Source organism: Ornithorhynchus anatinus, chromosome 1 (genome assembly GCF_004115215.2).
Source record: "Ornithorhynchus anatinus isolate Pmale09 chromosome 1, mOrnAna1.pri.v4, whole genome shotgun sequence".
Lineage (NCBI taxonomy): Eukaryota > Metazoa > Chordata > Mammalia > Monotremata > Ornithorhynchidae > Ornithorhynchus > Ornithorhynchus anatinus.
Window position 1 is genome coordinate 152136225 of NC_041728.1, and position 72089 is coordinate 152208313.

The 72089-nt window shown below is 45.6% G+C and overlaps 1 protein-coding gene and 1 long non-coding RNA gene across 7 annotated transcripts; one reads left to right on the plus strand and one right to left on the minus strand.

Moving 5' to 3' along the window:
• Positions 1-24040: 24040 nt before the first annotated feature.
• On the minus strand, positions 24041-39216 carry CCNL1 (cyclin L1). 6 transcript variants are annotated; one of them, XM_007660064.2, is made up of 11 exons: positions 38809-39203; positions 37239-37313; positions 36266-36375; positions 29787-29907; positions 28893-28957; positions 26959-27058; positions 26692-26796; positions 26438-26579; positions 25539-25650; positions 25293-25385; positions 24041-24851 (listed from the first exon to the last, which is right to left on the minus strand). In XM_007660064.2, exons 1-11 carry the CDS (start codon positions 39055-39057, stop codon positions 24503-24505), a joined length of 1521 nt encoding a protein of 506 aa, XP_007658254.1. In that variant the 5' UTR covers positions 39058-39203; the 3' UTR covers positions 24041-24502. The 6 variants fall into 6 exon arrangements, 5 of the variants coding, with proteins under 5 accessions (XP_007658254.1, XP_001520708.1, XP_007658257.1 ...); XM_001520658.5 differs by having other exon boundaries at positions 25293-25391; positions 38809-39200; XR_485011.3 differs by lacking the exons at positions 24041-24851; positions 25293-25385; positions 25539-25650 and adding an exon at positions 28658-28671 and having other exon boundaries at positions 26490-26579; positions 26959-27009; positions 38809-39213.
• LOC114812237 lies at positions 35306-35948 on the plus strand. Its single transcript, XR_003759889.1, has 2 exons — positions 35306-35488; positions 35764-35948. It is a non-coding gene; the product is annotated as an uncharacterized LOC114812237 (long non-coding RNA).
• Positions 39217-72089: the final 32873 nt, after the last annotated feature.

Genomic DNA, 72089 nt, shown 5'->3' on the forward strand with positions numbered 1-72089 from the left:
CCTCACTCTTGGCTTCAAAGCTCTCCATCCCCTTGCTCCCTCCTACCTCACCTCCCTTCTCTCCTTCTACAGTCCACGCCGTACATTCTGCTCCTCTACCGCTGCTAACTTCCTCACTGCCCCTCGCTCTCTCCTGTCCCGCCGTCGACCCCTGGCCCCCGTCCTACCACTGACCTGGAATGCCCTCCCTCCTCACGTCCGCCAAACTAACTCTCTTCCCCTCTTCAAAGCCCTATTGAGAGCTCACCTCCTCCAGGAGGCCTTCCCAGACTGAGCCCTCCCTTTCCCTCTGTCCCTCCTGCCCTCCCCATTCCCTCTACTCCCTCCCTCTGCTCTAACCCTTTTCCCTTCCCCATAGCACTATCTATGATTCTATTTATCTATTTTGATGGTATTGATGCCTGACTACTTGTTTTGTTTTGCTGTCTGTCTCCCCCTTTTAGACTGTGAGCCCACTGTTGGGCACAGATTGTCTCTGTTGCTGAATTGAGAACGAATCAAGCAAGCAAAAACTCCTCACTATTGACTTCAAAGTTCTCCATCACCTTGCCCCCTCCTACCTCACCTCCCTTCTCACCTTCTACAGCCCAGCCCGCACACTCCATTCCTCTGGTGCCGCTAACCTCCTCACTGTGCCGCTTTCTTGTCTGTCCCTTCATCGGCCCCTGGCCCACCTCCTACCTCTGGCCTGGAATAATAATAATGTTGGTATTTGTTAAGCGCTTACTATGTGCAGAGCACTGTTCTAAGCGCTGGGGGAGATACAGAGTAATCAGGTTGTCCCACGTGAGGCTCACAGTTAATCCCCATTTTCCAGATGAGGTAACTGAGGCACAAAGAAGTGAAGTGACTTGCCCACAGTCATACAGCTGACAAGTGGCAGAGCTGGGATTCGAATCCATGACCTCTGATTCCCAAGCCGGGCTCTTTCCACTGAGCCACTCTGCTGGAATGCCTTCCCTCCTCACATTCGCCAAACTAGCACAAAGTTTCAAAGTCATACCGAAAGCTCACCTCCTTCAGGAGGCCTTCCCAGACTAAACCCTCCTGTTCCTCTGCTCCCCCTCCCCATCTCCCCCACTCGCTCCCTCCGCTCTACCCCCTTCCCCAACCCACAGCGCTTGTGTGTATATATGTACATATTTATAATTCTATTAATTTTATTAATGATGTTTATACATCTATAATTCTATGTATTTATATCGATGCCATTGATGCCTGTTTACTTGTTTTGTTGTCTGTTACCCCCTTCTAGACTGTGAGCCCGTTGTGGGCAGGGATTGTCTCTATTTGTTGCTGAATTGTACTTTCCAAGCACTTAGTACAGTGCTCTGCACACAGTAAGCATTCAGTAAATACAATTGAATGAATGAATGAATGAATGAGCACTTAGTACAGTGCTCTGCACATAGTAAGTGCTCAATAAATACTATTGAATGAATGAATGACTGTATCCGACCAGATTAACTCGCCTCCACCCCAGCGCTTAGAACAACAGTATTTGACACACAATAAGTGCTTAAAAAATACCACTTTTTTAAAAAAAGCATATGGAATTCATTACCGCAAGAATTTGTGCAAGCAGAAATCTATCAGTAGATTCAAAAGGGGCTTGGACCAATTTATGGGCAAGCAGTCCATAATTCATTTTCAGAGGGAAAGCTAAAAATATATGGGGGGAAATAGGGATGCGTCACTGTGACAGTCCAATCTGAAACAGCCCATCACACAGATGAAGGAGAAAGGCCCGGCGGTTTCCAGAATAATAACCGTGGTATTTGTTAACCACTTACTTTGTGCCGAGGGCATACGGCAGATAACCGCTATCCTCACCTTCAAAACCTTATTAAAATCACATCTGCAAGAAGCCTTCCCCTAGTAAGTCCTCTTTTCCCCTCCTCCATCTCCTTTCTCAGTCACCTATGCACTCAGATCTATAAGCAGTGTGGCTCAGTGGAAACAGCCCGGGCTTGGGAGTCAGAGGTCATGGGTTCCAATCCCGGCTCCGCCGCTTGTCTGCTGTGTGACTTTGGGCAAGTCGCTTCACTTCTCTGTGTCTCACTTCCCTCATCTGTAAAATGGGGATGAAGACTGTGAGCCCCACATGGGACAACTTGATAACCTTGAATCTATCCCAGAGCTTAGAACAGTTCTTGGCACAAAGTAAGTGCTTAAGAAATACCGTTATTATCCAGCACTCAGAACAGTGTTCTGCACATAGTAAGGACTTAATAATAATAATAAAGTTGGTATTTGTTAAGCGCTTACTATATGCAGAGCACTGTTCTAAGTGCTGGGGTAGATATAGGGTAATCAGGTTGTCCCACGTGAGGCTCACAGTCTTAATCCCCATTTTACAGATGAGGTAACTGAAGCACAGAGAAGTGAAGTGACTTGCCCACAGCCACACAGCTGACAGGGGGCAGAGTCTGGATTTGAACCCATGACCTCTGACTCCCAAGCCCGCGATCTTTCCACTGAGCCGAGCTGCTTACTTGATATTTCCTCCAACCTCAATCCCACACCACTTATCTACATATCCGTAATTTATTTACTTTTAATAAATCTGTCTATCCCTATAGAATGTACACTCCTTGTGGGTAGGGGAATGTGTCTACCAACTCTGTTGTATCATACTCTCCCAAATGCTTAGTACAGTGCTCTGCACCAAGTAATTGATCAGTAACTGTGAGAAGCAGCGTGGCTCAGGGGAAAGAGCCCGAGCTTGGGAGTCAGAGGTCATGCGTTCAAATCCAGGCTCTGCCACCTGTCAGCTGTGTGACTGTGGGCAAGTCACTTAACCTCTCTGTGCCTCAGTTACCTCATCTGCAAAATGGGGATTAAGACTGTGAGCCTCATGTGGAACAACCTGATTACCCTGTATAACCCGGCGCTTAGAACAGTGCTCTGCACATAGGAAGTGTTTAACAAATACCAACATTATTATTATTATTATCTGTGGCACAGCTGCTCCTAACAAATACAAAGCGAATAGGAGAGAGTCCTTTCCTCTGCGGTCAGAGAAGGTGCAGGACCGGCTACCTTGCTGAGCTCAAAAGGAGAATGTTTTCACATGCGACGCTATGAATGGCCAGGAAAAGCAAACCATCCCAGACAAACCAGTGTCCTGAGTGACTTAAAATAGCATCTTCCTTCTCAGCTCTAGTTGGTAAAGTATATTCAATTTCAAAAGAAATATAATAAGCCTGATGAAAACAGTTCAGGGTCCATAATATAAAATATAATATTCTATAAATGTATATATAATGTGGAATCAAAGCTGCTAATAATTAGAGAATGCAAAATCTAAAGGAGCAGTTTACCACCACAGAGACTTTTTGTAAACATTTTTCCATGTAAATTCACTTTACGTCGCCATCAATTACCACGGCGAAGGAAAGAATATTGACATGTGCAGGCAACCGTAACGGGCTGAAATCAGGTTTCAGATAGAGAATCTCTGGTGGTATTCCCGTGTTCAGAATTAAGTGGCACTGAAATAGATTCCATGGCCAGCGCCATCACAAGGCTGTTCAGGTTGGCTGATCATCTGAAACATCATTCTCCTGTAATCTCCCTGAAAAGCAGGGACAGAGCGAAGACAGAGCATTTCTTGAAAAGGATTTGGCTCTGGGCCACATATGGGCCAGGTTCTGAGTATCGATAGACACCCTGACACTGCCCTTGTTTCACAGACAGAACAAGATCAGTGTAGAAAGTATCCAAGCCCTCAGGGAGGAAGGAACGATGGGACTAGAAGTGCTATCTGGGGAAAATGAGAGAATAAAAGAGCACTAAATCATGCTTTTCTAGAACTCAGAAGTTCCAGACTCTGTTTTTGTCTCAATCTGTCAAGAGATTTAAAAAAATTTCCATTTCCTATCACATAAAACATTTGAGAGGAAAAGCTAACTAATATTTTTCAGCAGGCTTTTTGTTCATTCTGGTGCTCCTGATTTTTTCTGCCTGTTTACCTGTTTCTGACCCCAATTCTCTCCCCTTCCTGAGTTTCAAACCCCCTGGGATAAGTACAGAGAAGCAGTGTGACCTAGTGGCTAGCACACAGGACGGAGAGTCGGGAGATCTGGTTTATAATCCCAGTTCTGCCAGTTTACTGTTGTGTGACCTTGGCAAGTCACTTAATTTCTCTATGTCTCAGTTTCCCCTTCTGTAAAATAGGGATTAAATTCCTCAATCAATCTATCAGTGCTATTTATTGAGCATTTACGCTGTGCAGAACACAGTCTTAACACTTGGGAGAGAGTACAGTAAAGTTGGCGAAAACGATCATTCATTCAATCGTATTTATTGAGCACTTACTATGTGCAGAGCACTGTACTAAGCACTTGGAATGCACAATTCGGCAACAGATAAATCCCTACTCGCAAAGAGTTTAGAGTCTCCTGGGTGCAGAGCAATCCTGCCCCTTTAAACTACGAGTTCCATGTGGAACAGGAACTAAATCTGATCTGATTGCTGATGAGAAGCTGCATGGTGTAGTGGATAGGGCCTGGGAGTCAGAAGGTTACGGGTTCTAATCCCAGCTCTGCCACTTGTCTGCTGTGTGACCTTGGGTAAATCACTTTACTTCTCTGTGCCTCCGTTACCTCACCTGGAAAATGGGGATTGAGACTGTGAGCCCCAGGTGGGACAGGGACTGTGTCCAACCCGATTTGCTTGTATCTACTCCAGAACTTAGTACAGTGGTTGGTACATAGTAAGTTCTTAGCAAATTCCATAATTATTATTACTGTATTTTATCTGATCCAGTGCTTGACACAGTAAGCCTTTAACAAATCCCACAGTTAATAATTGCATGCATATACAATAAGCAGCAATAGTGGTATTTTTAAGAGCTATTTTTATTATCCTAATAATAATCATGTGCTCGCTTTGCCCCACTAAGGATCAAGGGAAGCAGAATGGCAAAGTGGAAAGAGCACAGACCTGGAAATCAGAGGACCTGGGTTCTAATAATAATAATAATAGTGTTGGTATTTATTAAGCGCTTACTATGTGCAAAGCACTGTTCTAAGCACTGGCGTAGATACAGGATAATTAGATTGTCCCACGTGGGGCTCACATTTTCTAATCCCCATTTTTGCAGATGAGGTAACTGAGGCCCAGAGAAGTTAAGTGACTTGCCCAAGATCACACAGCAGACAAGTGGTGAAGTTGGGATTAGAACCCACAACCTCTGACTCCCAAGCCCGGGCTCTTTCCACTAAGCCACACTGCTTCCCAGCTCTGCAAATTGCTTTCTGTTTGACCTTGGATACGTCATATAATAATAAGAAGAATAACTGTGGTATTTGTTATGTGCATACAAAGTGCCAGGCACTTTAAGTCTCTGGGCCTTAGTTACCTAACTGACAAAATAGGATAAAGACTGTGAGCCCTGTGTGAGACAGGGATTGGGTCTGACCTGATAAATTTTATATCTGCTCCAGAGCTTAGTAAAGTGCCTGGCATATACTAAGAGCTTAATAAACACCATAAAAAAGTCACAACTTCTTTGTGCTTCAGTTCCCTCATTTGTAAAATGGGGATTAAATATCTCTTCTCCAACCTACTTAGACTATGAGTCCAGTGTGAAATGGAGACCATCCAAACTGATTATATTGTAACGACCCCCGCGCTTAGTATAGTGTTTGGCACGTAGTGAGTGATTAACAAATATCACAATAATATTAATGATAATAATGACAACTACTATTGTTACCATTATTATCATTTATCCACTCCTTTCTCCCATATTCTGCCCCAGCCAGAACTCCCATCCACTTAAAATTTGGCAGATCATAGCATGGCATAGTGGATAGAGCACAGGCCTGGACATCAGAAGGTCATGGGTTCTAATCCCAGCTCTCCCACTTATCTGCTGTGTGACCTTGGGCGAGTCGCTTAATTTTTCTGTGCCTCAGTTATCTGTAAAATGGGGATAGAGACTGTGAGCCCTACGTGGGACAGGGACTGTTTCCAACCCGATTTGCTTGTATCCACCTAGCACTTAGTAGGTGCTAGGAGGAGCAGCATGGCTCAGTGGAAAGATCACGGGCTTTGGAGTCAGGGCTCATGAGTTCGAATCCCAGCTCTGCCACTTGTCGGCTGTGTGACTGTGGGCAAGTCACTTAACTTCTCTGTGCCTCAGTTCCCTCATCTGTAAAATGGGCATTAAGACTGTGAGCCCCACGTGGGACAACCTGATTCCCCTATGTCTACCCCAGTGCTTAGAACAGTGCTCGGCACATAATAAGCGCTTAACAAATACCAACATTATTACTTAGTACAGTGCCTGGCACATAGTAAGCACTAAACAAATACCATTATTATTATTATTATTATTTTCAAAGCTCCTCTAAAATCATATTTCCTTTAGGAAGCCTTCCTCAGTTCATTTGTCTTCCCAGCTATGTTCTTGGATGCTCACAACCTCCCCTCCGACCCCCACACCACAGCACTTAGGTAACTACCAACGGACATTCCCTGCTATTTAAGCTCTAATTCATACACATCATACACATGCTCGCTCATCCTTCCCCACCATCTTTAAATTATTTCACTGTCCCTACCTTAGACTGTAACCCCTCACCCACATTCTGCCTCTGACCAAGAACTCCCACCCCTTTCATATCCAACAGAACATTATTCTCCCACCTTTAAAACCTTATTTAAATCATATCTCCTCCAAGAGCCTTCCCAACAGAGCCCTCATCTCTTCTCCCGTCAGCCTTGCTCTTGGACTTGCACTCTTTATTCACTCCACCCTCAGTCCCACAGCACTTAGGTTCCTATCTGTCATTTATTTATATTAATATCCGTCTCCCCCTCTAGACTGTAAGCTCCACATCAGCAAGGAGTGTGTTTACTAATTCTGTTGTGTTGTACTCTCATTCACTGTCGTTCGTATTTATTGAGTGCTTACTATGTTCAGACCACTGTACTCTCCCAAGCACTTAGTACTGTGCTCTGCACACAGTAAAGTGCTCAATAAATATTATTGATTGATTGACCTACTAAATCTATCATACTCTCCCTCGTGTTTAATATGGTGCTTGACACCCAACAGCGTCTCCAATACTTTCGATTGATTATTTGATGATTAACTATCCAGGGAGATTCTTCTAACAGGTCACTAAAAATTCTTGAAGGGCATATCCACACACACACCCATACACACAAACACACAAAAGCCATGGAGATCATTAGAAAGCATTTTACAGAAGCAGCCAACCAACTCGGACTAAAATTACCTTGAAGACGTACCAAACTGCTATTAGGAAACTTACATACAATGAAGGGTCTCCAGTGATGGCATTTGTAATGCTACCCAGAATTCTGCTACCTAAGCAGTACATTGTTCAATATAAGGCTAGACAAAGGAGTAGAAAACTGAGTCAAGAATGTTTGCCTGTCATTTGATAAACCGACCGAGAATGGTACCACTATGGCTTCAGATCCAATTAGAGGTCTAGAGTCTAATTATAATAATAATCCAAACTTTTATATGGTTGTGAAGTCTGGACCTATCAGAGATCCCACATCCAATTTCTTTAGTAGTTTTACTAAAGCCACCTAGTAGCACACTTACCATCACATGGTCAGATAGGATCACTAGAGAAGCAGCGTGGCTCAATGGCAATAACCTGGGCTTGGAAGTCAGAGGTCATTCAATTCAATAGTATTTATTGAGCGCTTACTATGTGCAGAGCACTGTACTAAGTGCTTGGGATGAACAAGTCGGCAACAGATAGAGACAGTCCCTGCCGTTTGACGGGCTTACAGTCTAATTGGGGGAGACGGACAGACGAGAACAATGGCAATAAATAGAGTCAAGGGGAAGAACATCTCGTAAAAACAATGGCAACTAAATAGAATCAAGGCGATGTACAATTCATTAACAAAATAAATAGGGTAATGGAAATATTTACAGTTGGGTTCAAATCCCTGCTCTACCACTTGTCAGCCGTGTGACTGTGGGTGAGTCACTTCACTTCTCTGGGCCTCAGTTACCTCATCTGTAAAATGGGGATTTAGACTGTGAGCCTCACGTGGGACAACCTGATTACCCTGTATCTACCCCAGCGCTTAGAACAGGGTTCTGCACGTAGTAAGTGCTTAACAAATACCAACATTATTATTAGTAATGAGGTCCTGGAATTACTCAGTTTATCAACACCAAAGAGTAAAACAGTGCTCTTCACCTCATACCTTTCGCTGAGAGGAATGTGGTAAGAATGGGCCAGAGCAAGGTAATGAAAGGTCTGCCCTAGGGTGAGCTGAAGTAGGAAAACCATCAACGGGAAGAGTAAACACTTTAAAGGCATAATAAACTAAAACTCTAGATAATATGGCATATAGTTGTTGGTAGGTAAGAGAGAAGCAGTGTGGCTCAGTGGAAAGAGCAAGGGTTTAGGAGTCAGAAGTCATGGGTTCTAATCCCAGCTCCGCCACCTGTCAGCTGTGTGACTTTGGGCAAGTCACTTATCTTCTTGGTGCCTCAGTGACCTCATCTGTAAAATGGGGATGAAGACTGTGAGCCTCACATGGGACAACCTGGTTACCCTGTATCTACCCCAGCACTTAGAACAGTGCTCGGGACTTAGTAAGCGCTTAACAAATGCCAACATTACTCTCATTATTATTATTATTAAATAAAAACAAAAGACAGGACAGTCTGGCTTAGAGTAAGTAAAGATGGGAGGATTCCCCTGACACCACCAGGGAAGAGCAAAATCAGCACCACGTACTCAGGATAGTAATGCAGTAATGACACATGGAACTTTCTTTATATGCAAATTGTGTCTTGCATTATCAATCATACACACTGAATCTAATTGTCAGTTATCTCGTGCGTGTCCATCCTTTGCATGGATGAGGCAGCGCCGGCTAAGACCAGCCTGAAGAGCTGGGCAGTCCCACCTCCTGGAGGAGTGAAGCTCTGGCTACGGCCATGATACTGTAATGGCTGCATCCTTGGCCTCGTTTCCAGAGGGAGAAGAACCAAGAAAAGAGTCCCTGCTTCAGCCTCTGCAATTGGGCTCGGGGCAGAAGGGGCAAAAAGGAGAGCAGAGCAATAACGATAATGATTAGTTCCCTGGTCCCTGTGCTTTGCATTTTGCCGTCCCCCTTCCTCCCATTCTTCTGACCTCCCTCCGCCCCACGTCCCAGCCATTCTCCCCTCTATAAATTCCCCAGGCCGCTCCTTCCAAGTCTCCCTCGAAGTCTTCCCTTCCACAACCTCTCTGTGACTCTTCCCTTTCTTTCCTTTTTTTTTAAATCGTATCTGTTAAGTGCTTACTGTGTTCCAAGCACTGTATGAAACACTGAGGTAGATACAAGCTCATCTAATTGGACACAGTCCCTGTCCCCCATAATTCCTCTTTTGCAAATGAAGAAACTGATTCAAGGAGAAGTTAAGTCGCTGGCCCAAGGTCGCAGAGCGGGCAAGAGGCAGAGCCAGGATTAGAACCCAGGTTCTTCTGGCTTCCAGGCCCATGCTCTGTCCAGTACAGCATGCTGTTTCTCCCAAGCCTATGTTTTTCTTAGCCTTCATAACTTTCTTTCAAACCTATATCTCCATGTGGGAGTTTGTGTGAGTGTGGGGGGGTAGAATTGTGTGTGTGTGTGTGTGTGTGTGTGTCTGTGAGAGAGAGAGAGATAGAGAAAAACCTTTCACCCATGTATTTTATTATTTTATTGATTTAATTTATTTTATTTTATTTTAATTTTTTTTTATTAACATCTCTCACACGTTCAAGACTGTGAGCCTGCTTTTGGGCAGGGATTGTCTCTATCTGTTGCCCAACTGTACATTCCAAGCGCTTAGTACAGTGCTCTGCACATAGTAAGCGTTCAATAAATACGACTGAATGATTGAATTTTATTAATGATGTGTCTATTTCTCTCTTTTGAGGCTCTTGATGCCCGCCTACTTGATTTGTTTGCTGTCCGTCTCCCCCTTCTAGACTGTGAGCCCGTTGTTGGGCAGGGATTGTCTCTATCTGTTGCCGAACTGTACATTCCAAGCGCTTAGTACAGTGCTCTGCACACAGTAAGCGCTCAATAAATACGACTGAATGATTGAATTTTATTAATGATGTGTCTATCCCTATAATTCTATTTCTCTCTTTTGAGGCTCTTGATGCCCGCCTACTTGATTTGTTTGCTGTCCGTCTCCCCCTTCTAGACTGTGAGCCCGTTGTTGGGTAGGGAATGTCGCTAACGGTGGCCGAATTGTACTTGCCAAGCGCTTAGTACAGTGCTCTGCGCACAGTAAGCGCTCAATAAATAGGACTGAATGAATGTTGAAGTCCAGACGTTTTAAAGATTTCAGTCTGGTCTCGTTCTGCCATCTAGTGGCCACAGTGTTGCATTACACACTCCCTTTGGAAGTCCCGCCTCCCCTGGCCGCCTTCAGGGACCTGTTGCAGAATAATTATATTAATAATAGTAATAATAACAACAACAATAATAATAACAACGATAATAAATAATGTTGGTATTTGTTAAGGGCTTACTATGTGCCGAGCACTGTTCTAAGCCCTGAAATCTACCTAGATCAAACCTGTGACCTCAAAGAATAATAATGATAATAATAATAATAATTATAATAATGATGAGAAGCAGCGCGGCTCAGTGGAAACAGCCCGGGCTTGGGAGTCAGAGGTCATGGGTTCGAATCCCGCCTCTGCCCCTTGTCAGCTGTGTGACTGTGGGCAAGTCACTTCACTTCTCTGTGCCTCAGTTACCTCATCTGTAAATTGGGGGTGAAGACTGTGAGCCCCACGTGGGACAACCTTATTCACCTGTGTCTAGCCCAGCGCTTAGAACAGTGCTCTGTACATAGTAAGCGCTTAACAAATACCAACATTATTATGATGATGATAAATAATGTTGCTATTTGTTAAGCGCTTACTATGTGCCGAGCGCTGTTCTAAGCGCTGAAATCTACCTAGCTCAAGCCTGTGATCTCAAAGAATAATAATAATAATGGCATTTGTTAAGCGCTTACTATGTGCAAAGCACTGTTCTAAGCGCTGGGGAGGATACAAGGTGATCAGGTTGCCCCACGGTGTGGAACAGTGGAAAGAGCCCGGGCTTGGGAGTCAGAGATCATGGGTTCGAATCCCGGCTCTGCCGCTTGCCAGCTGTGTGACTTTGGGCAAGTCACTTTACTTCTCTGTGCCTCAGTTAACTCATCTGTAAAATGGGGATTAAAACTGTGAGCCCCACGTGGGACAACCTGATCACCTTATGTCACCCAGCGCTTAGAACACTGCTTTGCACATAGTAAGTGCTTAACAAATACCACCATCTTTTTCTTTTAATCCCCATGTCGCAGATGACATAGCTGAGGCACAGAGAAGTGAAGTGACTTGCCCAAAGTCACCCAGCTGACAAGCGGCAGAGCTGGGATTCGAACCCATGACCTCTGACTCCCAAGCCCGGGCTCTTTCCACTGAGCCACGCTGCTTCTAGAATCTGCAGTTGCCCCAGCCAGGTCTCCTGCAGACCAGGGGGGCGTCTAAGAAAGGGGCCTCGAGGTGCTGGAGTCAAGGAGTTTTTGCATTGACCCAGACCTGGACTCCTTTTGAGTTTATCAGGAGCTGGAAACTGCTTCTGGCTAATGGCATGAAGCATAGGTGGCTGCCTGTGAGCCTGTAATAATGATAATAATAATTGTGGGTTTTGTTAAAGTGATAAAGTATTTGTTAAGCGCTTACTAATAATAATAATGTCAGTATTTGTTAAGCACTTACTACGTGCAGAGCACTGTTCTAAGCGCTGGGGGAGATACAGGGGAATGAGGCTGTCCCACGTGAGGCTCACAGTCTTCATCCCCATTTTACAGATGAGGGAATTGAGGCCCAGAGAAGTGAAGTAATAATAATAATATTAATGTTGGTATTTGTTAAGCGCTTACTATGTGCTGAGCACTGTTCTAAGCGCTGGGGTAGACAGAGGGGAATCAGGATGTCCCACGTGGGGCTCACAGTCTTAATCCCCTTTTTACAGATGAGGTAACTGAGGCACAGAGAAGTGGGTAGACACAGGGGAATCAGGTTGTCCCACGTGGGGCTCACAGTCTTCATCCCCATTTTACAGATGAGGGAACTGAGGCACAGAGAAGTTAAGTGACTTGCCCACAGTCACACAGCTGACAAGGGGCAGAGTCGGCATTCGAACCCATGACCTCTGACTCCAAAGCCCGGGCTCTTTCCACTGAGCCACGCCGCTTCTCTACGTGCCAGGCGCTGTTCTAAGCGCTGAGGTAGGTACGAGGTAAGCAAGATGTCCCATGTGGGGCTCACAGTCTTAATCCCCATTTTGCAGATGAAGTCACTAAGGGACAGAGAAGTAAAGTGGACTTGCCCAAGGTCACACAACAGACAGGTGGCAGAGGAGGATTAGAACTCACGACGTCTGACTCCCAAGCCTGTGGTCTTTCCACTAAGCCGACCCTGTTTCTCGCTTGAACACTTACTATGTGCCAAACACTGTCTTAAATGCTGGGGTAGATGCAAGCTGATCAGGTGGAAAATGTCCCTGTCCCCCAAGGGGCTCACCGTCTTAATGAAGGGGGAACAGGTATTTAATCCCCATTTCTACAGATGAGGAAACTGAGGCCCAGAAAAGTCAAGTGACTTGCCCAAGGTCACACACAGCAGACAAGTAGCAGATCTGGGATTAGAACTCAGCCCCTTGTGACTCCCGGCCCGTGCTCTATCCACTGAGCATCACTGCTTCCCTGTAGGTCAGGGTGGGCAACGGTTCATACATTCGTTCAATCATATTTATTAATAATAATAATGATAAGGGGATTTGTTAAGCGCTTACTATGCGTCAGGCACTGTACTCAGCGCTGGGGTGAATACAAGCAAATCAGGTTGAACACAGTCCTTGTCCCACATAGGACTCAGTCTCAGTCCCCATTTTACAGACGAGGTAACCGAGGCACAGAGAAGTGAAGCGCCTTGCCTGAGGCCACACAGCTGACAAGTGGAGGAACTGGGAATAGAACCCATGACCTTCTGATTCCCAGGCCTGTGCTCTATCCACTAGGCCATGCTGCCTCATACTGTGTCGTGCCTGACCGCTTGGGAGAGTATAATATAGCAATAAGCAGCGTGGCTCAGTGGAAAGAGAGCGGGCTTGGGAGTCAGAGGTCATGGGTTCGAATCCCGGCTCTGCCATTTGTCAGCTGTGTGACGGTGGGCAAGTCACTTCACTTCTCTGGGCCTCAGTGATCTCATCTGTCAAATGGGGATGAAGACTGGAAGCCTCACATGGGACAACCTGCCCTGATGACCCTGTATCTACCCCAGTGCTTAGAACAGTGCTCTGCACATAGTAAGCACTTAACAAATACCAACATTATAAACGGACACATTCCCTGTCCACAGCGAACTCATGGACAGTAGAATGCTGCTCACTATGGATGTTATTTCCTTCGTGCTCAATAGGACTATGAGTTTTTATTTGTTTTTTTTTAACGGTATTATGACTCCCAGTAATTCCCTGAATTACCACCAAGGGGAAGCGGTGTGGCTCAGTGGAAAGAGTCTGGGCTTGGGAGTCAGAGGTCATGGGTTCGAATCCCCGCTCCGCCACTTGTCAGCTGTGTGAGTGTGGGCAACTCACTTCACTTCTCTGTGCCTCAGTTAACTCATTTGGAAAATGGGGATTAAGACCGTGAGCCTCACGTGGGGCAACCTGATTACCCTGCACCTACCCCAGTGCTTAGAACAGTGCTCTGCACATAATAAGCACTTAACAAATACCAACATTATTATTACTACGAGGCTTTTGGGTGTTTTTTTTTGTTTTGTTATTTTTAATGGTATTACAAGTCCCAGTTACTTCCCTGAACCACCATCTAGATACAGTACATACCATATGCAGCTCAGCCCCTTTGAGAATAAGGCCCTGAATGTATTTTTTAGTATTGTAATAATAATAATAATAATAATGATGATGATGGTATTTGTTAAGCGCTTACTTCTAAGCACTGGGGTAGATACAGGGGAATCAGGTTGTCGCACATGAGGCTCAGTCTTAATCTTCATTTTATAGATGAGGTAACTGAGGCACAGAGAAGTGAAGTGACTCGCCCACAGTCACACAGCTGACAAGTGGTGGAGCTGCGATTCAAACCCATGACCTCTGACTCCCAAGCCTGTGCTCTTTCCACTGAGCCACGCTGCTTCTCATTGTACATTCCCAGTGCTTAGTAGTGTTCTGCACTTAGTAAGAGCTCAATAAATACTACTGAATGAATGAAACTCCACTGCCCATCTCTACTTGTAATCTGTTTTAGGGTTTGTCTTTCCCAGGGGAAAAGCAGCGCAGTCTAGAGGAAACAGCATGGGCCTCGGGGGTAGAGGATCTGGGTTCTAATCTCAGCTCTGCCTCTTCTCTGCTGTGTGACCTTGGGCAAGTCATTTAACTTCTCTGTACCTCAGTTCCCTCGTCTCTAAAAATGGGGATTCAAGACCTGCTCTTCCTCCTACTGAGACATTAAGACCCCCTGTGGGACCTGCTTATCTTGTATCTACTCCAGCAATTAGTACAGAACTTGACACATAGTAAGCGCTTAACAAATACCACACTTACTGGACTGCAAGCTCCTTAAGGGACCGAGTTATGTCTACTAACTCTATTGTACTCTTTCACGTGTACAGAATAAACATGCAAGAAATATCAGTGACTAGGTACAGATCTACCACTCGCTTCTTCGAATTTCTCCTCTGTAAAATGGGGTTAAAGATGGTGAGTCCCAAGTGGAACAGGAATTTGCGTCCAAATTGATGAGCTTATATCTACCCCAGCCTTTAGAATAGTGCCTAGCACACAGTAATCGCTTAACAAATTCCATTTAAAAAAAAAACCAAAAACTCACCTCCTCCGTGAGGCCTTCCTGGTTTCACTCACGCCCATTAGATTGTAAATCCTTTGAGGACCCAGATGGTGTCTTTTCTTTTTATCCTCTCCACTGCTCAGGGAAAGCAGAATGACCTGGTGGAAAGAGCATGAGACTCGGAGGCAGGAGACACTCGTTCTACTTTCTGCTCTGCCACTAGCCAGCTGTGTCACCTTGGGCGAATCACTTAAGTAATTTTAATCACTTTGTTAATGAGATGTACATCCCCTTGATTCTATTTATTGCTATCGTTTTTGTCCGTCTGTCTCTCCCGACTAGACTGTAAGCCCGTCAATGGGCAGGGATTGTCTCTATCTGTTGCTGAATTGTACATTCCAAGCGCTTAGTACAGTGCTCTGCACCTAGTAAGCGCTCAATAAATACTACTGAATGAATGAACTTAATCTCAGTACTTCGGTATCCTCATCTGTAAAATACCTTAGATTGTGAGCCTCAAATGGGACAGAACCTATATTGGATCTGATTATTTTGAATTTTCCTCAGTACTTAGCACATAGCAAATACTTGAGGATGATGACGACGTTGTTTGTTAAACGCTTACTATGTGCCAAGCACTGTTCTAAGCCCTGGGATAGGTACAAGGTAATGAGGTTGTCCCACGTGGGGCTCACAGTTCTTTTAATCCCCATTTTACAGATGAGGTAACCGGGGCACTGAGAAGTTAAGTCACTTACCCAAAGTCACACAGCTGCCACGTGGCAGAGTCAGAATTAGAACCCACAACCTCTGACTCTCAAGCCCGGACTCCTTCCTCTAAAGCCACACTGCTTCTCATAGTATATAGCTACAGCACCCAGCAGGTGCTCAAAACTATTGGTGATGAATTGGCTTCTTCTCTCTTCGCCTGAGTCCCAGGTGGGGCAGGGTTCTAATTTTCTTATATCTTCATGGGTTCAAATCCCGGCTCGGCCACTTGTCAGCTGTGTGACTTTGGGCAAGTCACTTAACTTCTCGGTGCCTCAGTTACCTCATCTGTAAAATGGGGATTAAGACTGTGAGCCCCATGTGGGACAACCTGATTCCCTTGTGTCTATCCCAGCGCTTAGAACAGTGCTCGGCACATAGTAAGCGCTTAACAAATACCAACATTATTATTATTACTTGAGGGCTTAGCACAGTGCTTTGTACATAGTAATTGCTTAACAAGTGCCATCAATATTATTAAGTTCTCCAACTATACGAACATAGCCTGTGCTTGCTCCCTACAGCACGTAGCAGATTGGATAGAGCAAGGGTCTCATCTCTCCCCCGATTAGACTATAAACCCATCACTGGGCAGGGATTGTCTCTATCTGTTGCCGAATTGTCCATTCCAAGCGCTTAGTCCAGTGCTCTGCACATAGTAAGCGCTCAATCAATACGAATGAATGAATGAATGAATGAATGAATGAATAGGTCTGGGAGTCAGAAGGCCATGGGTTCTAATCCCAGTTCTGCCACTTGTCTGCTCTGTGAACTTGGACAAGTCATTTCACTTCTCTGTGCTTCAGTGACCTCATCTGTAAAATGGGAATTGAGTCTGTGAGAACCATGAGAGACTGGGGCTGCGAATCACCCGATGTGCTTGTATCCACCCCAGTGCTTAGTACAGTGTCTGGAACATAGTAAACACTTAACAAAGACCACAACTATTAAGAGAGGGGTCCCCAGGTGGCTCTCAGTACTGACAGAGAACTGGTGTAACTCTAGCAGGATGGGCTTCGAGAAGACTTCCTCCTACCTACAATGCATTTTAGTCTCCCCAGCTAGGCTGCAAATTCCTTGAGGGCAGTGATCGTGTCTGATTCTATTGTGCTTAGTACTGTTCTCTGTATGCCATAGATAATAATAAATAATAATAATAATGACATTTGTTAAGCGCAAAGCACTGTTCTAAGCGCTGAGTAGCTGCAAGGAAATCAGGTTGTCTCTCATGGGGCTCACAGTCTGAATCCCCATTTTACAGATGAGGTCATTTGTTCTTGATTTTATTTATCTTGATTCCATTTATTGCCATTGTTCTTGTCTGTCTGTCTCCCCGATTAGACTGTAAGCCCATCAAAGGGCAGGGACTGTCTCTATCTGTTACCGATTTGTACATTCCAAGAGCTTAGTCCAGTGCTCTGCACATAGTAAGCGCTCAATAAATCCTATTGAATGAATGAATGAATTTAGGTGCAGAGAATTTAAGTGACTTGCCCAAAGTCACACAGCTGATAAGTGGCAGAGCCGGGATTAGAACCCACGACCTCTGACTCCCAAGTCTGGGCTCTTTCCGCTGACCCATGCTGCTTCTCCACTGTTCAGCAAGTACCATCGATTGGAGCAATCTGACTCTTCCCCCACCTCCCTTCACTTGTCTTTTTAGGATCAGTCTCCCCAAGGATAAGGATCACATCTTTGACTCTTGCTTTCATCCTAAGTGCTTGGTTTGAGCCTAGGAGGCGACTCAATCATGGCCTGTAACATCCCCATCCTAGACTACAAGCAATTTCAGGGCACGGATCGGGTCGCGCTGTATTCACTCAAGAGCGTTAGTACGATATCCTTCATACAGAAAGCACTGAATAAAAACCACTGATCAATTAATACTGATTTGTGACTTCACTGCAGTAGATCGTATTGCTGGGCAAAAAATCCTTCTCCAGTACGAGGCTTCTCAAATTAATGACATGGAAATTTTCTCTGTGTGTCTAGACCGTAAGCTCGTTGTGGGAAGGGAACGCGTCTACCGACTCTATTGTAGAGTGCTCTTCCAAGCACTTAGTATGATGCTCTGCACAACAGGTGCTTAATAAATACCATTATTGATGATGACGATGTTTTAGTTACATAAAACTGTTCTTCCCGGTTGTTTACATTTCCCTGAGTAGTATATTCCAAGTCACATAAATTCAAGGACTGAGTGTAAGCCTGTGAGAAAAGAACCGTGTAGACTTCCAAATATTCAACTCAAACCTGGTTAATCACTGGGGCTTTTGCTGGGTTAACAGCAGGACCATGAAAAGGGCAGTGTTCTGCACTGAATCTAGCTAGCAAATTCTAACAGCCTGCCCTTCTTTACATATAGTTAGCTTTGCTTTCCTACGAAAAGTGAAATGAGTGTTATATCCGGCTGTACTTGGGAATCGGGGAACAAGAAAGCGTTCCAGAATTGGAGTCGCCGACCTCTGATTCATGGGAGACATTTCCTGGATAATAATAAGTGAACTAAATCAAATTTATAAACTCCTAAAGGTACAAAAGAGCAAAATGAAGTTACGGTTGGCTAGTGGAGAGGCTTTGTAACAGCAAACCTCTCTTTCAGTAAGCTCAGAGTCTTCAGAAGAGAACAAACGATGGTAATTCCTCCTTTCTAAGGAAAGACAAAGGAAACAATTTCTATATGTAAGACAGATGGCATCAAGTATCATTATTATTATCTGTGGATGTAGATGACAAAATGGCAATAGCCAAGGGACCTATTCTGCACCAACCAGACCCACCCACCCACTGATTGGCACCATGAGGGCAACAACATTGACTGCACGCTTGCTGTGGGCAGGGAAGGTGTCTGTTGCATTGTTATATTGTTCTCTCCCCTAAACACATCATACAATGCTATGCACGCAATAAGGGCTCAGTTCATTCATCCATTCATTCAATAGTATTTATCGAGCGCTTACCCTGTGCAGAGCACTGTACTAAGCGCTTGGAATGGACAATTCGGCAACAGATAGAAACAATCCCTGCCCGATGATGGGCTCAATAAATACAACTGACTTCACCTCTGTAGCTTTTTGAGAGAGTTCATCTCATTCGAATCCCAGCTCCGCCACTTGTCGGCAGTGGGACTGTGGGCAAGTCACTTAACTTCTCTGGGCCTAAGTTCCCTCATTTGTAAAATGGGGATTAACTGTGAGCCTCACGTGGGGCAACTTAATTACCCTGTGTCTACCTCAGCACTTAGAACAGTGCTCTGCACATAATAAGCGCTTAACAAATACCAGCATTATTATCCCTCGGAACGGTGAATGGGCCGGAAGCGGAGTCAAGTTGGGGGTTCTATTCCTGGCTTTCTGCTGGCAGGCCATCGGGTCCCAGTAGGGTCGGGGGAGCTATTGGAGGGAGCCATCCCCCGCTTCACTCGGCCTCCTATCTGCTACCACCATCAACAAGTCAGTCGGTCAATCGTATCTATTGAGCGCTTTCCACGCACAGAGGACTGTGCTAAGCATTTGGGAGAGTACGAATTGACGATAAACGGACACATTCCCTGCCCACAGCGAACGGCTTTGGGAAGGGTGGCGACATAGCTACTACCCAGACTAATTAATAATAATAATGTTGGTATTTGTTAAGCACTTCCTATGTGCAGAGCACTGTTCCAAGCGCTGGGGGAGATACAGGGTAATCAGGTTGTCCCACGTGAGGCTCACAGTCTTCATCCCCATTTTACAGGTGAGGGAACCGAGGCACAGAGAAGTAAAGGACTTGCCCACAGTCACACAGCTGACAGCTGGCAGAGCTGGGATTTGAACCCATGACCTCTGGCTCCTAAATCGGTGCTCTTTCCAATGAGCCACGCTGCTTCTCTAGAAAAGCCGCACCTGCCATCTTTCTGGTTCCTGCTGGGGCCGGGGACGGACAACTCCCGCGGCTGCCAGACTACGACCCTACTCTGACGCCCACTTTGTCTGTGTCTGCGTAGCTCAGGCTCCAACTCTCTGGGCCACTTGGACAGCCGGCGTGGTTGGAAGTTTGCAGAGGTAAAGCGGCACTAGCATTTCTCCGTGGGACCTGTCATGGCAGGGAATCCCGTCAGATCCCTGTGGGAACAACCAACCGGACAGGTTGGGTGAGAAACTGGAACGTGGTTTGTGGCACGCTTTTCCCTCCTCCATTGCTTAAGCTCAGAGCGGAGTCTGCTCGCAGCCACATCTCCTTCCCCATAATAATAATAATAATGGCAATTGTTAAGCACTCACTATGTGCCAAGCACCGGGGTAGATACAAGGTAATCAGGTTGCCCCATGTGGGGCTCACAGTCTTCACCCCCATTTTATAGATGAGGGGACTAAGGCACAGAAGTGAAGTGACTTGCACAAGGTCACGCAGCAGACGGGGGCGGAGTCAGGATTAGAACCCACGTCCTCTGACTCCCAAGCCCGTGCTCTTGCCGCTAAGCCACCCTGCTTCGATCCATCTTCACCCTCTTGGGCTTCGATCTTGTCTGTCTCCATTCATTCATTCATTCATTCATTCAATCGTATTTATTGAGCGCTTACTGTCTGCAGAGCACTGTACTAAGTGTTTGGAAAGTACAATTCGGCAACAGAGACACTCCCTACCCAACAACAGGCTCACAGTCTAGAAGGAGGGAGACAGACAACAAAACAAGTAGACGGGCATCAATAGCATCAATATAAACAAATAGAATTATATATACACATCACTAATAAAATTAAATATCTACATATATTGCTGCCAACCCTTAGTCCACGTTCCACCTTCTGGAATGCCCTCCCTCCTCAAATTCAACAGAAGACTACTCTCCCCCACCCCCACTTCCAAGTCTTATTCAAAGGAGAGGCACATCTCCTCTAAGAAGCCATCCCAGACTAAGCCCCACTTTTCCTCATTTCCCACTCCCTTCTGCATCATTCTGACTTTCTCCTTTTGGTCTTCCCTCCTCCCAGCCCCACAGCACTTACATACATATCTGTATTTCTAATCCCGGTTCCGCCGCTAGTCAGCTGTGTGACCTTGGGCAAGTCACTTAACTTCTCTGTGCCACGGTTACCTCATCTGTCAGATGGGGATTAAAAAAACTGTGAGCCCCACGTGGGACAACCTGATCGCCTTGTATCCCCCAGCGCTTAGAACAGTGCTTTGCACATAGGAAGCGATTAACAAATACCACAATTATTATATTTGTATTGATGTCTGTTCCACCCCCGACCCGAGACCGTAAGCTCACTGTGAGCAGGGAATGTCACCGTTTATTGTTGTATTGCACGTTCTTAAGCACCGAGTCAGTGCTCTGCATACAGTAGGCACTCAATAAATACATTTGAATGAATGAGCGGCTCCATCTCCAGTCCCTCTCTGGCTCGATGGGGTAGGCCAGAGCAGCTCACCAAGATGTGGGGACGATGGACGAGTGCCAAGCCTTTGGATGCCACTGCTTCCAAGAAATGGGGGCCTATATCTGAACCACACCCACCCTACAGCAGCAGAGGAAGCACCGGTGAGCATCTTGTTTCTTAACCCTTTCTCCCCTCTTAATGCATCTGGTAATCCCCATTTATCCACTGCCCCCAAAATCATCTTCCACACTCAAAAGTGAAAAATCACGACACTCCTGTCGACTGCAGCGCCTTTCGGGATCCTAGCTGAATTGTGTTCATCAGGATCCAGAGTGGTTTAAGCTCAGTGTGTGTAAGGAATGTGTCATTTTGTCCTCTACCAAGCACTGAATAGTGCTGTGCACGCAGTAAGTATTCAATGCAAACAACAAGGTTGGTAAACACATTGCTTGCCCAAAAGAAGCTCGGTCTAGAGGAGCAGACATTAATATAAATACATTTCAGATACATACCTATGAAGTACTGTGGGCTGAGGGAGGGGCAAAAAGAATAAAGGGAGCATATCAGGTGACACAGAAGGGAGTGGAAAAGAGGAAACAAGGGTTTGGTCAGGGAAGGCCTCTTAGAGATGCACGTTCAATAAGGCTTTGAAGATGGAGAGTAATTGTCGGCCAGATATGAAGATTGAGGATGTTCCGGGCTAGAGGCAGGGAATGGGCAAGAGGTCAGCTGTGAGATGGCTGAGATGGAGGTACAATGAGTAGGTTGGCAATAGAAGACCAAAGTTGTGTGGGCTGGGTTGTAATAGAGTAGGGAGGTGAGGTACGAGGGGGCAAGGTGATTCGAGTGCTTTAAAACCAATGGCAAGGGGTTTGATTGAGAGGTGGAGGTTCTTGAAGAGTGCGGAAAATACGGACTGAACGCTTTTGTGGAAAAATGATGCGGTGACCAGAGTAAAGTATGGACCGGAGTGGGGCAGGGAAGTCAGCAAGCAGGTTGATACTGTAATCAAGATGGGATAATTATAAATATGGTATTTGTTAAACCCTTAAGTGCTGGGGGATGATACAAAGAAATCAGATTGGACACAGTTCCAATCCCATTTGGGGTTCATTCCCATTTTACAGATGAGTTAACTGAGGCAAGAGAAGTGAAGTGACTTGGCCAAGGTTACACAGCAGACAAGTGGCAGAGCCAGGAGTAGGATCCAGGGTCTCCTGCCTCCCAGGCCTGTGCTCTAACCCCAAGGCTATGTTGCTGCTTTGGATAGGATAAAGTTCTTCAATTAACAAGGTAGGAGCTTGAATGGAGAAGGGTAGATTTTAGAGATGTGCCTTCAATAAGGCTTCGGAGGTGGAGAGAGTAATTGTTGGTCAGATATAGCGAAATTGGAAAGGGTGCGCCAACAGGATCTAGTGATAGACTGTGGGGTTGAATGAGAGGCGGCAGGGAATGTGTTTAATAATAATAATGTTGGTATTTGTTAAGCGCTTACTACGTGCAGAGCACTGCTCCAAGCACTGGGGAAGATACAGGGTAATCAGGTTGTCCCACATGAGGCTCAGTCTTAATCCCCATTTTACAGATGAGGTAACTGAGGCCCAGAAAAGTTGTTACTTGCCCACAGTCACACAGCTGACAAGTGGCAGAGCTGGGATTCAAACCCATGACCTCTGACTCCCAAGCCCGGGCTCTTTCCATTGAGCCACGCTGCTTTACCTACTATACTTTTAAGTGCTTAATACAGTGCTCAGTACTCAGTGAGCACTCAATGAATGGAATCTAGCCCACAGGTGAGGCTGAAATACTGAGAAAACACACAAAAAAACCAAAGACCCAGCAAGATTTTCCTTTGTACCCAGGAGCCTGGGATTTGAAGTTCCAAGATTTATACTACTTATTCTGAATATCCTGTCTCTAAGTTTAGGGCTTTTATTTTCACTCCTATTAAGCAAGCTACAACAGGCTTAGCTGAGGGGTTGAGTAAATACGAGTTGAATGAGGAATAGCGGATCATAATCCTTCAGTGTGCTTATTTCTTTTACATATTCTTTGCTACACTTACCTTTCGATGAGCCTTTGTCTTGTACGTCCCCACATGTACATTATGCCTATTGTAATAGCTTTTAAGTATTTATTTTTCTCCCTCCCTTGTCAGCTACCACTCCCCGATCCTTTGTTTGAATATGTCCTGCTCCTTACCAGTGTTTCTCTCCAAATCCTAATAATAATGCTGGTATTTAAGCACTTACTATGTGCAGAGCACTGTTCTAAGCACTGGGGTAGATACAGGGTAATCAGCTTGTCCCACGTGGGGCTCACAGTCTTCATCGCCATTTTACAGATGAGGCACAGAGAAGTTAAGTGACTTGCCCACAGTCACACAGCTGACAGGTGGCAGAGCTGGGGTTCAAACCCATGACCTCTGACTCCCAAGCTTGGGCTCTTGCCATTGAGCCACGCTATCCAATCCCACTAATCCCAATTCCTAATTCCTAATCCCACTGTACCTCAACAAAGGTCATTGGCCTAGATTAACTCTCCTTCAAACTAGAAGGGTAGACTTTGGTAGATGTGTAAATCTAACTTGGAATACAGTGAATGATAGAAAAAAGCATTTCAGAGGAAAATGCTACCTTTCTAAAAAATCCACCCTTGACACGGCTCACAATGGCTCTCCATATGAATTCCACAGTTTCAAGCTTCACCTTCAATTCACAAACTAGAGAGCTGGTTTCAGAAGACTATTTTAACCATATAAACCAAAGATGATTACCATTTGACAATATTAAGTATGTTGGATAAGAAAAAATGGTAAGTCAGGGCTCACTGAAGAGTGGGGAGATAAAGGAAAAAAAAAAAATGAGAGACGACGAACAAAAAAACCACAAAGATCCAGAGAAAAAGACACTTTTGGGGGGCTGTGGTTTTCGTTGGATTAGTCAGCTAATCCACCATGCTACTGTTTTAAAAATCAGTTCCAAGTTTTCTAATCACTATTAGAAGTTTTTAAAGTAAATTATTCAAAAGTACATGTGACCCAGGAAAATAAAAAAGATCTGTATTTTATTTTCTTGTAAAAATCTTTACACATGCAGACAAACCAGTGTAAGAAAGTAGCCACCATTATTCAAACCAATACCATACTTAAATAGAACAGTGTCTGCAATTTATCTGTATAAAAATAAGGTACTTTTTTTTTTTTTTTACAGAAGTTCATTCTCCAGTTCTTATATTGATAAACAGTACACAACTATAATAGGTACACTTGAACCTGACCAAGGTTTTCCCAATGAATCCATTATACTGGTAGGGTATTTTAATGTGCAAAAAATTAATACATTTTTCAAAAGAAAATGTCCCTCAAATGTTTCTAGGAACGTGGAGGAAATTTTAATAAATCATATCCTAATCAGTTTGCTTAATATTTCTGTTAGAGTCCACACACCTTAGACAGACATAACTAAGAACTGACGGGGCCTAAAAAAAATTAAGAAAAAAAATTAAAAAATTAGCGCCTGTGTCTGCCATGACCCGAACGACTGCCTCCGTGGTGTTTGCCTTTATGAGATCGTTCAAATGACCGAGATCTTTCACGCCTGTCTCTGTGATGTCCCCTTTCATGCCGATGTTTCTTGGCTGCATCCGAGTGATCTCGGGATTTGCTCTGAGATCGAGAACGAGATTTTTTCCTCTTGTGACCATGCCTGTTTGAACTTTTAAGATCATCCCTGGCGTGCTTGGCTTTAAGGTGTGGCGAGCCATGATTATGATGTCTGTGAGGACTTTCACTATGACTGCGGGATCTACTTCTTGATCTCGAGCTGTAAGTCCCCGATCGACTCCGCCTATTGTTGTAACTAGAAAGAAACGAAGAGCCAAGTTTCAATTCTCAGCATTTAAAAAGGAAAAAAATTCAAGACGCCATCACAACATAGTTTGGTTACATACACTCCCCTTCTCAAGACTTCTCCAACAGCTGACACAATACTATTTATTTCTGTAAATACAGTGGGCTGCAAAAGTTGAAGGTAAGGCAAAAGAACAAAGGCCCTAAACTGCTCTAGTCATCCCAGCACTTAGTACAATGCCTAGCACCTAGTAAGGGTTTAAAATACCCTCTTTAAAAAAACACGTTCCACAGGAAAACCAAAGCTGGGGAGGTGGGGGTGGGAGGGGAGGGGAGGAAGGGAACTCACCCACATAGAATTGAAATTTCCAATACTTAAAGCGGAACTATGTCTGAGTAAAACTGGGTTCTCTACAGCTTAAAGTAGCTACTTTTTCTTTTATTCACTTACTGTCTTCTGGGAGTGTGAGATCTAGAACGGGATCTCGTCCGAGACCTTGACTGACTTGCGCTTCTACTGTTTCTACTTCTCTTGCTGTCCTTCCTGAGACTTGGTTAAAAGAAAAAGAAAACAAATAAAAGCACACAACTAAGAATTGCATTCATAGTAAACAAAGACATTACCCGAGAATCTTTAATATACGCGTCAGTTGTCATCTCAAGGCAGTGTCACTGAAAAGGGAGCGGGGTTACTCACCCATTGTAAGGGCTTTTGGAAGCTTGCTGTCGATCCTCAGGTTCTTTTTTGAGCGTCTTCACACTCAGAGAAACTGGTGTTTTTTCTTCTGTTTTTACTTCTCTTGGTGATGCTAGAGAGATTTTCAACAACATAAACCAAATAAGATAGGGCGTAGGTACAACCTTTATTTGGAAATATTGGGGGCACTGCTGAGACAAGAGTTTTAAAAATAGCTTTCCGTAACAGCACATTCTACAGGAAGGACGAGGAAGTATTTCATCCACAAGACCACTTGAGAGAAGTAGCGGTCCACTGGCCTGTGATAGTTCTCAACTGCCCGAGCCCACTACAGATTCATTAAACACTTTTGTAGCAGGTCTGGTTAAAATTACCAAGAGCAGAGGACTTTCAGGACAGCTGTTTCTGCTAACCAATCAGTAAAAATGAAGTATCTTGAAAGACTCCCCAAGAACAGCCTGTATTAGCAATAAACACTGGGACTGGGTCTATCGTATTGTACTCTCCCAAGCGCTTAGTATAGTGTTCTGCACAGAGCATTTTATAAATACGATCCGATTCTTCCCCAGCACGATCCTGGGGAAGAAGCATAGCCCCATAGGAGTCCTATGTTCTACTGTTGGCTCTGCCACTTGTCCGTTGTCACCTGACACAAGTCGCTGAATTTTGGTGCCTGAGTTTCCTCAGCTGTAAAATAGGGAATAAAGGCCCCTTCTTCAGCCCCCCCTCCCCGTGGGACCGGGACTATGTCTGATCTCCTTATACTGTATCTGTCTCGGTGCTTAGCACACAGTAAGCCCTTGAGTAGCCCTATTAAAGTTTAAAGTGCTGAGTTGTTTTTTTGAAGTCAGGATGTTTAACAATCATTCCCGCTATCATTCAGACTTAACAAGACTTACATGGTTTAGAGGCAGGAGAAAAGCCACCCAAGGTAGAAAGCGCAGGAGTTCCATCAGGATTCAATCCCTTCGCTTTCAACTTAGCCTCTTGAAGCACCATTTTTCGCTTTTCTACTTCTTTCTCCAGCAACTCATAATTTGGCTATTGACAAAAATAAAAAAGAGTTAAACCAAGAAATCTCTCACCTTTTTTTTTTTTTAAAAGCAATGTAAAAAAGGTTTTTTGAATGGGTCATAAAAGAAGACTGAGTTACCTTTTTTCGAGTATAAAGTCTAAGGGTTTCTATACAAATTTCCTGAATATCCTCTTCAGTGGTGCCAAACAGTAGAAACCAATGGGGACGAGTAGGCAGTGGAATCTGTAAGATATAATTCGAGATGTAAATAGCAGTGTTCTTCAGTACTGTGCTCCTCACCCAGTAAGCACTAAAAACCTACCACTGATTGATTGCTCAAACTTGGTTCTATGAAAGATTACCTAGGAAAATTAAATAAAAGGTTGAAAAATCACGAACACGTACCTGGAGAGCTCTGGCAGCAAGATATATGCAAGCACATGCTATTGTCTCTGGCTGAAATCGAACAAAGACATTGGTCCGAAGGCTGTCATTCATGTAATTCCTGAAATATACCAGAATTGTAAGCTTTGCTGCTACACAGATATCTCTTAGGAACTTCAATTTGGAGACTCAATCTACTTTATTCTTTTTCCTTCTCTTGCTCTAGTCATGACCTCTTTAAGATGCTACATCCCTATCTAACAATTTGATACAAAAGGTATTTTGGATCCATTCCTTTGTATTCAAAACTTCCCCCAAACTTCCCCCTTGCTTCAAGTTTGTGAGACTAGGGAAAGGGAAAACACATTTGTATCGGAAAAATTTGAAACTCGGCACCGGAAGTCTTCTCCTTAAAAGGAGTCTTTTGATCCCCACCTCATAAATGGCTTCCGAAACAAAATTTATTCACAATACATGCTTCTACCTTTGGATTTCTGAGTCTCTCAGAAAGTGTCACAGAATTCAGAAAATATTTCTAAAAGCATCTACCAATCTACTGTGCAGTCGTAAAACAAATTCGGTTCTCGAGAACTAACTGCCCAGTTTAAAAATTATGGCCTACATAAACATCTCAGTAGCCACTTAATTAGACCTGGTTATTCACGTTGTAGATATTAACAGCCATGTACTACTTAAAGACGCCACAAGGATTTAAGGTTAACGGAACGTCAATTAAGGACCCACTGGGAAGTGAAATCAAAGCGATCTTTAATTGCTCTTGTACGCCTTTCAATGCTGCAATTCTCACTGAACCTTTGGCAAAAGACTTAAAGTCACCAATTACCCTACAAACACGGGCAATGCATTCCAAGTTATTTTTTGGCCTTTGACAGTCACTTTATTGGAAAGTAGGCGACGACGCTTCCGTGACAGCCTAATGAACTTGCCAAAATATGATTCCAAATATGAGACATTATATAGAGTCAATTTAATTACATATTCAGCACCCAGTGTGTCCAGAGAACTATGTGCTGCTACTCTACGTAGCTGAGAACCTTAAATTACTACCCAATACTTCTATGCAATGAAGGGACTTAACCCAGTATCATTTCAGCTATTTAGCAGTCCTTCCCCTCACAGACCCGACATTTTCACCTTACCTTTGCGCGCGCGCACACACACACACACACACACACAACACACACACACACACAATGCAAGTCCCCTTCCTACGTTTTCTTTCGGTAGTAGCGATGTCCTAATCATTTTCAACGTTATATTGCTGGAAACAGATGTAAAGTCAAACAGCCCGACATCTAACAGTTTACACCGTGTACTTAGTGCCCAGGCTATCATAGTTACCCGTGGCAGAACGGTACTGGCATGCCGAACACGGTAGTGAGAGTAATTTCATCACACGGCTAATAAAACTCATCACGGTAGGAACAAAAACGTGTCACAAACGAGCAGTTTCATGTCGATAACTAAGTGACCGGTACACATTGAAATACAAATGCATGTTGAACAGTTACTTCTAGAAGCAAATATACAAATCCTTTTGACACCCCGACAGAACTAGAAGATGCTGCCAGATGGATATGGACCACTTCAGTGAATCTCGGATGAGAACTTGCACTGGATTGGCTGGAGAGAAGGGCAGCCAATCAGGCCATCCCGAGGTCATGAGCTGAGGTGCAGAGGGCAGAGTTCTATGACTTACCATCATGGACTACCCTTTAATTAAAGAGTAGAAAAAAGAACAAAGTTAAATTGAGTTCTCCATCCAAAAAAGTAGTCAAACCAAGAAACCAGTGAACAGAAATAAGCATAATTCATCTTTAAACCAAACGACTCTCTTTTAAATTATACTGCCGAGCTTTAAGAACAGCATATGAAGGATTATGCTATTTCTGCTACTGTTTTCTTAGCTAGAAAGGAGTGTAAGAAGCACTTACCAGGCTGTCTGAACCAGGGTTTGATTACGTTCACATTCTAGGACTTGTAAATACATAACAATGATCTGAGGGAAAAAGGACAAAACTAATGAAGGCCAGCACAAGGAATTAATAGGTTCATTCATTCAACTGCATTTATCGAGCGCTTCCCGAGTGCGGAGCGCTGTACTAAGTCCTCAGGAGAGTACACTACAACAATAAAGACATATTCTCTGCCCACCACGAGCTCATTCAGATCAGCCAAGGCCTGGGCTACACAACTGACCAAGGCTACAGGAGAGACTGTATGAGCAAGAGGCAACGACACCCTTAAACTATACAGTTTATCAAAAGGAACAATAATGAGGGTATGACAATGTTCACGCAATGGCTTACTATAGGTCTTTGATTAAAGCCAAGTTTTGGGGTTTTCTTGGCGGGGAAGAGGGGGAGCGACTATCATTTACGCTCAGTTAGATTGATTGGAGAATGAATTAAAGTGTTTTTCCTTAAAAATCAGGTCTCAGTGTCTCACTCAGAGATGGCATTATATCCCTGTCAGAAAACAGTATTTTAATTCATTCAATAGTATTATTGAGCGCTTACTATGACCACAGCACTGTACTAAGCGCTTGGAATAAACAATTCAGCAGCAATGTCTGGCTAGCAGTCGATTGCTGAGAGCCCGCTCACGGGGGATTCTCCAATCACCCCTTAGTTATAGCAACACACTTCAGTGTCCAAACAACAACTACTGAAATCAAAGATTACTGTACCAGAAAAACTATCTGGAACGTGCGTGAGTGCACACACTTACACACACATATATGTACACAGGCGTGTTTGTGTGTGAAATCACAACTCAGGAATACGTTTAAGCTGCAGGTTTTAACAATTTTGTACTCTAGGACTCACCTTGTGTGGATGCTTGACATGAACACAAAATCCCAATTCCTTCAATACCCTCCTCTCTGCCTTGATTACTTGATTTTTGGTGTTTATGTAGTTCTGATCAAGGATCAGGGGGCTTGGAGTCCTATAGTTTGTAAGAAATAAAATCAAAACTGTTTTGCACATTCAAAAAAGTATATTTGAGGGATCTCCATTTTCCCTTCCAACCAACTAATGGCAACAGAAACCAGCTTTTTAAACTCCTGCAAACAAGTTTAAGCATTAATCTTGTGCTGTCCAAGTCAGACTAATTAAATGTATGTATTAATGCTCGTGAGAGTAAGGTTGCTAGAATTAAAGATGACTTCTTGATACTGCTCTTTCCATTCTGATTACTAAATGCACTCCAACAGCTCCGTGTTATGCTTCTGATCTAATACTCCAATTACTAAAAGCGTTGCATGATTTCCTATTAAGCATTTAGCCATAACTTACACTATTCTATTAGGCTAATTATTTTCCATTTATTAAAGTGGTGCTAAGCAGACTAATTTAAATTCTCCTATTTATTCCTCACCCAAGGAAAGGACCCAATTTCCAGAACCTAAAGCTAAATCTTGTGATGGATTCAGAATATTCAAGAGAAAAAGAAAGCCAAATCATCTAATCAAAGCCTGTTTAAGTGCCCAAGTCACAAAAGAATAAAGGACATCTGTTAATCTCATTTTGTCAAACAGCCCAAATTTACAAAGTCCTTCCCTTAAATTTTAACGCACATAAACTGTCCGTGAATATAGCAATCACATTTATTGAGCACTTACTGTGCGCAAAGCACTGCACTAAATGCTGAGAGTACACTCTAACAGAGCTGGTAGGTATATCCCCAAAGGAAGAGAAAGAACCAAGATCTCTCATGATACCCTATTTAGCTGGCAAATTTACTTTGGTAGTTTTTAAACTAGATGTCTTTCCATACCCAGGAAGGTACACAAACCTGTGCTGTAATACACATTAGATGATTAAGGATTTAAAAAGAGCATAACCAATTTACATGGTTTTTTCTCCCATTTTTTAATAGTGTTTGTTCAGCACTGTTCTAAGAAGTTAATTGGGCCAAATACAGTCTCTGTCCCACATGGGGTTTTCTAGTCCAAGAAAGAGGGAGAACAGGCAATGAATTCCCATTTTGCATTTGAGGAAACCGACGCACAGAGGTTAAGTGACTTGCCCAAGGTCACATAGCAGACAAGTGGCAGAGTCAGGATTAGTACCCTGTTCTGTTGCCCCCAGACCATTGCTTTATCCCTTAGGCCACGCTGCTTTGATTCTACAGCCTTTGGGAAAAAAGGCCTTTATTATTAGTAGAGCATTTCAAAGAAATCAGGCCCAGGGTAGCACATTAGGGTACTGTGAAAATCATGATTCTAACTAGTCAAAGGATGCTACCAAGATCTTTCTTTTTCCACTCAAAATTTAACAAAGATTTGTGTTCTCGACCAGTGGAGGATGAACACAAATTGTTTTTCAAAAATGAACATACAACTGTGCTTCATTTCCCAAGGATGAATACAGTTTTCAGGAAACATACTGTGAAGTTGAAAAGCGAGCAAGGCGGCAATACAGCTCTTAGTGGCATGCACAGGGAAATATATTTTAGTACAACTTAAAATGTAGTTTGGCAAAAGGCCGCATAAAATTTCTGATTTCAAAATGGCACAGATAGATGGGAATGAGGTTGGGCTGGTCTTCTACCACATCTCTAATACTTCTAACGTCTGACTCGGTCAATGAAAAAACAAAGTTACTACTAGGCAACGATAACTTTAATATAAAGATAGAATTCTCTAGCAAATTAAAGTTTACTGACAATTTGCTAGTGCTCAGTTATCACTGATGAGTGATTCAGACACTCTAAAAAACATTGTTTTAGTGTGCTCAGTTATCATTGATGAGTGATTTAGACACTCTAAAAAACATTGTTTTAGTAGACCGCAAGTTTGGAGCAGATCTATTTACAATGTGAAAGGTAGGTAACTTTTTCATTTAGCAATGACCCAAAATATTTTCATTTGTTTCACTGTGATACTCCATTTACATGCCAGACTAGCCCTTGGCAAAGAGTTCTGAAGGCTACGGAGAAACAGCATGTTAGATAGCATGCACTCATTTCCGTTTTTACATTTTACTCTTCAAAAAGCCGGTTTATCATAAGTAGCCCTGCTGCTGGTCAGGTAGAAAAAGCATGACTCTGGGAATTGGAAAACTTTGCGTCTAGATCCAGGTCCTTCTGTTTTGAGGAAGGCCTGCTGGAGCTGTACTAAGCAATGGTGATGGGTTTCTGACCAAAATAATCACCTTGGGAGTTCTGCGAGGTGAAACAGGCCCAGCAAGAATCTTGAAGAATAGGTGGCTAATGTGGATTTCGAAGACCTGTTCCAAAGGCGACCACTTGCTGGGTCAATGCATTATTGCATAGCCCTGGCACTAGGCCGGGGGCTCCTTGGCCATAAATGGGTCCTGCCCATTTTTTTCTTTTTAAATAGCCAAAACGCCTGTCTGCTTATGGACTGATCGAATTTCCTGTTCCCCAGCAGGAAGAGGACTGACAGGGGCAAGAAGTGATACTGTAGTGTTAATGGCATTTGTTAAGCGCTTATTATGTGCCAAGCACTGTTCTAAGCACTGATCAATTCTCTCACAGAGGTTCTTAGTTCTGAGATTCTAGGACCAAAGTTCGTCCACCGAATCAGTTCTAATGCTTAGAAATGTAAGTTTTACTTACAAAGTCTCCCCTCACACAGCTTTCGAGTTACATAAAAAGATTTAATGTAATATATTTTTACACCGGGCATTTCACTTTTTCTAGATTAACATACAGAAGAGTTAACTAAAAACAGTTAGTCCCCTAAAGGATATTTTGCTTTTCCAAATGCCAGTCAACCAAGCCTAGTTCTTCAGGTGCCTTTATAAATATGCAGTAGAAGCAGCATTATCTTGTCTGCCTAGAAAAACCAGGTATTCTGGCATGCCTAATTCCTGGTCGGGACAAGGCCCAAACATAAGCTATTAAGAGAGCTGTATTTTTTTTTTTTTCCATTTCCTAATCATGTCAGAAGAATGCTCTCATTTCCTTCATAGCTGTGAGTCAGCACTCCAAACAATAACATGACAGACAAATCAAGGAAATTCCCATCCCGCTTAAGCCATTATAAACAGGTTCATTTTAAAACTAGTCAATCCAACTGCCCAAAGTATCTCATTCTGGCAAAGTTAAACTGTGGGTGACAAAAGATTTTGGTTGTCTATTCTTCCACGATGTAAATTAATCATGGTCAGTCACCCATTTGAGACTATCGCCAATGAGGCGGTTACTACAGAGAAGCAGCGTGGCTCAGTGGAAAGAGCCCGGGCTTTGGAGTCAGAGGTCATGGGTTCGAACCCCGGCTCTGCCACTTGTCAGCTGTGTGACTTTGGGCAAGTCACTTAACTTCTCGGTGCCTCAGTTCCCTCATCTGTAAAATGGGGATTAAGACTGTGAGCCCCACGTGGGACAACCTGATTCCCCTGTGTCTACCCCAGCGCTTAGAACAGTGCTCGGCACATAGTAAGCGCTTAACAAATACCAACATTATTATTATTATTATTATTACTATATTTCTCCATATAGCAAAGAAGATGCAACTTATTTGCTCAAATATAAAATGCATGCTCCACTGCTCCGCCACAATGAGACGGGTGTTCAGAAAAAACAAATTCAAAGTGCTCATAAGCTCAGAAAAAGTTTGAGAGATGATCAATGCAGAAACTGCATTTATAAAAAGCAGCACTACTCTCCAAACTAGAACTCCAGGCTCAATTAACAACAATTGTGGGTTAAATGAATGGCTTAACATTTGTACCATCAATTTTCCACTACTATTGAACACCAATTTCTTCTCTCACTACTATTACGGGCACTGAGAGATAAGGACATGACACAAGGTAACTTCTGAAAAGCTGATTTTCCAAAAGGCACTTCATAAGAGGGGCTCAATATCCAATAGCATCAATGCCATGGGAAACACATCCAAGTCTTCTGATCTAGGCTAAGAACTACTACAATGTTTCCCCGAAATCAGTCTAACCCAAACATTCCCAAGTTAAATTTCAAAATTAACACCTTAAAAATAGAAACAGAAGCAATGTAGAGATCGCTATGCGATAAATCTGAGACTAAACTCCACTACTGAAATTTTAAAAAAAGAAGTGAGGATAGTTGTTTTACGCTGATTATGAGGTTGACAGCTGCAAGCCAAAATGCACACTGTTTCTATAAAAAGACTACACGTCTAGTGTAATCTGGTGCTGAGTACTCCCTAAAAGTCCCTCCCTGTTTGACTTTATGATCAGAGTTTTGCAATAATTTTCAAAAGTGACAATTTGGATGTCCAAATCCCATGTAGCATTCTCCACGTAACTTCAGGGATGGGTTCAACTTTGTAATTTAACTGTGAATCTCTCTCTCTGATGAATGATGTAACCTTTGTGAAGCTCCATCAGAAACAACAAAACAGAACCAAAAACCAAGGAGCTTGGCTACTTGGACAGCAAAGACAAAAGCTTATAACAAGATACAGGAGTTTTTCCAAATGGTTCACCAGCGGCCAACCTGTTTGTCCCCGATTCCAGTGACCTATTCTGAGAGCACTGGCTTCTCCTTGGGGATTTTCGATACTTCACTCACTGTTGCCATGACGACAGCTTCATCTCTATGTACCACTCCACATCACCCAGGCTTTGGTAAATGTAGCTGGTCGCTGTATAGTCGGTTGCAAGGGAAAAAAGAGTTGAAGTTAATAACATGGACAAGTTACAAATTGGTAAACTTGTAAAAAGCACAGAATTTTTTTTTTTAACGTCCTTCTTGCTTTAAAAAAGAGAAAGACTTCAGTGCATTTTCCCTTATTTTCTATTTCAAGTAAATTCACTACCAGACTTTGACCAAAAAAAAAAAAAAAAAAGGCATTTCCATATGTGAATTGACTGACAAAGAGCATGGTTTCTTCAAGCATGATGCATTTCAAAATACATCACAACATGCTTACAGAATTTAACTTCACTTATAGATACTACCTAGTTTATGACATCAGTAACCCATCAATATATCTGACAGAAGTATTTGAGAACATTAATGTAATTATGCAATCTGATTCAACTGTTCAGTAATTACAGGAAAACTTGGTAATGATCAGATTTCTTTCATATGAGGTGGCAAATTCTTCCTCTAGACTTCCCACGTTGCCTTTTTCAAATATAAACTTGGGAATCAGCTAACCAAATAATACCAATTTCCAAGGATTCTCACATCACTAAAAAGTAAAATTATCTTTCTGTTTGGCCTTTAATTTGGTGAACAGGTTTGATGGGGAGGGGGGAAAAAAAAAGATGCGAAGAGGGAGGAGGAAAAGGAGAGAAGAATGGAGGGAACACTGGCAAAACTACACTGAGAGAAACCTTTATGATGTGTCTAACTTGGGAAGTTTAAGAGACCTCCACTCTTCTTATTTAGGAGTTCCACTTTATCCAATTTGTGGATTTCAGTTTACTGCAGAAAGGTGCTTCAAAAACTAGTTTCTCTAACCCCTGGCCCATTATTTCCTGAACATGAAAACTTCCTTAGAATTATAATTTGCCAACTGACACTTCAAGAAAAAGCAGATTGCCACCTAACCTTCTGCAGACAAAAGGTGAAAAGCTCAACTCTGAGTAAAATTTGATCAGAATTTTTTTTTTTAACGGAGGCACCAAAACCTTAACTCTGCAAATCTCCTACTCGTTTCCTTAAAATGATAAAAGCCAAACCTTCAAGTCTAACTTAGAGGTTAACAAAAATACTTGAAAAGGTTCACACTAGTCGAGACTATAACCCACTCACTAAAACTGTATCTGACCAGAACAAAGTACCTGCCTCTGACTTCAAACTTCAAAACTTGATCATTCTGCAGTTTTTATTTTCTTCCAGTGCCAGTATTATGCCACAGAACAGAGTTGGATGCTGAGAAGTAGTCTAAGAGAAGCCAACCTCCGCTGACAAAGTATTAACTGGACTCGATGTACTTCAAAACTGCCAAGAGAACTTTACTGCAAAATGGACTTGCAGTTCAGAATGCTACCCTTCAATCCTCAAAAGTAAACAATTCCTGTTTATTTATCGGGCTCTGGTGATCTTAGTAAGTTCTGGAGCCTGAAATATCTTGGATGGGCAGCCATAAATAACCACCGCCTCATCTGTTTTGGAGGGAGCGGGATGAGAGGAGGGAATACCTAGAAGTGATCATTTTAAGCGTCACATGCGTGGAAAGTTACTGTGTAAACTCTACTGCCTAGGTAAACGGCCTTTCTTCACTTGGCTACGTCAGTAATATTAACCTGGCGTGAAAAGATATTCTGACTCGATGACTTCGGCATGGTAAACGCAATGGTGACAATGAAGCCCGGGGTGACTTTCGGCATATCCCTCTTACCTTTTTCCTCTCAACTGGCGCAAGTGGTGAAAAACATTTATCACATCTCTTATTCGGCGAGGGGCTTCCTCAATTTTGGAGGCGAGATTGACACAAGCCATGGCAACAATCTGTAAGGAATCCAGCGTCCAAGAAGAACGATCAACAAAGCGGGTCGGGGTGCGAACAGACATGCAAGCATCCCTACGGGGAGGGGAAAGGGGAAGGACCGGGAGCCCGTTGTTGAGCGGGGATAGTCTATGTCGCCAAATTGTACATTCCGAGCACTCAGTAACCATACAGGGAAGGGAGAGGGAAGGGGAAAGACCGGGAGCCCGTTGTTGGGCAGGGATCATCTGTGTCGCCGAATTGTACATTCCAAGCACTCAGTATCCATACAGCGAAGGGAAAGGGGGGAAGGGATGTGAGCCCTTTGTTGGGCAGAGATAGTCTCTGTCACCAAATTGTACATTCCAAGCATTCAGTATCCATATGGAGAGGGGAAAAGGGAAGAAGGGGAAGGGATGAGAGTCCACTGATGGGGGCAGGGGATCACCTCTTTTGCCAAATTGTACATTCCAAGCACTCAGTATCCATACAGGGAGGGGAAAGGGGAGGGGGGGAATGGACTGGGACCCCGTTGTTAGGCGGGGATCGTCCCTGTCGCATAAAAGTACATTCCAAGTGCTCAGTTCAGTGCTCCGCACAGAGTAAGCACTCCCAACGACCGACTGAAATGAAAGGAAAGGCCACCCCCAGTCTGCAGGCATCGTTTTGGGCTTCCCAAGAAAATCAGCGAGCTAAAGCCCGGGGCAGGACCACCACGGCGCCCCATACTACGATGAAGCCCATCCCTACCCAGCCCCGTCACCCCCCAGGCTGTTAAAATGAGAGCCCGGGATGGATCTCCACCGTTTGACGGAGTCCCTGGCGGCGGGGCCGAGCTGCGGCCTCTTCCTCCCCCCTCCCCGTCCGGCCCGGGCTCAGGACTCACCTCGAAGCTGTGTTTGACGAAGGACTTGGAGTAGAAGAAGCGGTGGAACAACACCTGGCCCGTGGCCATGGCCACCTGCGGGGAGAAGGAGAGAAAAGGAGGGAAAGAAAGGGAGGGTGAGCGGGCGGGGGCGGGGCTAAGGAAGCCATTTTGTACGGGCGGCCTGGGCCGGCCATCGGCCCTCCTTCTCCTCCTCCTCCTCCCCACTGTTTGGCCTTTGGAGGCTCGGCCCAGGCCCCCCCATGTCCCCCCGGGGGCGAGGGACGAAAATCGGCGTGGCTTTCAGGCCAAGAGCCCGGCCTCGGGAGCCGGGGGTCGTGGGTTCTAATCCTGCCAGCAGGGTGACTGTGAACGAATCACTTCCCTGCGGGCCCCCGCTGTAAAATGGGGGTGAAAGGTGGGGGGGACCCACGTGGGACAACCTCACTCCCTGGGGGGGGGGGGGTCCACCCCAGCGCTAAGCACACAGTAAGCGCTTAACCAATAGCGTTTATTATTAAAGGAGGAACCAACACCGCTATCATTATTATTATTACTCACTCTAGTATTTATTGAGCTATTACTATGTGCAGAGCACTGTACTAAGCGCTGGGAATGGAATTATTAAAGGAGGAACCAACACCGCTATCGTTATTCATTCAATAGTATCTATTGGGCGCTTACTATGTGCAGAGCACTGTAGTAAGCGCTCAATAGTATTTCTTTAGTGCTTACTATGTAAAGAGCACTGCAGTAAGTCCTTGGACTGGACAATTCATTATTATTAATTATGATAGAGGCAAGGAGGGGGGGGGCAGCAGGGCCAACCTCTATCTGTGGCCCAATTGTCCATTTCAAGCGCTTAGTCCAGCGCTCTGCACATAGTAGGCGCTCAATCAATACGATCGAATGAATAATAATAATGATAGCGGTGTTGCTTCCTCCTTTAATAATATTGGTCCATTCCGAGCGCTTAGTCCAGCGCTCTGCACAGAGTAGGCGCTCAATCAATACTATCGAATAATAATGATAGCGGTGTTGCTTCCTCCTTTAATAATATTGGTCCATTCCGAGCGCTTAGTCCAGCGCTCTGCACAGAGTAGGCGCTCAATCAATACTATCGAATAATAACAATGATAGCGGTGTCGGTTCCTCCTTTAATGATAAAATTGGTCCTTTCCGAGCGCTTAGTCCAGCGCTCTGCACAGAGTAGGCGCTCAATCAAGACGACGGAATGATTAAGCAGGAGGCAGGCCCGGGGGGAAGGAGAAAGAGCCCGGGCTGGGGAGTGGGAGGGGAATTATTAAAGGAGGAAGCAACACCGCTAGCATTATTAGCGGGGGGGGGGAATGATTAAAGGAGAAACCAACCCCGCTATCAGCATTATTATGATGATTACGGCTATCAACACCGCCAGCTCCGGGGCCTGGGGCGAGCCCCTGCCCCGCTCCGTGTCCCTGGGGGAGGGGGAGTCCACGTGGGGGGCGCTTGTTCGTATTTACTGAGCGCTCTGCGCAGAGCACTGTGCTAAGCGCCTGGGATGGCCAAACGGGAGAGGAAGGCGCAGGGGTCCCGGGTGAGGCCCACGCACCTGGGGCAGACGGAGGAGGATGCCGGCGGCCTGGATGAGCTCGCAGCCCAGGATGCGCAGGTCGGTCTCGCTGGGCAGGTCGAGCCCGTCCTGCACGGACGGGGTGGGCGACAGCCGCTCGGCGGGGATCAGCGAGTGGTGCAGGGTCAGAGAAACCTCGGAGTAAAGACGGTCGCCGATGAGGATCCCCGAAGGGCTGCAGGACGAGGCAGGCCCGGACGCAGGACCGGCCGCAGGACCGGACGCCATGGCGGCGGGGAGCAGGAGGAGGAGAAGAAGAAGGGGGAGAAGGAGGAGAAGCAGAAGAAGGAGGCCGCACGCACCGCACAGCACCGCAACCCCAATGAAGGCCCGGGCGGGGCCGGTCCTACCGGGCCGCCTCGCAACCCGCACCGGCCCCGTTCGCCTCCGACACCCACGTCAGGACGCGCCCCGAAAATAGTCCCCGCCCCGCCGCCATCTTCCCGCCCCCTCCTTCCTCCCCCTGTGGACCTTCCCCTCGGTGCCCGGGTTGGCTTTTGTTCAGCGCTTACTGGGTGCCAAGCACTGTACGAAGCGCTGGGGGGGAGGGGGGGAGGGATACAAGGCGATCAGGTGGTCCCACATGGGGCTCCCAGTCCCCAGCCCCATTTTGCCGAGGAGGGAACTGAGTTCGGAATCCCGCCTCTGCCACTTGTCAGCTGGGTGACTGTGGGCAAGTCACTTCACTTCTCTGGGCCTCAGTTCCCTCCTCGGTAAAATGGGGATGAAGACTGGGAGCCCCACGTGGGACAACCTGACTCCCCTGTGTCCACCCCAGCGCTTAGAACAGCGCTCTGCACATAGTAAGCGCTTAACAAATACCAACATTATTATTATTATTATTAACTGAGGCCCGGTGGAGTGACTTGCCCACAGTCACACAGCTGAAGGATCTCCTTCCCACGAACACTAATAATAATAATAATGTTGGTATTTGTTAAGCGCTTAGTATGTGCAGGGCGCTGTTCTAAATGCTGGGGGAGATATGGGGTCATCAGGTGGTCCCATGTGAGGCTCCCCGTCTTCACTTGACAGAGGAGGGAACTGAGGCCCAGAGAAGTGAAGTGACTAGCCCGCAGTCACACAGCTGAAGGATCTCCTTCCCACGGACACTAATAAGAATAATAATGTTGGTATTTGTTAAGCGCTTACTATGTGCAGAGCGCTGTTCTAAGCGCTGAGGGAGATAGAGGGGAATCAAGTCGTCCCCCGTGAGGTTCACAGTCTTAACCCCCACTTTACAGATGAGGGAACTGAGGCCCAGAGAAGTGAAGTGACTTGCCCGTAGTCACACAGCTGAAAGATCTCCTTCCCACGGACATTAATAATAATAATGTTGGTATTAAGCGCTTACTATGTGCGGAGCGCTGTTCTAAGCACTGGGGGAGATACAGGGTCATCAGGTGGTCACCCGTGAGGCTTACAGTCTTCATCCCCATTTGACAGATGAGGGAACTGAGGCCCAGAGAAGTGAAGTGACTAGCCCGCAGTCACACAGCTGAAGGATCTCCTTCCCACGGACACTAATAATAATAATAATGTTGGTATTTGTTAAGCGCTTACCTTGTGCGAGCGCTGGGGCAGATGCAGGGTCATCAGGTGGTCCCCTGTGAGGCTCACAGTCTTCATCCCCATTTTCCAGATGAGGGAACTGAGGCCCAGAGAAGTGAAGTGACTTGCCCGCAGTCACACAGCTGAAGGATCTCCTTCCCACGGACACTAGTGCCCAACACCCAGGCTTTAATAAAAATAATAAATGATAATGGTCATATTTGTTAAGCGCTTACCATGTGCCAAGCACTGTTCTAAGCACTGGGGGAGATGCAGGGTCATCAGGTCGTCCCACGTGAGGCTCCCAGTCTGAATCCCCATTTTACAGATGAGGGAACTGAGGCCCAGAGAAGTGAAGTGAGTTGCCCACAGTCACACAGCTGAAGGATCTATTTCCCATGGACACTAATAATAATAGTAATAATGTTGGTATTTGTTAAGCGCTTACTATGTGCAGGGCACTGTTCTAAGCGCTGGGGGAGATACAGGGTAATCAAGTTGTCCCACATGAGGCTCACGGTCTTCATCCCCATTTGACAGATGAGGGAACTGAAGCACAGAGAAGTGAAGTGACTTGCCCACAGTCACACAGCTGAAGGATCTTCTTCCCACAGACACTACTGCTTAACACCCAGGCTTTAATCCTCACCCCTCCGTTTTCATTCACTAGTATTGATTGAGCACTTACTCTGTGCAGAGCACTGGGCTAAGCGCTTGGAATGGGGGTAGCTTCTTAAGCGCCCACTACGGGCCCTTGCACTGCATTAAGCGTGAGGGTAATAATAATAATAATGTTGGTATTTGTTAAACGCTTACTATGTGCAGAGCACTGCTTTAAGTGCTGGAGGGGATACAGAGTCATCAGGTTGTCCCACGTGAGGCTCACCGTTAATCCCTATTTTACAGATGAGGTAAGTGAGGCACAGAACAGTTAAGTGACTTGCCCACAGTCACACAGCTGACAAGTGGCAGAGCTGGGATTCGAACCCATGACCTCTGACTCCCAAGCCCGGGCTCTTGCCACTGAGCCACACTGGTAGAGAGTGAGGAGGAGCTGGGGGAGAAAGAGTAAGAGAGGGGAGGCAATGACAATAATAATGATGATGATCGCTTATTCATTCATTCAATACTATTTGAGACCTTTTAATAATAATAGTAATGACATTTGTTAAGCACTTATTCTTTCATTCAATAACATTTGAGCGCTTATAATAATAGTGATGGCATTTGTTAAGCGCTTATTCATTCATGCAATACTATTTGAGCGCTTATAATAATAATAGTAATGACATTTGTTAAGCGCTTATTCTGTCATTCAATAACATTTGAGCGCTTATAATAATAGTAATAATAATGGCATTTGTTAAGCGCTTATTCTTTCATTCAGTAGTATTTCAGCGTTTATAACAATAATAATAATGACATTTGTTAAGCGCTTATTCATTCATTCAATAGTATTTGAGCGCTTATAATAATAATAGCATTGGTTAAGCACTTATTCTTTCATTCAATACTATTTGAGCGCTTATTACGATAATAATAATAATAATAATAATGGCATTTGTTGAACGCTTATTCATTCATTCAATAGCATTTGAGTGCTTATAACAATAATAATAATAATAATAATAATAATAATGGCATTTGTTAAGCGCTTATTCTTTCATTCAATAGTATTTGGGCTTTTATAATAATAATAATAATAATGGCATTTGTTGAACCCTTATTCATTCAATAGCATTTGAGCGCTTACAACAATAATAATAATAATGGCATTTGTTAAGCGCTTATTCGTTCATTCAATAGTATTTGAGTGCTTATAAAAATAATAATGGCATTTGTTAAGCGCTTATTCATTCATTCAATAGTATTTGAGCACTTATAATAATGGCATTTGTTAAGCACTTACTATGTGCACAGCACTGTTCTAAGCACTGGAGAAGATACAAGGTGATCAGGTTGTCCCACAGTTTTAATCTTGTCAGCTGTGTGACTGTGGGCAAGTCACTTCACTTCTCTGTGCCTCAGTGACTTCATCTGTCAAATGGGGATGAAGACTGTGAGCCTCACGTGGGACAACCTGATTACCCTGTATCTACCCCGGCGCTTAGAACAGTGCTCTGCACATAGTAAGCGCTGAACAAATACCACCATTATTATTATTATTTTAATCCCCATTTTCAGATGGGGTAACTCAGGCCCAGAGAAGTGAAGTAACTTGCCCAGAGTCACCCAGCTGAGAAGTGGCTCTGTGCTCACTTGTATATATTATTTATTCCCCTATTTTGTTAGTGAGGTATATCTCCTTGATTCTGTTTATCTTGTTGTTTTGTTCTATTTTGCTTTGCTGTCTTCCCCCGATTAGACAGCCCGTCGTTGGGCAGGGATGGTCTCTATCTGTTGCCCAATTGTCCATTCCAAGCGTTTAGTCCAGTGCTCTGCACAAAGTAAGCGCTCAATCAATATTATTGAATGAATGAATTGTCTTTTGTTTTGTTCTGTCTTGCTCTGCTGTCTCCCCCGTTGAGACTGTGAGCCCATCATTGGGCAGGGATTGTCTCTATCTGTTGCCCAGTTGTCCATTCCAAGCGCTTAGTACAGTGTTCTGCACATAGTAAGCACTCAATCAACACTACAGAATAAATGAATTGTCTTTTGTTCTATTTTGCTTTGCTGTCTCCCCCGTTGAGACTGTGAGCCCATCGTTGGGCAGGGATTGTCTCTATCTGTTGCTCAATTGTCCATTCCAAGCGCTTAGTCCAGTGCTGTGCACATTGTAAGCGCTCAATAAATATGACTGAATGAATGAATGTGCTGTTCTAAGCGCTGGGGTAGATACAAGGTGGTCAGGTTGTCCCCCTTGGGGCTCACAGTCTTCATCCCCATTTTACAGAGGAGGTTGCTGAGGCTCAGTGAAGTGACCTGACCAGAGTCACGCAGCTGACAAGTGGCGGAGGCGGGATTAGAACCCACGACCTCCGACTCCCAAGCCCGGGCTCTTGCCACCGAGCCACGCGGCTTCTCCGTTGGGTGACCTTGGGTAATTCACTTCCCTTCTCTGGGCCTCGGTCCCCTCCTCTGTAAAATGGGGATGAAGACTGTGAGCCGCAGGTGGGACGAGGACTGCGCCCAACCTGATTAGCTTGTAGAAGCGGCGTGGTTCAGTGGGAAGAGCCCGGCCTTGGGAGCCAGAGGATGTGGGTTCTAATTCCGGCCCTGCCACGTGTCTGCTGTGTGACCTTGGGCCAGACATTTCACTTCTCTGGGCCTCAGTTCCCTCATCTGTAAAAGAGGGATTAAAAGTGGGAGCCCCACGTGGGACAGTCCGATTACCCTGTATCCACCCCAGTTATTAGAACAGTGCTTTGCCCGTAGTAAGCGCTTAACAAATACATCATTGTTATCATGATGTATTTGTTAAGCGCTTACTACGGGCAAAGCACTCTTCTAAGCGCTGGGCGGGGGAATACAAAGTGATCATGTTGTCCCAGGTTATTAGATACAAGCACCCTACAAGCTGGAGAAGCAGCGTGGCTCAGTGGAAAGAGCCCGGGCTTGGGAGTCAGAGGTCATGGGTTCGACTCCCGGCTCTGCCACTTGTCCGCTGTGTGACTGTGGGCAAGTCACTTCACTTCTCTGTGCCTCAGTTCCCTCATCTGGAAAATGGGGATTAACTGTGAGCCTCAGGTGGGACAACCTGATGACCCTGTATCTACCCCGGCGCTTAGAACAGTGCTCTGCACAGAGTAAGCGCTTAACAAATACCAACATCATCATCAGCCTAGCACTTAAAACAGTGCCTAGCACATAGTAAGGGCTTGCCCTCATCTCAAGTCACCTGACTAATCTCCTACAGGCCAAGCCACACACTTTGCTGATCTTGGGCCACTTGGTCTTACTCACTGGGGCCCGATCTCCTCTTTCTCGTCGCCAACCCCGTCCCACATCCTCTCCCCCGCCCGCAACTCCCTCCCCCTGTCCGCAGACCCCAACCCACCACTCTCTCCCCCTGCCAAGCATTCCTAAGTCACACCTCCTCCAAAAGACCTTCCTCAACTAAGCGCTCTTTTCCCCGCATCACTCTCCCTTCTGTGTCATCTCCGCGCTTTAATCCGTGAGGCCTTCCCTGCACGAGAAGCAGCGTGGCTCAGTGGAAAGAGCCTGGGCTTCGGAGTCAGAGGTCATGGGTTCGACTCCCGGCTCTGCTACTTGCCCGCTGTGGGACTGTGGGCAAGTCACTTCACTTCTCTGAGCCTCAGTTACCTCATCTGTAAAATGGGAATTAACTGTGAGCCTCACGTGGGACAACCTGATTACCCTGTATCTCCCCCAGCGCTTAGAACAGTGCTCTGCACATAGTAAGCGCTTAACTAATACCAACATTATTACTTCCCATTCCCTCTGCTCCTCCTCCCCTCCCCACGAGAAGCAGCGTGGCTCAGTGGAAAGAGCCCGGGCTTGGGAGTCAGAGGTCATGGGTTCGAATTCCGGCTCTGCCACTCGTCAGCTGTGTGGCTGCGGGCAAGTCACTTGACTCCTCTGTGCCTCAGTTCCCTCATCTGTAAAATGGGGATTAAGACTGTGAGCCTCATGTGGGACAACCTAATTAGGCTGCAATAATAATAATGTTGGCATTTGTTAAGTGCTTACTATGTGCAGAGCACTTTTCTAGGTGCTGGGGTAGATACAGGGGAATGAGGTTGTCCCACATGGGGCTCACAGTCTTCATGCCCATTTTACAGATGAGGGAACTGAGGCACAGAGAAGTAAAGTGACTTGCCCACAGTCACACAGCTGACAAGGGGCAGAGTCTGTACCTACCCTAGCGCTTAGAACAGTGCTCTGCACATAGTAAGCGCTTAACAAATACCAACATTATTATTATTATTCCCCCTTCTCCCGCCCTCTGTTCTTCCCCCCATCACAGCACTATGCATATTTGTATGTATTATTTATTAGTCTATTTTGTTAATGATGTGTATATCTCTCTGATTCTATTCATCTCGATATCTACGCCAGACTACTTGTTTTGTTCCGTCTCCCCCGTTTCGACTGTGAGTCCGTTATTGGGCAGGGATTGTCTCCATCTGTTGCCAAATTGTACATTCCAAGCGCCTAGTACAGTGCTCTGCACACAGTAGGCGCTCAATAAATACGACTGAATGAATGAGTAACCTTTGGACCTCTGATATTCGCCCCACCCCCAACTCCACACACGTATGTAGTAAGTACATAAGTGGCTCCGTGGAAAGAGCACGGGCTTAGGAGTCAGAGGTCGTGGGTTCTAAACCCGGCTCCGCCACCTGTCAGCTGTGTGACTTTGGGCAAGTCACTTGACTTCTCGGTGCCTCAGTTACCTCATCTGTAAAATGAGAATTAAGACTGTGAGCCCCACGTGGGACAATCTGATTACCCTGTATCTACCCCAATGCTTAGATCAGTGCTCGGTAGATAGTAAGCGCTTAACAAATACCAACATTATTATTAATTGAGGAAATTCACAAGAAAAGTGAAACGCCTTGTCCAAAGTCCCACAGCAGATAAGCGGACTCCCCTTTACTCCCTTTCCGGAAGAGGACATTCATCCCCGTTCCTCTGATGAGTGTGCAAAGGTTCGAAACGGCCTTTTCTCCTCTTCTCGCTATCTCCCCACCCCAAGTAGCACTCTAGCTGTAGAAATCACTTCTCGGTCCGAGGTAAACTGTGAGCAGAAGCGAAGGAAATGTCACAAAATATCTGCGATGAGACCTTCTTTCCAGGGTAGCAGGGCTTGCACACGTGTGTGGTGTGAGGGTGTGAATATGTGGCGTGTGGATAATAATGTTGATATTTGTTAAGCACTTACTGTGCAGAGCTCCGTTCTAAGCGCTGGGGTAGATACAGGGTCATCACGTTGTCCCACGTGAGGCTCACAGTTAATCCCCATTTTACAGATGAGAGAACTGAGGCCCAGAGAAGTGAAGTGACTTGCCCACAGTCACACAGCTGACAAGTGGCAGAGGTGGAATTCGAACCCATGGCCTCTGACTCCCAAGCCCGGGCTCTTTCCACTGAGCCACGCTGCCCATTTGAAATTGGTCAAATTATTCTACAAAACTATTTTTCTTTTCATCGATGCTTCGTAGCACGACTGTCAGTCGATAAATACCCCATCTCCCTATTCCTAGCCCACCTAAACACCACTACTTATCTTCCCTGATTTTCCTCCCCTTAGGTCAGTAACATCCACGGCTCAGTGGAAAGAGCCCAGGGCTTGGGAGTCAGAGGTCATGGGTTCCAATCCCCACTCTGCCACTTGTCCGCTGTGTGACTGTGGGCAAGTCACTTCACTGGCCCTCATCTGGAAAATGGGGATGAAGGCTGTGAGCCTCACGTGGGACCACCTGTATCTCCCCCAGCGCTTAGAACAGTGCTCTGCACATAGTAAGCGCTTAACAAATACCAACATTATCATTGAATGAATGGGTGAATGGATGAATGAATGGATGGATGAATGATTGGATGGATGGATCAACTTGTACTTAGTACAAGTGCTTAGTACAGTGCTCTGCACAGAGTAAGTACTCAATAAATACTATTGGATGGATGGATGGATGGATGGATGGATGGATGGATGGATCAACTTGTACATTCCAAGTGCTTAGTACAGTGCTCTGCACAACAGAGTAAGCGCTCAATAAATACTATTGAATGAATGGATGAATGAATGAACGAACGAATGAATGAATGAAGCCCAGTCCTGCCCCAGGACCGGCTCCCAGGCTAAGCGGGGGCAGAGCAAAACAGGACAAAAGAAAAACAAGACAACGTCATCGCCATAAATAGAATGAAGGGGATGGACACCTCATTAACAAAATGAATGGGGCGATCAGTAATAGAAATGCAGGCCGGGGGGGGGGGGGGGGGGGCGGCGGCCTGCGGCCTGCTGGGGCCCGGGCGGGAACAGAGAGTGGGCGGCCTCCGCCCAGGGCCGCCTCGCCGGCCGCGCCGTCTCCCTCCGCCCGGCGCCGCCGGAACTAGTTTCCCCCCCCCCCCGCCCTGGTGGGCGGCCTACGCCTTGTGACGTAAGACGTTCCGGCGTGGGCGGCTCTTTCCCCCCCCTTCCAGGAGGGCGGGTTGTGATTGGCTGGCGGCTCCGCGTGACGCCGCGCAAGGGCGGTTGGGAAACGTTAACCCTGCGGGGGGAGGGGGAAGAGGGAGGGGGGAGGGGAACAAAGGGTTCGGGCCCTGCGGCTTCTGCGCCTGCGCAGCCCCACTGCCAACCATCCTTATTACTGTTCTTATAGTTAGCACGTAGCACTGATAATTAGGCTAGTAGTGGGCTGTATAGACTGTCTATTTGTAGCTGCTCTGCCCCACCGACTACCATTATTATTGTACTTAGCACATCATAGATTATTAGTATAGTAGTGCACTGTATAGACTATATGTACATATATATATATATAGTATATTATAGTAGAGTAGTATTGACTAGTATTGAGAAGCAGGGTGGCTTTAATAATAATGAAATATTATTTAAAATCAAATAATAATAACTCATTGTTATACTGTACATTATTAGTATAGTGCTACTTTGTGTGTGTGTGTATATATGTATGGGTGTGTATGTGTATGTATATAAATGGGTGTGTGTGTGTGTATATACTTACATATACTTATATATATTATATATATAATAGTATTATATGTGTGTATATATAATATATATAATGAATGAATGAATATATATACAATAGTATCATATATATGTATACATATATATTATTATATATGTATATATATTATGTATGTGTATACATATATATATTTATATATGTATTATATATATATATATGTATGCGTAGCTCAGTGGAAAGAGCACGGGCTTTGGAGTCAAAGGTCATGGGTTCGACTCCCGGCTCTGCCACTTGTCAGCTGTGTGACTGTGGGCGAGTCACTTCACTTCTCTGGGCCTCAGTTCCCTCATCTGTAAAATGGGGATGAAGACTGTGAGCCCCACGTGGGACAACCTGATTCCCCTGTGTCTACCCCAGCGCTTAGAACAGTGCTCTGCACATAGTAAGCGCTTAACAAATACCAACATTATTAACATTATTACAGTGGGGATAAAGACTGTGAGCCCCACGTGGGACAACCCGATTACCTTGTATCTACCCCAGTGCTTAGAGCGGTGCTTGGCACATAGTAAGCACTTAACAAATACATTATTATCATTATTATTAAATATCTTAATTCGCAAGCCCCCCTACTTGCTAATTATGTAACAAGCGGGAGCAGATGTTCTCTGGTCGTTGCCAGGGAAACAAGTCAGAGTAAAAGCTGGAGGAGAAATAAAGTACAACTGGGTTGCAGTGAGATGTCGAAACGTGTCCTTTCATGTAGTAAGCATTTCAACACCTGCTTTGTGGCTGGCCACATGTTCCTTTAACACAGAAACTCTTAGTTGCATTTCTTTTATGCTATGCGCAGCACTGTGCTAAGCATGTGGGAGAGTAGTATATACCAGTTGATTGACAAGTAGCGTGGCTCAGTGGAAAGAGCTTGGGCTTTGGAGTCAGAGGTCATGAGTTCGACTCCCGGCTCTGCCACTTGTCCGCTGTGTGACTGTGGGCAAGTCACTTAACTTCTCTGGGCCTCAGTTACCTCATCGGTAAAATGGGGATTAACTGTGAGCCTCACGTGGGACAACCTGATTACCCTGAATTTACCCCAGCGCTTAGAACAGTGCTCTGCACATAGTAAGAGCTTACCAAATACAGACATTATTATTAGTAGTAGTAGTAGTAGATGCGTTCCCTGCCCTCAATCAATCAATCAATCTTGTTGATAGAGCATGTACCGTGTACAGGGCGCTGTACTAAGCGCTTGGAAGAATACAGTACAACCCTAAACTGACACATTTCCTGCACACAACGAGCTGACAGTCTGGAGTTCGATCGCTTGGGGTAGAACCATGTGATGGTTGGTGGACATGGTCCCTGCCCACAATGAGTCTAGAAAGGGAGACAAATATTAAGATAAATGAATTACAGATAGGTACTTGAGTGCCACGGGAGAGAGAGTGAATAAAGGGAGCAAATCAGGGTGATGCCAAAGGGAGTGGGAGAAGAATCTTGCAGTCTAGAAGGGGAGACAGACTGAGCTCCCAACCTCCTGTCTCTCCGCCCTTCAGTCTGTACTTCACTCTGCTGCCCAGATCATCTTTCTACAGAAACGCTCTGGGCACGTCACTCCCCTCCTCAAAACCTCCAGTGGTTGCCTGTCAACCTTCGCAGGTTGCAAAAACTGCTCACTCTTGGCTTCAAAGCTCTCCATCACCTTGCCCCCTCCCACCTCACCTTCCTCCTTTCTGTCTGCAGCCCAAGCTGCACACTCTGGTCCTCTGCCGCTCACCTCTTCCCTGGGCCTCGTTCCCCCCTTGTCCCGCCGTCGACCCCTGGCCCACGTCCTCCCGCTGTCCCGGAATGCCCTCCCTCCTCACATCCGCCAAACTAACTCTCTTCCCCTCTTCAAAGCCCTACTGAGAGCTCACCTTCTCCAGGAGGCCTTCCCAGACTGAGCCCTCCCTTTCCCTCTGCTCCTTTTCCCCTCCCCATCACCCCGACTCCCTCCCTCTGCTCTGCCTCCCTCCCCACAGCACTTGTGTATGTATGTACATATTTATTATTCTATTTATTTTATTGATGTGTATATATCTGCCTGACTACTGTCTGTCCCCCATTTAATAATAATAATAATAATGTTGGTATTTGTTAAGCGCTTACTATGTGCCGAGCACTGTTCTAAGCGCTGGGGTAGACATAGGGGAATCGGGTTGTCCCACTTGGGGCTCGCAGTCTTAATCCCCATTTTACAGATGAGGGAACTGAGGCCCAGAGAAGTTAAGTGACTCGCCCACAGTCACACAGCCGACAAGTGGCAGAGCTGGGATTCGAACTCGTGAGCCCTGACTCCAAAGCCAGTGCTCTTTCCACTGAGCCACGCTGCTTCTCCAAGACTTTAGACTGTGAACCTGTCGTTGGGCGGGGATTGTCTCTATCTGTTGCCGAATTGTCCATTCCAAGCGCTTAGTACAGTGTTCTCACATAGTAAGCGCTCAATAAATATGATTGAACGAATGAATATCTATAATTTTGTTTATGTTGATGCTTTAGATGAGATGCCTGTCTACTTGTTTAGTGGTCTGTTTCCCCCCTTCTAGACTGTGAGCCCGTTGTTGGGTGGCGATTACCTCTATGTGTTGCCAAATTGTACTTTCCAAGCGCTTAGTACAGTGCTCTGCATACAGGAAGCGCTCAATAAATACGATTGAATGAATGAATGAAATGGGTCGGGGAATATGGTTCTGAAGGTGGGGAGAGGGACTGTCCGTCAGAAATGAAAAGGGAGGGCCTTCCAGGTCAGAGGCAGGAGATGGTTGAGAGGTCGGCAGCGAGATAGAGGAGGTGCAAAGTGAAGATAAGTTATATATCTTCACATATGTGCATATATAGTATAAGTGCAAAGTAATAATGTTGGCATTTGTTAAGCGCTTACTATGTGCAAAGCACCATTCTAAGCACTGGGGGGATACAAGGAGATCAGGATGTCCCACGTGGGGCTCACAGTTTTAATAATCCCCATTTTACAGCTGAGGCAACTGAGGCACAGAGACGTGAAGTGACTTGCCCAAAGTCACACAGCGGACTAGCGGCGGAGGCGGGATTCGAACCCATGACCTCGGACTCCCAAACCCGGGCTCTTTCCACTGAGCCAAGTGTGCAGACTGGGTTAATGAGTTGGCAATTAAGGAGAAAAGAGCGGCGGGCCAGCCGATTGTTTTAAATCCGGTGCTAAATCGTTTCTGTTTGATGGGAAAGTATCTGTTAATGCTGTCGTATTGTACTTGCCCAACAGCTTAGTCCAGTGCTCTGCACCTCGTATGGCCTGAAAACACGGACTGAACGGGGGGGCAGGGTGAAGTGTGGGCCGAAATGGGGAGAGGCAGGCGGCTGGGAAGTCAGCAAGGACCTGATGTGGCACTCAAGGCCTCAGAGGATAAGTGCTTGGAGTAACATTGTAGCAGGCTGGATGGAGAGGAATGGGCCTTGTTCAGCGAGCTCACCTCCTCCGAGAGGCCTTCCCACCCTGAGATTCCCCTTTTCTCTCTGCTCCCTCCCCCTTTTCCCCTTCACCTCCCCTCAGCACTGTGCTCATTTGGATATATTTTTATTACCCTATTTATTTTGTTAATGAGGTGTACATCCCCTCGATTCAATTTACTGCGATTAAGTTGTCTTGTTTCTGTCCGTCTGTCTCCCCCGATTAGACTGTAAGCCCCACGTTGGACAGGGATGGTCTCTATCTGTTGCCGAATTGTACATTCCAAGCGCTTAGTCCAGTGCTCTGTACATAGTAAGCACTCAATCAATGATAATATTAATGGTGGTATTTGTTAAGCGCTTACTATGTGCCGAACACCGTTCTAAGTGCTGGGGGAGATACAGGGTAATCAGACTGTCCCACGTGAGGCTCACAGTTAATCCCCATTTTACAGATGAGGGAACTGAGGCCCAGAGAAGTGAAGTGACTTGCCCACAGTCACACAGCTGACGAGTGGCAGAGGCAGGATTCGAACCCATGATCTCTGACTCCCAAGCCCGGGCTCTTTCCACTGAGCCACGCTGCTTCTCTACATTCAATACTATTGAATGAATGAATGAATGACATCTGATCCCTCTCCTCACCTTCAAAGCCCCATTAATAGCCTGCTGGTGTGACCTTGGGCAAGTCACTTGACTTCTCTGTGTCTCAGTGACCTCATCTGTAAAATGGGGGTTAAAAGTGTGAGCTCCACGTAGGGCAACCTGATTACCCTGTATCGACCCTAGTGCTTAGAACAGTGCTTGGCACATAGTAAGCCCTTAACAGAGAAGCAGCGTGGCTCAGTGGAAAGAGAACGGGCTTTGGAGTCAGAGGTCATGAGTTCGAATCCCAGCTCTGCCACTTGTCAGCTGTGTGACTGTGGGCAAGTCACTTAACATCTCTGTGCCTCAGTTACCTCATCTGTAAAATGGGGATTAAGACTGTGAGCCCCACGTGGGACAACCTGATTCCCTTGTGTCTACCCCAGCGCTTAGAACAGTGCTCGGCACATAGTAAGCGCTTAACAAATACCAACATTATTAAATACCATAATTATTATGGTATACATGATGTGTATCAATCTATAATTCTATTTATTTGCATCGATGCCTGTCTACTTGTTTTGTTCTCTGCCTCCCCCCCCCCTTCTAGACTGTGAGCCCGTTGTTGGGCAGGTATTGTCTCTATCTGTTGCCAAATGGTTCTTTCCAAGTGCTTAGTACAGTGTTCTGCACACAATAAGCACTCAATAAATAATTGAATGAATGAACAAATTATTATCCTGTCTCCTTCTAGAGGCCTTCCGTCCCTAAGCCCTCATTTCCTCTTCCCCCTCTTCATAATAATAATGATGGCATTTGTTAAGCGCTTACTATGTGCAAAGCACTGTTCTAAGCTCTGGGGAGGACACAAGGTGATCAGGTTATCCCATATGGGGCTCACAGTCTTAATCCCCATTTTACAGTTGAGGGAACTGAGGCACAGAGAAGTGAAGTGACTTGCCCAAAGTCACACAGTAGACAAGCAGCAGAGCAGGGATTTGAACCTATGACCTCTGACTCCCCAGCCAGTGCACTTTCCACTGAGCCACGCTGCTTCTCTTCCTTCTGCATCTCCCTTGCCCTGGGATTTATCCCCCCAGGCCCACAGCACTTACAAACATTTCCATAATTTATTAATTTATATTAATGTCTATATCACCTTCTAATACTCTAAGCTTGATACGGGCAGGGAGTGTGTCTACCCACTCTGTTTTAGTGTTCTCTCCCAAGCATTTAGTACAGTGCTCTGCACATTGCAAGTGCTCTCAATAAATACCATTGATGATGGTGATTTTGAGAGGACGTGGGAGAAGCGCGTGGCTCAGTGGAAAGAGCCCGGGCTTGGGAGTCAGAGGTCGTGGGTTCTAATTCCGGCTCCTCCCCTTGTCAGCTATGTGACTTTGGGTAAGTCACTTCACTTCTCTGGGCCTCAGTGACCTCATCTGTAAAATGGGGATTAAGACTGTGAGCCCCACGTGGGACAACCCAATGACCTTGTATTCATTCATTCAATAGTATTTATTGAGCGCTTACTATGTGCAGAGCACTGTACTAAGCGCTTGGGATGAACAAGTCGGCAACAGATAGAGACGGTCCCTGCCGTTTGACGGGCTTACGGTCTAATCGGGGGAGACGGACAGACGAGAACGATGGCAATAAATAGAGTCGAGGGGAAGAACATCTCGTAAAAACCGATGGCAACTAAATAGAATCGAGGCGATGTACAATTCATTAACAAAATAAATAGGGTAACGAAAATATATACAGTTGAGCGGACGAGTACGGTGCTGTGGGGACGGGAAGGGAGAGGTGGAGGAGCAGAGGGAAAAGGGGAAAATGAGGGTTTAGCTGCGGAGAGGTAAAGGGGGGATGGCAGAGGGAGTAGAGGGAGAAGAGGAGCTCAGTCTGGGAAGGCCTCTTGGAGGAGGTGAGTTTTAAGTAGGGTTTTGAAGAGGGAAAGAGAATCAGTTTGGCGGAGGTGAGGAGGGAGGGCCTTCCGGGACCGCGGGAGGACGTGACCCGGGGGTCGACGGCGGGATAGGCGAGACCGGGGGACGGTGAGGAGGTGGGCGGCAGAGGAGCGGAGCGTGCGGGGTGGGCGGTAGAAAGAGAGAAGGGAGGAGAGGTAGGAAGGGGCGAGGTGATGGAGAGCCTCGAAGCCTAGAGTGAGGAGTTTTTGTTTGGGGCAGAGGTCGATAGGCAACCACTGGAGTTGTTTAAGAAGGGGAGTGACATGCCCAGATCGTTTCTGCAGGAAGATGAGCCGGGCAGCAGAGTGAAGAATAGACCGGAGCGGGGCGAGAGAGGAGGAGGGAGGTCAGAGAGAAGGCTGACACGGTAGTCTAGCCGGGATATAAGGAGAGCCCGTAAAAGTAAGGTAGCCGTTTGGGTGGAGAGGAAAGGGCGGATCTTGGCGATATTGTAGAGGTGAGACCGGCAGGTCTCGGTAACGGATAGGATGCGTGGGGTGAACGAGAGAGACGAGTCAAGGATGACACCGAGATTGCGGGTCCGAGAGACGGGAAGGATGGTCGTGCCATCGACGGTGATAGAGAAGTCTGGGAGAGGACCGGGTCTGGGAGGGAAGATGAGGAGCTCAGTCTTGCTCATGTTGAGTTTTAGGTGGCGGGCCGACATCCAGGTGGAGACGTCCCGGAGGCGGGAGGAGATGCGAGCCTGAAGGGAGGGGGAGAGGACAGGGGCGGAGATGTAGATCCGCGTGTCATCTGCGTAGAGATGGTAGTCAAAGCCGTGAGAGAGGATGAGTTCACCGAGGGAGTGAGTGTAAATGGAGAACAGAAGAGGGCCGAGACCTGACCCTTGAGGAACTCCAACAGTTCAAGGATGGGAGGGGGAGGAGGCTCCAGCGAAGAAGACCGAGAATGACTGGCCAGAGAGGTGAGAGGAGAACCGGGAGAGGACAGAGTCCGTGAAGCCAAGGTGAGATAAGGTATGGAGGAGGAGGGGATGGTCGACAGTGTCAAAGGCAGCAGAGAGGTCAAGGAGGATTAGAATGGAGTAGGAGCCATTGGATTTGGCAAGAAGGAGGTCACGGGTGACCTTAGAGAGAGCAGTCTCGGTAGAGTTGAGGGGACGGAAGCCAGATTGGAGGGGGTCTAGGAGAGAATGGGAGTTTAAGGAATTCTAAGCATCGATTGTATCTACCCCAGTGCTGAGAGTAGTGCTTGGCACATAGTAAGCGCCTAACAAATGCCATCATTATAATTATTATTTCCTCATGAGATACTGCTGGGCTATTTATTGCCATTGTTATTGCCATTGTTCTTATCTGTCTCCCCCGATTAGACTGTAAGCCCATCGAAGGGCAGGGACTGTCTCTATCTGTTGCCGATTTGTACATTCCAAGTGTTTAGTACAGTGCTCTGCACATAGTAAGTGCTCAATAAATACTACTGAATGAAAAGATGGGATAGTTAATAAAGGGGCAGGAGGAGAGAGGGAATGGAGGAGATTTTTAGAGCCTTAAATCCAACTTCCATTTGTGACATTTAAGCATTACCCTGAGTGTCAGAGTAATTTCTTTTATAGTATTTCATTCAATAGTATTTACTGAGCGCTTTCTATGTGCATAGCACTGTACTAAGCACTTGGAGTGTACAATTCGGCAACAGAGACAATCCCTGCCCAATAATAATGGTATTAAGTGCTCATTACCTGTGTCAGGAATGAGTGGTTACAAGATATATTGGGAAGCAGCATGACCAAATGGTAAACCATTGAGTTAGGAGCCAGAGGCCCTGGGTTCTAATCCAGACCCTTCCACTTGCCTGCTGTATGATCTTGGGCAAGTCAGTAGAGTTTGAGGCTGCAAGTCATAGCCCCAGCTCCAGGAACAATCTTCCCAGCCGACTAAAAGTAGAGAAGTCTTGTGGGCTGTAAGCACACTTCGCTCCTCTAGTACCAACCTTCTCACTGTACCTTAATCTTGCCCTTTCTCGATTCCTACCTCTGTCCCACGTCCTGCCTCTGGCCTGGAAACACCCTCCCACAGTGCTTGGCACATAGGAAGTGCTTAACAAACGCCATCATTATTATTATTATAATATATGACAGACAACTGAGCTCCCCCTTTTCAAAGCCTCACTGAAAGTTCATCTCCTCCAAGAGACCTTCCCTGACTGAGCCCTCCTTTCCTCTTCTCCCTCTCCCTTCTGCATCATCCCGACCTTCTTCTTTTATTCACCCCCATCCCAGCCCCACAGCAACTATGCTCATATCTGTAATAATTCATAAAGACAGGATCTGTGGGAGCACGGTGTCACCTGGGGAATAGTGGGGAGGGTTATTCCATACTTTTAATAATAATTATGTTTCTCATTAAGCACTTACTATGTGCCAATCACTGTCCGAAGTGCTGGGGTAGATAATCAGATCCTATATGGGACCCACAGTCTAAATAGTAGGGGGAATAGATATCAAATCCCCATTTTACTAATGAGAAAACTGAGCTGCAGTGAAGGTCACACAGCAGGGTAGTGGCAGAGTGGGATTAGAACCCAGGTCCTCTGACTCCCAGGCCTGTGCTCTTTCCACTAGGCCATATGTGTCTTCTTGTTGCTGCTACGTCCATTTTAGTGGGAACAGAGAGTGAAGCTTGACTCTGTCTAGTTCTCTTTATGTCTCCTTCCTGGTTTTTTCTTCCCCCATTTTCAGACCTCACCTAGAAACAGTTTGCTTAGTGGAAAGAGCACGGGACTGAGCATCAGAAGACCTGCCTTCTGATCTCACCCCTACCCCTTGCCTGCTTTGTTGTCTTGGATGAGTCACAGCTTCTCTGTGGCTCAGTTTCCTCATCGATTAGACTGTGAGCCCGTCACTGGGCAGGGATTGTTTCTATCTGGTGCCAAATTGTACCTTCCAAGTGCTTAGTACAGTGATCTGCACATAGTAAGCGCTCACTAAATGCTATTGAATGAATGAATGAATGGATGCATTTATATTAATGTCTGTCTCCCCTTCTAGACCGTAAGCTCGTTGTGGGCTATTGTTATATTGTGCTCTCCCAAGCGCTTAGTCCAGTGCTTTGCACACAGAAAGTGCTTAATATATAGGATTGATTGATTGAATGAATGAAGTCCGTTCACTCCACTGTATTTCACCTCATTCATCTCCTGCTACAGTCCAGTCAGCAGACTCCGATCCTCTATCTCCAGCTTCCTCACCGTGCTCCGACCTCGTCTATCTCGCCGTCGATCCTTTTCCCACGTCCTCCCCCTAGTCTGGAATTCCCTTTCATTCATTCATTCAACAGTATTTATTGAGTGCTTACTATGTGCAGAGCACTGTACTAAGCGCTTGGAATGGACAAATCGGTAACAGATAGAGACAGTCCCTGCCCTTTGACGGGCTTACAGTCTAATCGGGGGAGACGGACAGACGAGAACAATAGCATTAAATAGAATCAAGGGGATGAACATCTCATTAAAACAATAGCAAATAAATAGAATCAAGGTGATGTACATCTCATTAACAAAATAAATAGGGTAATTCCCTTCCTGTCCATAGACCCCAGCCCACCTCTCTCTCCACCTTCAAAGCATTAATAAATCACATCTCCTCCAGAAGGCCTTCCCCGATTAAGCCCTCTTTTTGCCAGCCGGCTCTCCCTTCTGAGTCATCTACACATTTCAATCTGTGACCTTTGGACTTTGATATTTATGGTATTTGTTAAGCACGTACTATGTGTCAATCACTGTTCTAAGTAGATTCAAGTGAAGCAGAATTGGGAGTCAGTCAGGCTTGTGAGTCAGAGGTCGTGGGTTCTAATCCTGACTCCGCCACTTGTCTGCTGTGTGACCTTGGGCAAGCCACTTCTCTGTGCCTCAGTTACCTCATCTGTAAAAATGGGGATTAAAAAAATGTGAGCCCCACGTGGGACAATCTGATTCCCCTGTGTCTACCCCAGCGCTTAGAACAGTGCTCTGCATATAGTAAGCGCTTAGCAAATACCATAATTATTATTATTACAAGTCAGTCAGGATGGACAGACTCCTGATCCACGTGGGGCTCCCAGTCTAAGTAGGAGGGTATTGAAGTCTTATTTTGCAGTTGAAGAAATTTTGGGGTTTTTATTACTTCAATATTTCTTGTTTATCTGTCATCCACCCCTCTGGTCCTCATATCCATAGACTTTGAGCTCTCAGGGATCATATATTTTTCCACTGTGCTTAGCACAGTGTTCTGCACACAACAGGCATTTAATAAATATTATTATTACTAATACTATAGGAAGTTGGGAAAGCTTTTGGCTAAGGTCGTTGGGTCTTTTGAACTCCAGATAGCAGTGCTCATGCCATTTTATTATTACTGTGTTTTTCATGGTCCCCTGTGTTATGAAGCAGCGTGGCTCAGTGGTAAGAGCCCGGACCTGGGAGTCAGAGGTCATGGGTTCGAATCCCACCTCTGCCACATCAGCTATGTGACTGTGGGCAAGTCACTTCACTTCTCTGGGCCTCAGTTCCCTCATCTGGAAAATGGGGATTAAGACTGTGAGCCTCACGAGGGGGGACAATCTGATTACCCTGTATCTACCCCAGCACTTGGAACACTGCTCTGCACCTAGTAAGCGCTTAACAAATACTAACATTATCATTATTATTATGTTTTACTGTCTTTTATGACTTCAATCTTTCCTCGTTTGTGTAATTCATTCAATAGTATTTATTGAGCGCTTACTATGTGCAGAGCACTGTACTAAGCACTTGGAATGTACAAGCCGGCAACAGATAGAGACAGTCCCTGCCGTTTGACGGGCTTACAGTCTAATCGGGGGAGACAGGCAGACAAGAACAATGGCAATAAATAGAGTCAAGGGGAAGAACATCTCATAAAAACAATGGCAACTAAATAGAATCAGGGTGATGTACATCTCATTAAACAAAATAAACAAAATAAATAGGGTGATAAAGATATATACAGTCGAGCAGACGAGTACAGTGCTGAGGGGGTGGGACAGGAGAGGGAAAGGGGGGAGAAGAGGGTTTAGCTGCGGAGAGGTGAAGGGGGGTAGAGGGAGCAGAGGGAAAAAGCGGGGAGCTCAGTCTGGGAAGAGCTCAGTCTGGGAAGGCCTTTTGGAGGAGGTGAGTTTTAAGTAGGGATTTGAAAAGGGGAAGAGAATTAGATTGTCTGAGGTGAGGAGGGAGGGCATTCCAGGACTGCGGGAGGACGTGGCCCAGGGGTCGATGGCGGGATAGGTGAGACCGAGGGACGGTGAGGGACGGTGAGGGACGGTGAGGAGGTTTGTGTCCCCAAGCCCCTAGCTCCTTTTTACACAGCGAGCCTCCCGAGGATCAGGGATTATGTGCTGTGTCTCTACCCCTTAAACGCTTCGATTCTAACTCCACCACTAATGCCACGACATTTACCTAGATATCCTTATATTCTGCCATCTATTCTATCTCTAATTTATTTAAATAATAATAATGATGGTATTTGCTAAGCACTTACTATGTGCCAAGCACTGTCCTAAGTGCTGGGATAGATAGGAGGTCATCAGGTGGTCCCACGTGGGGCTCACAGTCTTCATCCCCATTTTACAGATGAGGGAACTGAGGCACAGAGAAGTGAAGTGACTTGCCCAAAGTCACACAGCCGCCAAGTGGCTGAGTCAGGATTAGAACCCATGACCTCTGACTCCCAAGACCGGCCTCTTTCCACTGAGCCACGCTGCTTGAAAATACCAATCAATGGTCTTTACTGAGCATTTACTACGCGCGGAGCACTGTACCAAACGCTTGGGAGAGTACAATCCAACATAATTAGCATACACATTCCCTGCCTGTAATGAGCTTATCAGTGTCTGATTATCATATTTTTCCCCAGAGCTTGGCACCCAAAAAGCATTCAATATCGACAGGGGAATGAAGTGTTTCTTAGGGGCCTTTTTTCACCTACAGTTGTACCAACTTTTCATTTTTCTAGAAAAAGTTATAACCCTTTTTAAAGTACAATGCATATTTTTTTTCCTTTTTCCTTAGTTTCATTTAAGACAGCTTTAATCACTTAATGATATTTATTGAGTACTTACTGTGGCAAACAGTGTAAATGGGAGAGTACTATAAAACTGGTAGAATCGACCTCTGTCTTTTAAGGTTTTACAGTCTAGTGGAAATGCCAAGTCACTTCACCCCTTCCTTCCTAGATGCTTTTTATTCTTATCACAGCATTCACCGAAAAAATTAATTCCTGGGGGTTGAAGCACAGGTTACTTCACTGTTTCCCCTTCTGACAATTTGTCCAAGCTGTTGAGGAAAACAGCAGAGGGTACAGTGTGTCCTAGAAAAAGCACGGGTCTGGGAGTCAGGAGAGCTGGGGCCTAATCCCAGCTCCACGCCGACCTTCATTTTGAAGATAAACCAATCACTTAATTTCTATGCCCCTCCGTTTCTTTATCTGTAAAATGGGGATTACGTAGATGTTCTCTTTCCCCACTATATTGTGAGCCCCGTGTGGTGCGGGGACTCCAATGTATGGGAGAGGCAGTAGGGAGGGAAAATAGGGTGGAGAGATGAGAGATTAGTTCATTTAGTAGATTGCTAATTAGGTTATTTAGTAATAATAACCATTCTTTATTATTAAATAATGACCAAAATTAAAATTAAATACAATGCCCAATTATTTATTATTAAATAATGATGAGGCAGTAACCATTGAGTTGAATATGCACTGGACCCTATTAATTTCACCTCTTTATTAATAATAATAATAATAATGATATTTGTTAAGCACTTACTATGTGCAAAGCACTGTTCTAAGCACTGGGGGGATACAAGGTGATCAGGTTGTCCCACGTGGGGCTCACGCTGCTTTCTAGTTTTCTAAGACTAGTTTTCTAAGACTAGCTTTCCAAAGAGAAGCAGTGTAGCTCAGTGGAAAGAGCACGGGCTTGGGAGTCACAGGTCATGGGTTCGAAACCCCGATCATCCACTTGTCAGCTGTGTGACTTTGGGCAAGTCACTTCACTTCTCGGTGCCTCAGTTACCTCATCTGTAAAATGGGGATTAAGACTGTGAGCCCCAAGTGGGACAACCTGATTCCCCTGTGTCTACCTCAGCGCTTAGAACAGTGCTCGGCACATAGTAAGCGCTTAACAAATACCGACATCATTATTATTTTCAAGGTCTGCCAAGGTGAACCAGGGCACCCGCTGTCTCAGGGCAAAACGCCATCTCATGGCTGCCCGAGCCAATCAAGCGGAACTTGGAAGTACGGGTGGGACACCACCCCACAGTTGAAACTGCTAGATGGACATCCCTGGCCAAGAACACAGCTCGCCCCCGTGTCTACCAAATAAGATACGGAGGAGCAGTGGGGCGGGATGGGAATCGGACAAGTGGAAACTGAAAGCCCAAATGGCCTGGAACGACAGGTGATAAATACCTGCCGCCTCCGAAGTTCTGGGGGGCGGATGGAGGCTTGCACCGGTCATCTGAGTGTCACGTCTGTCCAGAGCATGGGATGCCCGCTCTGTCTGCACCAAGTGAGGGACTCTGAGACAGGTCCCTCACACCTTTTCACTGTGCCTTGCCCTTGCCTATCTCGCCACCGACCCCCAGGCCACATCCTGCCTCTGACCTGGAACCCCCTCCCTCCTCAAATCCAACAGATGATTACTCTCCCTCCTTCAAAACCTTACTGAAGACACATCTCCTCCAAGATGTCTCCCCCACCTCTAGACTGGAAGCTCGTTGTGGGCACTGTTTATTTAGGGTACTTTCCCAAGCGCTTGGTACAAGGCTCTACACGGTGTAAGTGCTCAATAAATACGATCGAATGATTAAATGAAAGGTCAATGTCCTGCTGAACGCTCGTGGGGCTGTGGGTGATGCATAAGTGAATTCCTCCCGAACGAGAAGCATTCGTGGGCAGGAGCTAGTTGCTTCACCACATGTGAGTAACACATAAGTGGATTCCTCCTGAGAGGGAAGTTCAATTCTCTGCGTGTGAATAACTAAATTACGTACATTCCTCTTAAAACGGAAGTTCAGTTGGCCTCGTGGAATAGATTTTGTGTGGCTCAGCCTTTCTGACTCCAGTCTCTCATTCTCGCCATGCCAGTCCTCAAACCCGTCTCCACGCGACGGGTAACATGAGGTCATTTGGAATTATTTGAGCAGCCTCATTAAATAAAATATCATCTGAGAATCTGTTAAGTATATTCTTAATTCCTCTTTCCAGGTTTCTCATATAAATAGTAGACTGGTTCCAGGACTGACACCTGCAGAACCTCCCTCCATTCATTCATTCATTCAATCGTATTTATTAAGCACTAACTGTGTGCAGAGCACTGTACTAAGTGCTTGGGAAAGCACAACAATAAACAGTGACATTCCCTGCCCACAAAGAGCTCACAGTCTAGGGAGGGGAAGACAGATAACTGTACAGATAAATAAAATTACAGATGCTCTTCGGGGGAAGAGCAAAGAGAGCAAGTCAGGGTGATGCAGAAGGGAGTGGTAGATGAGGAAAAGCTGAGGTACAGAGAAGTTGTGATGTGCCCAAGGTCCCTCGGCAGATCGGTGGAGTCGAGATTGGAACCTAGGTCTTCTGACTCTCGGCTCTGGGCTCTTTCCACTTGGGCACACTGCTCCCCTTTCCCTGAAATCTGCATTTTTGACTTAGTGTTTGGGATGTGTGTCTGTCTCAGTGGTGCGGGGGCGTGTGGGGCAGCGTGCTTTGCACATAGTAAACTCCTATTTATTTTGTTAATGAGGTGTCCATCCCCTTGATTCTATTTATCGTGATTATGTTGTCTTGTTTTTGTCCATCTGTCTCCCCAGATTAGACTGTGAGCCCGTCACTGGGCAGGGATTGTCTCTATCTGTTGCCGAATTGTCCATTCCAAGCGGTTAGTACAGTGCTCTGCACAGAGTGAGCGCTCAATAAATACTATTGAATATTGAATGAATGAAAAGGGGGGCTTAATCTAGGAAGGCTTCTTGGAGGAGATGTGCCTTCAATAGTGTTTTGAAGGGGGGAGAGTAATTGTCTGTTGTATTTGAGGAGGGAGGGCATTCTAGGCCAGAGGCGGGACGTGGGCCCGGGGTTGGCAGTGAGACAGGAGAGATCGAGGCACAGTGAGAAGGGTAACACCGGGTGAACGAAATGTGATGGCTGGGTTGAAGAAGGAGAGAAGCGAGGAGAGGTAGGAGGGGGTCAAGGTGATGGACTGCTTTAAAGCCAAAGGTGAAGAGTTTTTACCATGCGGTACCCTCTGCTCCCTCTCTGCCCCCCCCCCCACCTCCCCTCAGCTAAGCCAGCCCCTTTTCCCCCCTTTCCCGCTGCTCCTCCCCCTCTCCTTTCCCCTCCCCTCCGCACTGTGCTCATTTGTATATATTTTTATTACCCTATTTATTTTGTTCATGAGGTGTACATCCCCTTGATTCTATGTATCCTGATAATTTGTCTTGTTTTTGTCTGTCTGTCTCCCCCGATTAGACTGTGAGCCCGTCATTGGGCAGGGATTGTCTCTATCTGTTGCCGAATTGTACATTCCAAGCGCATAGTGCAGTGCTCTGCACATAATAAGCAGTCAATAAATACTATTGAATGAATACCCCTCTTGGGGGGATTGCATGATGTAATATTATTATTTTGAACTGTGACCCCTTTGATCTGGTGAAGTCCCGCAAGATGAGCAGACAAGCCACTGCTGTATCTTACCACCTCCTTCATTGTCTAAGTGATTTAAACTTCCTTAGTCTACGACATGGTAAGAAGGGGGGTGGAGCCAGGGAAGAAGGAGGTGGAACATTCCATGATCATGGTTCCCAAACTTCCTCCAGCTGCCTCTGTCCCAAAGGACAAAGAGGAGGGTGGCGGGGGGCCTCTTCGCTTCACTGCTGCCGACCCTCTGGGAGACAGAGAGGAACTGGAGCAGGGGGACTCCGTGGCTGGGAAGAATAATAATAATAATGTTGATATTTGTTAAGCGCTTACTACGTGCCGAGCACTGTTCTAAGCGCTGGGGTAGACACAGGGGAATCAGGTTGTCCCACGTGAGGCTCACAGTCTTAATCCCCATTTTTACAGATGAGGTCACTGAGACACCGAGAAGTGAAGTGACTTGCCCGAAGTCACACAGCTGACGGGGGCGGAGCCGGTATTCGAACCCATGACCTCTGACTCCTAAGCCCGAGGAACACCAGCTGTGGCAAGGAAGGATCTCTCAGTCTCTGTGTCCCACTAATAATACTAATAATCATGGGATTTGTTATGTGTTTACTATGTGCCAGGCACTGTATTAAGTGCTGAGGTAGATATGAGCAAATCGGCGTGGACAGAGTCCCTGTCCCACCTGTGGCTCACGGTCTTAATCACCATTTTACAGATGGGGGAACTGAGGCACAGGGAAGTGAAGTGACTTGCCTAAGGTCACACAGAGGACAAGTGGCTGAGCTGGGATTAGAACCCATAACCTTCTGACTCCCAAACCCGTGCTCTATTTAACGTGCCAGAAGATGGGTAGAACCTCCGATCAGTTGGAGAATGTGGGTCATAAGCGTGTCAGCTGGGTGGAAGACGATAAGATATGGGCTTCTACGGATGCTCATAGTTCAGTCAAACTTACCTTAGACAAAATGCAACTGTCTCGTGTATCATTCTTAAACCGTGTTCCTCAAGACAACTCGGCACCCATGTTTTTAAGATCCGCAAAAAAAAATTTAAATTAGCACACATTCGATTTTAAAATTACAAGCTACACAGAGGGAATGAAACTGTAGTGTACAGTCCAATCAATTATAAAATGTATGTATTTCTTCATACTTGAACTATATAGAATTAGTAACTTTACTCACATAGCTGAAAGTTCTGACTAGCCACTGTGGTGGCCAGACAGGCTATCCCAGGGCTTGGGTTGGGAAATTCTCACTCAAAACAAAAATCCATATGCCGCTGGTCTAGAAGGTGGACTAAGAGTTCAAAATAGCTACTGTTTGTAGTTTATGTGATAAAATTCCACAGGGATTTTAGTTCAGGGAATCGTTTGGCAATTCATTCATTCATTCATTCAATAGTATTTATTGAGCACTTACTATGTGCAGAGCACTTTACTAAGCGCTTGGAATGTACAAATCGGTAACAGATAGAGACGGTCCCTGCCCTCTGATGGACTTACAGTCTAATCAGGGGAGACAGACAAAAACAATAGCAATAAAAAAAAACCAATAGCAATAAAACAAAAACAATAGAAATATGATGTGATGGCAATGTGATGGTTATACAAAATTTCAGGCAGTGTTTACCCACTCCTCAAGAAACCCCAGTTGTTGCCCATCCACCTCCGCATCAAGCAAAAACTCTTCACCATTGGCTTCAAAGCAGTCCACCACCTTTCCCTCTCCTACCTCACCTCGCTACTCCCCTACTGCAACCCAGCCCACAGATTTCGCTCCTCTAATGCAGCGTGGCTCAGTGGGAAGAACCCGGGCTTGGGAGTCAGAGGTCATGGGTTCTAATCCCAGCTCCGCTGCTTGTCAGCTGTGTGACTGTGGGCAAGTCACTTCACTTCTCTGTGCCTCAGTTCCCTCATCTGTAAAATGGGGATGAAGACTGTGAGCCTCACGTGGGACAACCTGATTACCCTGTATCTACCCCAGAGCTTAGAACAGTGCTCTGCACATAGTAAGCGCTTAACAAATACCAACATTATTATTAATGCTCACTCATTCATTCATTCAATAGCATTTATAGAGCACTTACTATGTGCAGAGCACTGTACTAAGCCCTTGGAACGTACAATATGGCAACAGATAGAGACAATCCCTGCCCATTGACGGGCTCACAGTCTAATCGGGGGAGAAAGAAAAACCTCAACCACGAAGAGACTCGAACCCTCAATCTTTTGATCCGAAGTCAGACGCTTATCCATTAGGCCACGCGGTCAATCTTCTCACTGTACCTCAATCTCATTCATCTCACTGCTGACTTCTTGCCCCCATGCTGCTTCTGGCCTGGAACACCTTCTCCTTCTTCAAAGCCTTTCATTCATTCATTCATTCATTCATTCATTCATTCATTCATTCATTCATTCATTCATTCGTACTTATAGAGGGCTTACTATGTGCAGAGCTCTGTACTAAACGCTTGGAATGTACAATTTGGCAACAAATAGAGACAACCCCTACCCAACAACGGCTAACAGTCTAAACAGGGGAGACAACAACAAAACACAACAAGTAGTCTGGCGTCAATATCATCAAGATAAATAGACTCATAGATATGTACACATCATTAGCAAAATAAATAGAGGAATAAATAACATATACAAATATCAACGAAGGCACTTGCCTTCCAAGAGGCCTTCTCTGGCTAAGCTTTCCTTTCCTCTTCTCTCTCTCCCTTCTGCATCACCCTGACTTGCTCTCTTTAATCATCTCCCCTCCCAGCCCCTCAGCACTCTTGTAAATATTTATAATTTATTTATGTATTTTAATGTCGGTCACCCCCTCTAGGCTGTGAGCTCCTTTTGGGCAGGGAATGTGTCTGCTTATTATTATTTTGTACTCTCCCAAGATCTTAGAGCACTGTTCTAATCACATAGTAAGTGCTCAATAAATATGATTGAATGAATGCATGAATATTCTTATAATTGTACTCTCCCAGGTGTTTAGTACAGTGTTCTGCACATAGTAAGCACTCAATAAATATGATTGACTGACAGAATACAGTTCATTTTTCAAGGCTGCTTCCTGGTAGGAGACCAGAAAAAACATTCCAAACCTCTGCCATTTTTCAATTATGTTTTGGATCTAACAGCCAACAGTGTAAAACCCACAAATCATGAGGAAATCTCCTAGACTAAAACGTTTTCCTAAGAGAGCTGGTGAAATCACCCAAATCACTCCCTGCCAATTGACTCTCCAAGATTCTCACTAGGAAGTCGAGGCTTTTAAGATTGAAATCTGAGGATGGAGTTTGGAAGATGCTGTCTTTGAATTCTCATTATGGTGATTCTAAAGAACTCTATTGTTGCTGTGTTAAACAACAGGCTGTACGATTCCTGAAGGGCAAAATGCGGGTCATGACAGAAATTAAGATGCAGAGAGGCTACAACTTGGAATTCTTTCACATCAGCTACAACCGCTTCTTGCAAATGCCGCCTTCGGACAAGATTGTGACAGCATCTTTATTTTCAGTAAATAGAATGTAATAATATTGATAACAGTAGATAATGTGCCCTTTCATCTCTGTCCAAACCGCAACCATGTTAATACAATCACTCATTCTCTTCTGCCTAGATTACTCTAGCAGCCTCCTTGCTGACCTCCCAACCTCTTGCCTCTCCCCACTCCAGACCATACTTCACTCTACTGCCCAAACGTTCAGGACAAGTCACCCCACTCCTCAATAATCTCCACTGGTTGCCTGTCCACCTCAGTATCAAAAAAACTCCTCCCCATTAGCTTTAAAGAACTCCATCACCTCGCCTCCTCCTACCTCACCTCACTTCTCTCCTTCTACAACCCAGCCAGCACACTTTGCTCCTCTGCTGCTAACCTTCTCACTGTGCCTCCATCTCGTCTGTTTCACCGCCGATCCCTTCCCCACGGCCTACCTCTGGCCTGAAATGCCCTCCCTCCTCAAATCCACCGGACAGTTACTCTTCCCCCATTCAAAGCGCCATTGAAGGCACATCTCCTCCAAGAGGCCTTCCCAGACTAAGCTCCCACCTTTCCTCATCTCCCACTTCCTTTTGTGTCACTCTGACTTGTTCCTTTTGCTTTCCCCCCCAACTCCCCACCCCACAACACTTAAATATTCCCAGATTGAGTTCCCCTCCTTCTCCCTCTGCTCCCACTCCACCCTCTGCTCCTCCCTCTTCCCCCTTCCCCTCCCCTCAGATGAGCCCCCTTCCCCTCTGCTCCCCCTCCCAACCCACCCTCTGCTCCCTTCCTCTCCCCTCAGCACTGTCCTCATTTGTATATATTATTTATTACCCTATTTATTCTGTTAATGAGATGTACATCCCCTTGATTCTATTTATCGTGATAATGCTGTCTTGTTTTTGTTTTGTTCTGTTTTGCTTTGCTGTCTGTCTCCCCCTATTAGAGTGTGAGCCCATCACTGGGCAGGGATTGTCTCTATTGGTTGCCGAATTGTACATTCCAAGTGCTTACTACATTGCTCAGCACATAGTATCCCGACTCTGCCCCTTGTCAGCTGTGTGACTGTGGGCAAGTCACTTCACTTCTCTGTGCCTCAGTTCCCTCATCTGTAAAATGGGAATGAAGACTGTGACCCTCACGTGGGACAACCTCATTCCCCTGTATCTACCCCAGCGCTTAGAACAGTGATCTGCACATAGTAAGCGCTTAACAAATACCAGCATTATTATTATTATTATTATTAAGCACTCAATAAATACTATTGAATGAATGAATGAAATATATGTATATATATATATATATATGTAATTTTATTCATTTATATTGATGTCTGTCTCTCTGCCTCTAGTCTATGAGCTTGTTGTAGGCAGGGATTATCTCTCTTTACTGGCTGCATTGTACTTTCCCAAGCACTTAGTACAGTGCTCTGCACACAGTAAGCACTTAATCAATATGAATGAACGAACGAACGAACGAACGAACGAACGAACGAATGAATGAATGAATGAATGAATGTTAAGTGCTTAGTATGTGCCAATCTACTACTGTACTAAATGCTGGGCTAAATACAAGGTAATCAATTAAGATACCATTCATGTCCCGCATGGAGCTGACAATCCAAAAGTGATGGAGAATAGGTATTGAATCCCCACTTTACAGATGAGGAAACTGAGGTACAAAGAAGTTAAGTAATTTACCCGAGGTTATACATCAGGCAAATGGAAGAGTCAGGAGTAGAAGCCACCTGGCCTAATGGAAAAAGCACAGGCCTGGGAGTCAGAGGACTTGGATTCTAATCCCAGCTCCACCACTTGTCTGCTGTGTGACCTTGAACAAGTCACTTCGTTGTGCCTCAGTTACTTCATCTGTAAAATGGGGATTAAAACTGTGAGCCCCGTATGGGACATGGACTGTGAACCGCCTGATTACCTTGTTTCTAACCCAGGGCTTAATACACTGTCTGGCACAAAGTAAGTGCTTAACAAACACCATTGGAAAAAAAAGCCTCTGCCTCCCAGGTCTTGCTTTTGCCACTAGACCATGCTGCTTCTCATCATGTTTCAGCATTCATTCATTCGTTCATTCAATCATTAATTAATTAATTCCTTCAATTGTATTTATTGAGCTCTTACTGTGTGCAGAGCACTTGGGAAAGTACAATACAACAACAGAAAACAGTGATAGTCCCTGCCCACAACGAGCTCAAAATAGGAGAAATTATGGTTTGAATAAGGCAGATCCTATATATATATAGTATATATTTGTATATATGTATATACAAAGCCCTTTGCTATATATATATATATATATGTATTTTGCCCTTTGCTCTGTTAAAGTTCTAAAACACACAGTCATAAAAAAATACACACATTGCAGTAACGAGCCATGGAACTTGAAGTTATCCTGAAGTCATCTGACACAGTGGCCTTTCTCCAGGCAGGTGAGTAATTAAACAACTAATTTTGTTACTAACAAGTATTGAACAATAGACAGAAAGATCCAAGTGTTTTAAACACGGGTAAATCCTTGGTCTTTTTCCAAGGGAAGAGGAGAATGAGCTAAGGAGGGCCGTGATGCCACATCTAACAACCGTTACTAAGTGGGAATCCATTAACTCTTCTCTTCCAATCCTTAAAGCAGATAAATTCACTCAGAGCTTTGGAGAGTGGCCCTTTAACACAACTGGAGTCACAGAATGCAGCTGAGATGCACACAATAATTACATCAGTTCCAAACTGAGACTAACATCTCACGTGTTCTTAGTATCAGTGTTGAAACTGAAAAAAAATCTCTTACCTGTACGCCCGCGATGCGTCACGCTTTCCGATCAGTCACAGAGCATGAAGTGATGAGGTCATGGGCTGGATGACTATAGCAGTGCTGGTGGTGATGGGAGGAGGGCGAGGAGGGCGGAAGGAGCGAGATGACAACCGTCGTTGTCTTTTTTTGCCTGGAGACCAGGCCCGGTGCAGAGGTCAGGGAGACAACAACCTAGGGGACGGCGGTAGTGCTGGCTGAACTGGGTCATGTTGACGGGGCTGGGCCGAGCTGACGGGGCTGGGCTGGCCTTGGCTGTGCTGACTAGGCTGGACTGGTCGGACTGGGCCGCGCTGTCTAGGCTGGGCCGAACGGGCCGGACTGGCCTCGGCCGGTTGGACTGGGCAGTGTTGTCTGGGCTGGGCCACGCTAGGGAGCCACTTGGCCTCCTAGCCACGCAGCTGCCGGCCGCCTCTCCTAGAGGTGCTCTTTCCCACACATCTCAGAGGTTCGGTCTCGGTCTCCACCCAGTCCGTTGCAGACGTGCCGCCAGCCAAGAGACAGTAGGAGCTGGGGACGCCCCCGACCCCAGCTCAGGGGCGACCCTCCTTAGGTGTCAAACAACATTCATGTCTCCCCCGATTAGACTGTAAGCCCGTCAAAGGGCAGGGGCTGTCTCTATCTGTTGCCGAATTGTACAAACCAAGCGCTTAGTACAGTGCTCTGCACATAGTAAGCGCTCAATAAATACTGTTGAATGAATGAATGAATAACTGGTAAGCCCGTCAATGGACAGGGATTGTCTCTATCTGTTGCCGAATTGTACATTCCAAGAGCTTACTACAGTGCTCTGCACGTAGTAAGCGCTCAATAAATACTATTGAATGAACGGAGCAGAGGTTTCAGGTTCTTTCTTTATGCAGGAGCTGTGTTCCAGCCCACTGCAGTTTGCTTCCAGCACTGTTTAATTCTTTAAAAGTAACCAGGAGAGTTAAAATGGGGTCAACCAGTATTTTTACTTATCTCAGAGCCATTATCTTCTTCGATGATTCTAGTTCCAGGCAGCACAAAAGGGGCAGGAGTAGGCTGAGGTCGCTGTCCTCACAGGCGAAGTGCCTCTCTTCTTCAAGAACCATCCACAAGGAGTTCAAGGCCCAAGCAGAGGCCCCAGGCCAGGCAGCGAGCACCTCCAAGAATCCCGACTCTGCCACTTGTCAGCTGTGTGACTGTGGGCAAGTCACTTAACTTCTCTGGGCCTCAGTTACCTCATCTGTAAAATGGGGATGAAGACTGTGAGCCCCATGTGGCACAACCTGATTACCCTGTATCTACCCAGCGCTTAGAACAGTGCTCTGCACATAGTAAGCGCTTAACAAATACCAACATTATTATTATTATTATTATTATTTCGGGAAATAACTCTGATGGTGACCGTAGCTGACGGGAGCCAGCGGCTTGGCTTTGCCCTGAGCACTGTTCTCAGCATTTAGGAAAGCCCGGGGCACACGTCCTCTAATGGGGAACAAAGACGTGGAAATATTCACAAATATATTGAGAGGCAGCGTGGCTTTGTGGATAAAGCACTGGCCTGGGAGTCGGAAGGATCTCGGTACTAATCCCGGCTCTGGCACTTGTCTGCTGAGTGGAAAAGTCCCTTAACTTATCTGGGCCTCAGTTATCTCATCTGTAAAATGGGGATCAAGAGTGTGAGCTCAATGTGGGGCAAGGACTACGCCCAATCTGATTAACTTGGAACCGTGCTTGGTACTTAGTAAGTGCTTAACAAGTACCATTATAATAATTTTCATTGTTATTATTAGTGAGCCTGAGAGGTGGAGACTCACACGACAGCACACGTCATTTTGTGCAACTACTCTGAGCTTGCCACAACCTAGAGCACTTCAACCCCACGCTTGCTCCCCAGCCTCCACAGGATAGGACTCCAGGAGCAGGGCGGGGAGGAGACCAAGCACTGAAACACTGGCTAACAAAGCAGCCAGCCCATTTTACAGATGAGGTAACTATTACCGCTCCTGTTTCCTCAGCCCCTGTCTGAGGACCTGTTCCTTCAAGGCCTCATCTACCTGTCTTTCAGAGATTTGGTCACCTTCTCTGGAATGAGGGGAGATGGGGTAGTCCCTATCTTCTTGGCCAG

Bases quoted from the DNA above. Each gene is read 5' to 3' on its own strand.
- CCNL1 (XM_001520658.5), bottom strand. From the start codon at position 39,057: ATGGCGTCCGGTCCTGCGGCCGGTCCTGCGTCCGGGCCTGCCTCGTCC. The intron at 36,376-37,238 runs GTGAGTCCTGAG...GATTCCTTACAG, and splicing joins TCGTCAAACACAGCTTCGAG to ATTGTTGCCATGGCTTGTGT. The intron at 27,059-28,892 runs GTAAGTGCTTCT...GGTATATTTCAG, and splicing joins ACCCTGGTTCAGACAGCCTG to GAATTACATGAATGACAGCC.